This window comes from Ochotona princeps, chromosome 17 (genome assembly GCF_030435755.1).
Source record: "Ochotona princeps isolate mOchPri1 chromosome 17, mOchPri1.hap1, whole genome shotgun sequence".
In the NCBI taxonomy this organism is placed as follows: domain Eukaryota; kingdom Metazoa; phylum Chordata; class Mammalia; order Lagomorpha; family Ochotonidae; genus Ochotona; species Ochotona princeps.
Window position 1 is genome coordinate 18,081,262 of NC_080848.1, and position 66,544 is coordinate 18,147,805.

Genomic DNA, 66,544 nt, shown 5'->3' on the forward strand with positions numbered 1-66,544 from the left:
AAAATCAGATGGAAGATTCCCACCCCCAACACACACACACACACACACACACACACACACACACACACTACACTCACACACTCTGTAACTGCCTTTCAGTGCTAGGCATTACAAACTCCCCAAAAACCAAGGCCACCTCTGCCTGCCTTCCAGAAACACCCAGGCTGGCCGAAATATGGCTACCCTCCATGAGGGCGCTGCTGCTGCCCACCCATCCTGGCCCTTTTCAGCACACCAAGACTTGCCAGACAGAACTCACAGGTGTATAAAAAATATTCTTTATTGTCACGAGTATAAAACGGAGCAGATGAACTGGCCTCTCAGTCCATACACAATGTGGGCCACAGGACTGCCTGGGCTGCCCCTGTCCCTCCCGTGAGGCCCTGCCTGGAGCAGCGCCCCAGGGCCTCGATGGAGAGGACCACCAAGGGCCTCCCCTGGAGAAGGGGGTGGAGGGCAGCCTGGCTGGGGTGCAGGTGGGTGAGTGGGGGTAGGGCACTCTCCTGGGGACACATAAGAGCAGAGGAGAGCATGAGTGGGGGACCCTCCCAATATTCATGGCCCAGAGCCGCCTTCCATGGTCCCCGAGCCCACAGGGCGAGGGTCAGAGGGCCACGCGGGTGCAGCAGTGGCGTAGCAGGCATGGCAGGATGCCGCGGTTCAGCTGGTGGAACTCCACAAGCTGCAGCAGGTCGGTAAAGCGCGTGTGGCCATCATCCATGCTGAAGTACAGGCGACCCTGCTCCTCGCTCTGGAGGTGGGAGGATAGGTTCAGGGAGTGCCCCGTGCTGGTGGGAGACCCTTCCAAGGCTGAGGCCTCTCCTTTTTGTTCAGAATAAAAGGGGATTTGCTCTGGGGGCTCAATGGTCGAGGGAGCGGGCCTTGAGGGAGGCAGGGGAGGACAACAGGTGCAGGGAGACCGAGGACTTCCTTCCTTATGGGGATCTGGGGGGAGGGGGATGCAGGATGAGGCCACTCACCGGCAGGATGAGGTAGTGCTTGACCTTCTGCAGGTGGCACAGGGAGAGAACAAAGCCCTGGGGGTTGCGCTGGCTCTCACGGACCAGGAAGAGACTGCCGGAGAAGATGGCAAGGTGACCCCTTGCAGCAGCCCCAACCCAGGCTCTCCCTCACCTGTGCACCTGTGGCGCCACCCAATCCCAGCCCCATACTCACCCGTCCACCAAGCCCTGCTGCCTGATGAGCTGCTGGCTCTCCTCACGGGAAATGCGGCCATGGAACCAGGACTGGGTGCGGTGGATAGCTGGGAGTAGGCATGGAGGACAATGGGGTCATTGCTCTGGGGAGGGGATCCCCCAATTAGCCCTACCCCCCACCAGAGAGCCCACAGCAGTCTCCAGCCCTGGGGCACTCTGGACCATCACCCACCTGTACTAAGGCTCGTGCCCGAGGATGGGGTGGGCAGGCTTAGCCGGTGGTTGGTCTTCTTCTGTGGAACAGTGCGGACATGGGGGGTCAAGTGTGCAGAGGGTACCACCCCGCACCTCACAGCTTGGGAGGATCCCCTCAGCCCTCCCTTCCTCTTCCCCCTCTCCAAAAACCCACAGAACAGCATGACAGGAGCAGGCCCCTCACCCGCCAGGCCTGCGCCTCCTCCAGGGCCACGCTCAGCGCTTCCCGTGGGTTCTCAATGACCCGTCCAGCATGGCCAGAGAAGTCCATGGCCACCAGGGTGTTATCGGAGACACTCCTCTGGAGACAGCACAGGACAGGAAGGGGAGGAGTCAGAACAATGTCCAGGTATGCCCGCCAACCCACCCCCCTACCCCATGCACACTCACCAATGGTGGGGAACCCAGATAGGATGGGCGCAGATGGCGAGCCTGTGCCTGCTGGTAATTCTTGTACAGCTGCACTCCATACTGGGGGTGGAAGAGAGATAGAGCCTGAGCCCAGGGGTCCTAGGGCGGGGCTACAACCCCTAGCAGGTCAGGATTCCCCAGGGATAGGGCTGTGTTCGGGGCTGTTTGAGGCCACAAGTTAACCCCAGTCTGGCATCAGGGGTTCTCAGACAGCGAGGTTAAGCCGCCCTCCTCATCCTGCAGGCCCAGAACTGCCTCCTGCAGGGGATTCCTTGAGCAGGGAAGGGCAGGATCCCTTCTCCCAAACACACACACCAGACCGGCACAGGAGGCCATACCCTGCTCCCAAGAGCCTCACCTTGAAGAGGCGGAAGGCGGCCAGCCAGCAGGTGCGGCTCTGCTCATCCTCACTGCAGAAGATGCGGAGCCCCTTGTGGCCATTGCGAAGTTTGTTGGGCTGTGGGGAGAGGACACGGCTCCCGCAACTGCCTCTAGGACCAGACACGGGTCCCTGCTTCCCACACAGTGGGGCAGGACCCAAGGAGCCTCAGGCAGCCAGTGAACAGACAGGGGTGGGGGTGGGGTCTTGACAGAGCTTGGGAGCCCCAGGACGGATCCTGGTGCCTGAGCACCTCCTGCTCTCTCAAGGCCATGCCCTTCACCTTGACACAGAATCCGAAGTCTGTAGGCATCCCGTAGAGCTTGCGGCCCTGGGTGACCACGTACACGTTGGACTCATTCACATCGGCCACATATTGCAAGTGCCTGGGATCCTGTCCAGCAATGAAGGCAGGACTTGGTATGGGCCACCCCCATCTCCCTGTCACTGCCCTCTAAGCCCTATTGATGAGATTCCAGGGCCAGAGAGGGGCAGGGAAGTGCCCGAGACCAGACAGCACTTGCCTGGAACTCCGGTCACCTGCCTTTCCAATCCCTGCCTCCTGGGGTGGGGGTTAAGCTGGGGGGCTGGAGGCACGTGAGCAGCTGAAGGCCTGGGGGACCCAGGAGTTCCAAGAAGGATCAGGGCAGCTGTGGACATCACCTTGGAGGTGCCCTTGGTGGAGTAGTAGAGGCCAGACCGGCGCAAAAAGCAGAAGAAGCGTTTCCAAAGCTTGCGGCCTGACCCCCGCAACTGTAGGAAGCCCTGGATCTCCGGGAAGCTGCCAGCATTCAGGAAGTTCTGCAGCCCGGGAAGAGTGGGAGGAATGAGTGAGAGGTCTGACTTTCCAGCCCCAGGTCCCTCCAAGGGTGCACCTTACAAGCATTTCACAGCCACCACCGTCAGATGCCCCAACGTGAGGCAACGGGCAGGGAAACTGACTTGGCCCCAACCACGCAGAGCCGGAGCTGGGCTCTTCACAGCACACAGGGGAGGGGGCGGGGGGCGCAGGCTGAAGGGCAGTGATGGACTGGGCTGCTCTGGGGAGCCAGACCCCCACCTGGATGAGGTCCTCGTGGGAAAGACCTGTGTGAGCATCGAGACAGCTGGAGACCATTTTTTCCGGGAACAGCGAGTGCTGAGGGCAGAAAGGTGTCAGAATCAGGGACAAAGATTGTGGCTGGGGGGACAGGTTGCCCTGGGCCTGCCAGCACACACTCACCGCAGAGCTCTTGAAGAGTTCATACTTGGCAAAGTGCTTCCGGAAGACGAATCGGCTGTCTCCACCCACAGGCCACGAGGCCTGCACCTCCACCACAGACTCGTGGTCCTCCAAACCCCGCTCTGGAATCAAAGAGAGTGGGGCGGTGGGGGTCGTGGAGAATAAATGATCTGGCCTCGCGGAAGTGCCCCATGCCCCGTGCTTTGTAACGGGAGCTACCACTCTCTCACCCCAACTCACCCAGTGCAAGGTGGGGGTGACACTCCACCAGCCCCCAGTTCTCATCGTTCAGCGCGTGCACTCGATGTACCAGCATCTCACACACGTGGCGGGCAGTGGCACCTGCTGCCACTTCCACCGACCGGCACGCCCCATCCTCACTGTACACCTTCACTACCTGTGCCCCAGGAATTGCAGATGACATGAAGGGTGTGGGCAAACGGGGGGTTCCCTTCACCTCACCTGGACCCTCTAAGACCCTTGGCCAAGAGGCACCCCCCTTCCTACTGCACCCCGTTTCCCTGCCTTCCCCTCTGCAGGATGACAGGATGACTCACATGGCAGCGGCCGGCGTCTCGAGGGAGCAGCCCCCTTGCACCACCCGACCCCCCCAGGATGGGGGTCTGCGAGGGGGGACTGCAGAGCTCTGGGAAGGGGTTGGGGATGGAGGGCAGTGAGGTTGCCTGAAGTCCCTCCTCTCGAAGTCTCCTGTGGGAAGGGCAGAGGGGGCAGGGTAGGGCTGTTTCTCTGTGTGTTTCCTGGCATTGGCCTAGCCAGCCCCCAGCCCTATCAAGTCACTTACCTGCTGGGTGGGATGGGCAGCGGCTGGGACCTCTTCACCTCTCCCAGCGGAGGGGCATCAGGCAGTGGGGGAGTTCCAGGAGGGGTGCCTGGCACTGGGCACAGGTCTTCTTCCAGGGAACTACTGAGTTGAGGTGGAGAAAGATCCAATTCCATGACAACTGAGGGAAGAAAGGGGACTGACTGTGGCAGCCCCAGAGCCAGGGTCTTGCCCCCGTGTCTGGGTACCCCTGGCAGTGACACAGCACCACACCATTTGCACTTAAAGCCCTCAGGGAGGGACAGGGTGAACCCCACTATACAAAAGAAGCCACCAAGTCCCTGAGAAGGAAGTATTCTCACACGCCCTCCCTTCCTAACAGGTGCAGGCAGTGGAACCTAGACTCCCAGGCCAGGGCCCAGTCACAACAGGGACAAGCTAAAGAGGGACACCCTCACACACACCCCAAGCCTGGCAGTAGCAAGACTCTACAGCCCCCAGACTGCCTGGAGCTCAGCCCCGTGCCAGGGCCTGCAGGCATGGGGCACTCACTCCTGCAGGCTCTTACCCGGGTTTTTCCAGCCCTCTGTTGCTAGGCCCAGCTGCCAGGGCTGTGGTGGCAATGCCTGCCCAAGTGATGAGTGAGGCACAGGAGGGGTGGGGAGGAGGGGCAGGTGAGGGAGGGCAGGAAGGACAGGCTCAGCAAAGCAGGGGGGCAGCAGCCAGGGCATTCTTATCTCAACAGCCCCCAAACCTCTCCAAGCGCTGCCTTCTCCAGGCCCCTATTCCCACCCAGCTCTTTCCTGGAGTCCCAATGCCACAGCCACCTCCTCTGTGCAGTCTTCCTGGCGTTCCCATATCCAGACTGATGGGCTCCCTCTTGGCACTGTGCTGGAGCCTCCCATGCCCACTACACTATACCTGTCTTATCCCACCCACTGGACTGAGGGCACGAGGCACCTCCAGGCAAGGCTAGCACCCTCAGGTACTGCCTGGAAGGAAGGGTGAGAAAGTAAGGACAGGTGAGAGTGAGCATGCCCACAGAGGCCAGAGGTGCTAGAACCAGACTCCTTAGGCTGATACCTGGGAAACCCTAGAGGGTACAAGGAAGCAGCCTGGTGCACCTGGGGTTGGTTCCCAGCACACACGGATGTGTACACACACACACACACACACACACACACTCACTCTCTCTCTCTCTCTCTCTCTCTCTCTCTCTCTCTCTCTCTCTCGATGTAGCAAGCGCCTGACCCTTCAGGGAGGGCAGAGAGGAATTGGAGGGACAGGTGAGTATGGGCGGGGCAGGATGGCACTACCCAGACCTTTGCATTCAACTTGACTCACCTGCACTTCCTGGCTGGGCAGAAACACAAACAACCCTGACCCTCCGCACCTCCACCCTGCCCAGAAGAGGGCGGGGACAGAATGGAAGAGGAGGAGGATGCTGGCTAGCCGATGGGAGGCGCCTCTGACATCATCCTCTCCTCCCCTACCCTGGCCCACCTCCAGCCCAGGTGGGAGCAGCAGTCTGCCCACCCCATGCCCCAAGCCAGCACTCTGCCCAGGGAAGGAGAGAAGAAATGCAGGGCCAGGATTCTGAGGCTATCAGGAATGAAGCCAACCTCTTGGGGGAGGCCTCAACCAAGCTGGGCTCCCAGGTCCCTGTCCTGGGTCCCATACTGTCCCTAAATGCCCAGCAAGCATATGGCCTGAAGGACTTGTCCCTTTAACACACACTCCCTGGGTGTCCTCGCTGAAGTGGCCGCATAAGAGTGGGAGTGGAAGGGTCAAACACCTGCGAGGGCCGACAGGGTACAGGAGCCAGAATGCCAGAGCCGGTGAGGGAGGGCAGACACCACCCCCCCACACACACACACACACCTGACCCCATCAGATACCAGTGCTCAGCACCAACACACCATGCCGCACTCCCATTTCAGGACTGAGGGGAGGGGGTCCAAAGTCCCTGGAAACAGAGGTTTCCAAAAGTTGGAGACACCCCCCCCCGCCCCCGCTCCCGCCCCCGCGCCATCCATACACACACACCCTCTGCCCAGCACCTGTAGGATCTGCAGCCCGGCTTCCCCAACGGCCTCTCCCGCCCCCGGGAAAGCCAGCACCACCCTCCCGGCCTCCTTGTTTACTTCCTGATCTTGCCCCACCTGGCTGGCCCCAAGGGCAGGGGGCAGGGCCAGGTGTTTAAGGCCGAAAAAAAACAGGGCCACCATCCAGAGCTTCCCATGGCGGGGGGAGGGGCCTGGGCGTAGCGGAAGGTGGAGAAGTGTTGGGGGGAACCTGTACTCCCCAGCAGCCACCATTGCGATGGCCTGTGGCTCGGGGAGTGGGCCTCATCTTTCGGGGAGCTCTTAGGCTGAGGGACCTGGAAAGCAAATGAGGAACCCCCAGGTGACCTACAGTTAAAGGAGGGGCCCTGCCCCTAGAAGCTCCTCCCACTCCCTCGCTCAGCGGGGGAAAAACATCCAATGCGGGAGGGGGGGCAGCGTTCTTTTAAAGTTTAATTTGTGAAGAATGCTGGAGTCCCTCAGGTGGAGTTAATCATTGTTTTGCACTCAGGAGGTCCCTCCCCCGTGGAGCAGGACGTCTGGGGGGCGGGGGGGGATAGAAGCCAAGACGGTGCAAACCAGAGAGGGCGGTCCTGGGGGCCCTCGCACCCAGCCGACAGGTGCAGGCTCGGTCCCCAGTGGACAAGGGAGACCTGCACCCGAGCCTGGTCCTTTTCCCCAGCCTCATCAAGTTGGCAAGACCATAGCCGAGCATAGGCAGTGCTGACCTCCAGCATCCACCCTAGGGGCAGCCCATCCCCACCGGCCCATATTGGGGGCAGGGCGCGGTGTCCCTAGCAGGGACTACAATATGGAGCCAGGGCGGCTGCGAACAGAGTCCATCTACCCACACCGCACGGGCGCGCACCCCCGGCCCCTTGGCAGGGACGTTTGTGTAAATGGGGACGGGGGAAACCCAGGCTGGATCGGGCTGAGCAAGGGAAGCTCCCTGGGGGTCCGGACCCCCTTCTGGCTCTTTCTCTGTGTGGGGGGAGGGGCCAGTTTCAGCGGGAAAGTCGTGCCCTCCGAGGAGAAAATCCCTAGACTTTAACTCCTATCCCCATGAACAGGTTTGTGCGTGTAGGGGGGAAGTGGTGTGCAGAGAGCGAAGGGGAAAAAGACAGCAGGAATCACCGGAGGAGGGAGGGTTGGGAAACCAGAGGAAAAGAGAAAAGTGTGAGGCAGCCGAGAGCAGCACAGCAGGGGACCGAACCTTCCAGAATTACCCCACACTTGCCCAGGCATCCCACTTCAGGTCCTTACCTGGACCCTGATACACCAGACTGACTTTGCGGAGGGAGACACCCACCACTTAACTACTTGCCCCCCACCTACCCCAGCCTCCCTAACCGACCCCCACATCACCAGAGCAGGGAAGGAGGACAATGGGCCAGCTCAGCACAGTCTGGGACCCTGGTGGGGCTGGGCATTAGAAGCAGGTGATCATCTGAGCCCCATCTGGGTCCCCTTACCTGGAGGAGCCCAGCAAGGGTAGCGCGGCGCCGCGTCCAAGGTCCGGCTCTGCCTCGGCACCACCCCCTCCCGTCCCGGCTACCAGGATCCGATTTTAAATCTACACCTGCTTCCCCACGGCTGGTAGGAAGCTGTCCCGACTTTGGCCGCAGAAGTCGGGCGAGAAGGAAGGAGCCCTGTGTGTCCAGATTCCAGGCCCAAGCAAACTAAAATTATCTTAGGCAGGTGGGGGCGGGCCTGGGGAGGTGCCCAGGAATAGGAAGCCAGGAGAAGGGGCGGGGACTCCCGGACTCAACTGCAGCCTGGGATTGTTTTCCTCCTTCCTGGCGCAGCGGCAGGTGCCTGGGGAGGGGCGGGGAAAGCACTAGAACAGAACATCCCGGAGAGCCGAGGTCCTGAGCTGTGACTACCTGGGAGGGACGGAGAAAGGGGCTGGGGGGCTGGCAGATAAGGTGAACCTGCGGCCTACTCTGCCCCAGTGCTGCTGTGTTCATTGGCCAAGCTAGGGGGCTTGTCCCCACCATGGGATCCAGCCCCTGGAGCAAAGGGCACCCTGAGGAGGGAGCCAGCCAGTGGGGTATCCAGCAGCATGCCCTGGCCCTTGACCTCCAACCAGTCTGGCCACCCAGGCTGTGCGCTCCCTTCTGAGCAAAGTCCACGGTCTCGGAGTGGAAGGGGCCAAGAAGGGTGCCACAGTGGGGGCAGCCAGCCATGATCTCTGCCTTAGCTGTGGGCACCAGGAGGGGACTCAGAGAGAGATCAAAGGCAGCGGCCACCTCCCAGCTTGATGAGGGTGACAGTTGAGAAAACAAACAATCCTAAGGGTAATAAGAGGTCTGCCCTGCGGTAGGGGGTGGGGGGCGCACACAGAGGAGTGGCTCCAAGCCTCCACTTTCTCCACAGAGTTTTCCTTGAAAAACCAGTAGGACTGGACCCAGCCAAGAGGTGGACGAGGGGGGGAACCTGCCCCCCCGGGGGGGGACAGAGAAGACCCTTTCCTTGTGTGCTAAACAGCAGATGTCAGCCCCATGCCTGGTGTTGGAGGGCGCAGTGGGGAGCAATAGGAACTCAGCAGGCCAGTCAGAGAGACAAGTTCAAAGAGCCACAACTGGGGGCCAGCAGTGTAATGGTTCAGTGAGTTAAGCCTGCAAGCCAATATTCCCTATGTACAATGAATGGTTCATATCACTGGGGGCTTCACTTCCAATCCAGCTCCCTGCAGATACACCTGGGAAAGCAGCTGCTGATGCCCCCAAATCCCTGGGCCCCAAGAGATCCAGCTGGAGTTGCAGGTTCAAGCCAGACCAGGCCCCAGCCACTGTGGCCATTGGGGCAGTGAAACAATGAATGCAAGGTCCCTCCTCTTTATATGTAAAACTCTGCCTTTCAAATACCTAAATAGATCTTAGAAAGAAATGACAGGTAGCAACTATATGGATTCTCTGGACAGCAAGGATTTCCCCTTGCACAGGGGAAAGTGGGCTGGGATGGGGGAGTAAGGGACACTTTCCACCTGGAGGGAACAGGTGCCCAAGCCCTTGCTGAGCAGGGACACAGCACACAGGGGCAGAAGGCCAGGAGAAGGGAGGAGGCAAAACCAAGCAGGGGAAGCGGGCAGGCGTGGAGGAAGCATCGCCTGTGAGAGATGTGTGGATTTCTTCCCTATGGGAAGCACAGATGCCGGGGGCCCTTGGCCCTGCCCCAGCCATGGAATCAGTCCAGAGCCAAGACCCAGGAATGTGTGGTATTGATGAGCCCTGAGGTGGCTATGAAGCTGGTCGGACTGGAAAGCCAACCAGCCTGTTTGTCCAGATTGGCAGGAGGAGTGGGCCAACACCAAGGCTGGTGGGGTCAGGGTCCTTCTGGACAGAGAAGGAGAGAGCTTGGCAGCACAGCACGCAGGGACCAATGGGAAGCCTTGGAGCCACTGTGGGACTCCATCTGTCATGGCGATGGCTGCGTGTTGGATGTGTTGTTTAACACTCAGGGGAAGGAATACTCTAGAGCATGGCTTTGCCTGTGTAGGGGTGGTATCGGAGCTTTTCAAATAAAAAAGGAATAATGACAAGAAAAAATAAATTGATGGGCCTGGCACGATAGTGTAGCACTTAAAAGTCCTCGCCTTGCATGTGCTGAGATCCCATGTGGGTGCCAGTTCTAATCCCAGTGGTCCCACTTCCCATCCAATAAAATAAAATAAAATAAATAAATAAATAAATATTTTTAAAGAAGTTTGTTTGTTTGTTTGTTTATCTGAAAGGCAGAGCAACAAAGAGAGAGGGAGACAGGTTCAGTCCTCAAATGGTCTCAGATGCCAGGATTGAGTCAGGCCACAGCCAGGAGCCAGGAACTCCACCCTGGTCTTCCTGGGAAGCAGGGGCCCATGTACTTGGGTCATCTTTTGCTGCCTTCTAGGCACATTTACCAGGAAGCTGTATTGGAAGCAGGATTGCTGGGTCTCAATTGGTACTCCAGTATGGGATATCAACATCATAAATTGCTGCCTAACTTTTTTTAAGAGTTGGTTAGAGGCTGGTGCTGTGGTGCCAACATCGTGTAGGAGCACCAGTGTGTTTCCTGGCTTCTCCACTTCCCATCCAGCTCCCTACTAAAGGCCTGGGGAAGCAGCCAAGGATGACACAAATTCTTGGGCTTTCGCACCAGCTTGGAAGACCCAGAAGAAGCTCCTGGCTTCCTGCTTCAGTCTGGCCCAGCTTTGGCTATGTCATCTATTTGTGGAGTGAACCAGCAGATGGAAGATCTCTCCATCTCTTCCTCTCCTTCTGTGTAATTCTTTCAAGTAAAAGTAATTTTTTAAAAAAGATTTATTTATTTTTATTGCAAAGTCAGATATACAGAAAGGAGGAGAGACAGGAAGATCTTCTGTCCATTGATTCACTCCCCAGGCAGCTGCAACAGCCGGAGCTGAGCCAATCAGAAACCAGGAACACAGAGCCTCTTCCAGGTCTCCCACACGGGTACAGGGTCCCAAGGCTTTGGGCTATCCTCGACTGCTTTCCCTGGCCAAAGCAGGAAGCTGGATGGGAAGTGGGGCTGCTGGGATTAGAACCGGTACCCATATGGGATCCCGGTATGTGCAAGGTGAGGACTTTAGCTGCAAGGCTACTGCGTCAGGCCAAAGTAATTTTTTCTTTAAAAGAGCTGTTTACTTAAAAGGCAGAGTGACAAAGAAAGGTGGAATGAGCAAGAGAGAGAAATAGATGAAGAGCTTCCATCCACTGAGTCATTCCTTCCAGATGACCATAGCTGCCAGATCTGGGCAAGGGATATCTGCCTTTCCAATAAAAATAAATAAATCTTTGTTTAAAAAAATTCTAGTTCAGGGCCCGTAGGCGTGGTCTAGCGGCTAAGGTCCTCGCCTTGAACGCCCCGGAATCCCATATGGGCGCCGGTTCTGGTCCCGGCAGCTCCACTTCCCATCCAGCTCCCTGCTTGTGGCCTGGAGGAGCAGTCGAGGACGGCCCAAAGCCTTGGGACCCTGCACCCGCATGGGAGACCTGGAAGAGGTTCCTGGCTCCTGGCTTCGGATTGGCGCAGCACCGGCCATTGCGGCTCACTTGGGGAGTGAATCATTGGACGGAGGATCTTCCTCTCTGTCTCTCCTCCTCTCTGTATATCTGACTTTGTAATAAAATAAATTTTTTATCTTTAAAAAAAATTCTAGTTCATCAAAACTGGAATTTTAAAAAAAATTAAGATTTACTTTTTAAAAAAAAATTTTATTTGAAAGCCAGCGTTACAGAGAAACAGAGAGAGAGAAAGAGAGAGATGGAAGGAAAGACAGAGAATGAAAGAGACATTTTCTATTCACTGGATCAATATGCAAATGGCTGCAACAGTTGGAGCTGGGTCAGTAAGAAGCTTGGAGCCAGACATTTCTTTCATGTGGGAGCAAGGATCCAAAGCCCTGGGCCATACTCTGCTGTCCCTGCCCTACCTCAAGGCTATTATTAGCAGGGAGCTGGATCAGGAATGGAATAATCAGGACTTGACAAACACACAGGTGGAGGACCACCCTGCTCCATCACTGTGCACATCTACCTTATGACCTGGGAAAGTAGTGGAGGATGGCCCACATGCCTGGGCTCCTGCACACATAGGAGAGCCTGAAGCAGCTCCCAGCTGCTGGCTTCAGATTAGCTCAATTTCAGCTGTTGTGGCTATTTGAGGAGTGAACAAATGGATGAAAGATCTCTCTTTTTCTCTCCTTCTATCTCTGTAACTCTACATTTCAAATTATTTTTTTAAGATTTATTTATTTTTAATTACAAAGTCAGATATACAGAGAGGAGGAGAGACAGAGAGGAAGATCCTCCATCCAATGATTCACTCCTCAAGTGACTGCAACAGCTGGTGCTGCGCTGATCCAAACCCAGAAGCCAGGAACCTCCTTCCGGGTCTCCCACACGGGTGCAGGATCCCAAAGCTTTGGGCTGTCCTCGACTGCTTTCCCAGGTCACAAGCAAGGAGCTGGATGGGAGGTAGAGCTGCTGGGATTAAACCGGAGCCCATATAGGATCCTGGCACGTTGAGAACAGTTGAGAACAGCCCAAAGCCTTGGGACCCTGTACCTGAGTGGGAGACCCAGAAAGAAGTTCCTGGCTCCTACATTCGGATTGGCGCAGCACCGGCTGTTGCGGCCACTTAGGGAGTGAATCAACGGACAGAAGATCTTCCTCTCTGTCTCTCCTCCTCTCTGTATATCTGACTGTAATAAAATAAATAAATCTTTAAAAAAAGTTGTTTAAAGAAGGAGACCACAGGAGGAGACAAAGACCCGCCATCCACAGGGTCACTCCCCAGTGGTTATAGCAGTTGGCACTGAGTCTAGCCAAAGCCAGGAGCCAGGAACTCCATTAAAGTCTTCCTTTCAGATGGCGGAAGCCCAAGGACTCGGGCCATTTCCTGGTGCCTTCCTGAGTGCATTAGCAGGGAGCTGGACTGCAAATGAAGCAGCCAGGACTTGCAGCAGCACTTCAGGTGGCAGCTTATCGTGCTGTGCCACAACGCAGGCCTCAGCAATTTCTTCAAAAGTGAAATGCAAACTTGCTGTACAGCCTAGAGGGATCCACGCAGGAGAAAGGAAAATGCACATCCCAGCAAAGATAGCTGCATGACTCTTTACAGCAGTTGATGACTAAGTAAAATGTGGTAAGGCTGGTTCAGGGGTTGTGGCACTGTGGGTTAAGCCACTACTTGAGATATCCACCTTCCATGGCATAGTTCCTGGGATCGAATCCCACCCATGCTTTCAATCCAGATTCCTACTAATGTTCCTGGGAAGTAACAGACAAATGCCCAAGTGCTTGGGTTCCCATCATCTACATGGAGATGCAAGTGGCTCCTGGCTTCCACTTGGCCCAGCCCTGACTATTGCAGACATTTGGAAAGAAGTAAACCAGCAGATTGGAAAATCAGTATCTCTCCTTTTTACATACACCCAACACTCTACCTTTCAAATAAAGAAGTCTTTTTTGTTTGTTTGAAATGTATTTATTTTTTTGAAAATCAGACATACAGAGAGATCCACCATCTACTGGGTTCACTCCCAAGATGGCCGCATCATCTGGAACTAGCCCAGATGAAAACCAGGAGCCAGGGGCTCCCTCTGGGTGTCCACATGGGTGGGAGCCGCCTGGGAACCTAAGCCATCCCCTACTGCTTTCCCAGGCTTTTAGCAGGGAGCTGGATTAGAAGTGGAGGATTTAGCCTAAATCCTCACCTTGCATCTGCCAAGGTCCCATTTGGGCGCCAGTTCACGTCCCAGTTGCTCCACTTCCCATCCAGCTCCCTACTCGTGGCCTGGGAAAGCAGCCGAGGATGGCCCAAAGCTTTGGGACCCTGCACATGTTTGGGAGACCCAGAAGAGGCTCCTGGCTTCAGATTGGCTCAACTTTGGCCATTGCAGCCACTTGGGAAGTAAACCAGCAGACAGAAGATCTATCTTTTTCTACCTCCTTCTTTCTGTATATCTGCCTTTCCAATAATAAAAATAAAATAAACCTAAAAAAAAGGCAAAGGGTAACAGGACACTACAAGTTGGTGACCTGGCAGAATACTACCATGGAATCCAGGAAGCTAGGAAACCGGAAGGACAAGGCAGCCTTCATTTCCACTGTTGCCAAAATGAGAATACTGGCCAGCCCTGGGAATGGTGCAGACTTGGAGAGGTCAGCCCTCACCAGCCTAAGACCCTCCAGGGCAGGGAACAGCCATCCCAAAACTGGAAAGCAGCATCACTGTGTAGCTACAACTGGCAACCATCACAGCACCATCCACCCCATCCCAAGGCAGCTTGACCCACCACTTTCTCTGCACCATCCCCTCCTTTTATTTTTTTTTTTTAAGGGAGATTTACAGAGAGAAGGAGAGAAAGTGAGAAGGCTCTTGCATCTGCTGGTTTAATTCCCAAGTAGTCCCAAAGACCAGAACTGAGCCAATCTGACACCAGGCGCTCCTTCCGGCTCTCCCACATGGGTGCAGGGTCCCAAAGCCTTGGGCCGTCCTCGACTCCTTTCCCAGGCCACAAGCAGGGAGCTGGATGGGAAGTATAGCAGCCGGGACAAGAACTGGAGCCCACCGGGCTATCGTGCCGGGTCCTTCTCTGCCTTCTGTAAGCTGCAAAGCACCTGACAACTTAAGGAAAGCCAGAACCCGCGGCGGATCCCCTGCCCAGCCCTCAGCCCCGGGACGCCGGCTCTCCCGCAGCCGGCTCGGGCCCAGCCCTCCTGGGACCTGCAGGGGGAGCCCGGGCGCCACGCGCGACCCCGCCACGCCCCGTCACGTGCCCGCAGCGCCGCGTCATACCCGGAAGCGGCGGCCGGAGCGGGGCCGGCGGCGATGAGCGGGGAACCGGGGCCGACGTCCGCAGCGCCCCCTCCCGGGGAGGTGGAACCGGGCAGTGGGGTTCGCATCGTGGTGGAGTACTGGTGAGCGGCGCCGGCCTGGAGGATGCCCTGCGCACCCCGGGGCTGCGAAGGTGGGGTCCACGCGAGGTTCCTCCCTCGGAGCCCAGTCCATCCGCGCCGCGTCTCTTGTCTCCTAGTGAGCCGTGCGGCTTCGAGGCGACCTACCTGGAGCTGGCCAATGCCGTGAAGGAGGAGTATCCGGGCATCGAGATCGAGTCGCGCCTTGGGGGGACAGGTGAGGCCCGCGGAAGGGCTGCTGAGTCAGGCCGGGCCCTGAACCCCAGCCCTGCCGCGTCTGGCTGGCTCCTCGTCCGAGGGCCAGAGCACGAGGCCCCTTCCCGGGGGGTCGCAGATAAGGGCTGCTGAGGCAAACCGGTTCGACTTGAAATAGGGCCGGATTGGAGGGGAGGAGAGCCCTCCTTGGAGCGATAAGCATTTCTTTGTGTTGACTAGGATGGGGGAATGGCTTAAGGAGCTACAGGTGAATCTCAGACGGGGCTGATGAGGGTGTGGGTGGGGCATGAAGACGCCTGTGTGAAGCCCCCCACACATACCGCTTCTGCCTCAATGTTTGTTCATTCATTTCATGCCAGGGGCCTTTGAGATCGAAATCAATGGCCAGCTGGTATTCTCCAAGCTAGAGAATGGGGGCTTTCCTTATGAGAAAGACGTGAGTATTTGTAGGATTCTGGTTTGTGTTGGGGGGAGGGATAATGCCCTGGTCACCTTTCCCCACCAAATGTGTCACCTGTTTGCATGTCTGTCTGCTAGCTCATTGAGGCCATCCGAAGAGCCAGTAACGGAGAACCTCTCGAAAAGATCACCAACAGCCGACCACCGTGCGTCATCCTGTGACCCCACACAATTCCGAGCTCCTGCTCCGCTCTGAGGTCGCAGCCAGGGTCTCCTGTTCCGGCCTGCTGGAAGCATCCCCACTCTTTCCCTTCACTTTGCTCCAGATAGCTAAGTGATGCTGACTTCCACTTTGCCCCTTTGGAGACCAGGAGGGAATCAAGGCATCAAACACAAAGGGACGCCCTGCAGGGCCATCTGCACAGCCACCTGATGGCCTCCTCCCAGGCCCAGAGCCCAGCCCCTCCCCAGCCTGGCAGTACCTGTTGGATGCCACAGTAGAGCTAAGTTATTTGCCCTAAGACCCAGGAAACGTCAGCTACTGGCAATAAAGAGGCACTAAAGCCCTGTGCTGGCAAGTGTATTCATGTTCACTCCCGGGAGCCAGCAGGCAGCCAGCCCTGGCACCCCCTGGCGGGTGGGCTTCTCATGGCCAAGACCTTTCTCTCTGCCACCCGTCACCTACACTCCACACCCAGCAGCAGGACGTGATGCCATGCTGGTGGGTGGCCTTAGCAATGAGATTGTTCCAAAAGAATAATCTGGTTATCAAATCAGAAACTTAACTGCCCGATGCCCCGCCCATCCTAAAGCCGGGGGTGGGCAGGATGCCAGCCCCTTGCTCATCGGGCACACCATAAAGGGAGGAGAGTACCAGGAGAGCAGCAGGGTTGGCACCCCACGCCCCCCTCTGCCCCAACGTAGGCTAGTGCCAGCAACTGTTTTCCAAAATATATTTGCAGATTCCTGGGTCCTTATTTCATCTTAAAAAAAAAAAACAAAAAACAAGTAAAAACAAAACAAAAAAACACTTTGTACAAGGGTGGATCTGGACGCTGGGCCACTCCCTCCTTCCTGGAAACGGCGCCACAGCGTGGGATCAGCCTGAACCGGTGGCTGTTGTTCCGGGACACTCCCTCAGGTCTCTTCCCCTCCTGGGCCCAGCTACATTCGGTCCCTCAGTACCAAGCCAATGCCTCGCATGAGGAGGCTGTGGCTATGGCATTTGTCGGAGCCTTGGGTTGGTGGTGCAGGGCTCTGATGTCAGCCAAGGCTAGCCCCTCTCTTCCAGCCTGGCTGGGTCCCTCCCAGCCACCTGGGAACACAGCAGGGAGAGAATGCCGTAGGACAGGTGCATGCCATGGCAGGTGGCCCTGGAGGTGGTCACAGGGTCCTCTCCTTGCCTCCTGGTCATGTGAGCCGGAAATCAGGGCGCTCCCGCTCCCTGAGTGAGGGCACAGCAGGGCTTCAGTGAACTTGACCTCGTGGGTCACACTGGCACGTCCAGGCCCAGGTACTCAGGGTTCTCTGCCGTGGGAGTCCCTTCAAAGGTGCTGGGTGGAGACCCCCGCTCTGCTGAGTCCTGGTCCCAGTAGTAGAGATTGTCAAAGGCTGGGCTGAAGGCAGGAGGAGAGTGGGGCTGAGGGGGAGCCCCTGCCCGGGGGGCCAAGTACTCAGGGTTCTCCACAGCACCCCCGAAGGCAAAAACGTCTTTGATGACCCCATTCTTCCCAGGGGAGAGAGTCTTGGGCCTTTCCAAGGTGGCTCCAGCTGGCCGGGCAGGAGACAGAGGGCCCTCCAGTGGGGAAGGGGGCTGTGGCCGGACCTCAGGCTGGTTCACATATTCTGGAAGGACAGGAGAGAGAGAGTCAGGCTTGTACCTGCCACCACCACAGCAGAGCCCCACCCATGCCTGCCCATCTCACACAAGCCAAGAATCCATACCGGGCTGGGGGCTGCAGGTCAGGGGGGGAACATAACCGTCTGTCTCTGAGGGCAGGGGTCCTGTGGGGTCCTCACTGTACCGCTGCAGAGGGTTGGGGTCATGTGGGGGGAGGCTCTGCAGCCCCTTGGCTGCCGCCATTCCCAAGTCACCATCAAACACGTCGGAGCTAGCCCCTTCCGAGGGGGCCGCTGGGGACCTGGGCGGCTCCTCCTCACTCGGCTCCAGCCCCAGTGTCGGCTCACCACCGCCGCTCTGGGGACAAGACAAAAGGCCGTGATGGAAGTCACGCACAGATCTGGGGTGGTGACCCCATGGGAGGTGACAGGGTCAGGGGACAGGACACAGTGGCAGCAGACAGTTTGGAGTCACAGGGGCCAGAAGGCAGTAGGAACCCCCCCACCAGGATTTCCATGAGACAAGTGGAGTGGAACATCAAAGGAAGATCCCCCTGGGGTTGGGGGAGGGCGCTGACCCTGGTGGATGAGCTGCGATGCCTGCGGTGGGCTGTGTTTGCAGTGCCCGGGGCAGGGTCCGGGCAGAAGAAACCCTGCTGGGGCACCAGGTACTCCTCAGCATCCACCAGATCCCCCATGTCGTCATCCTCCAGCAGTGAGCGGTAGAATGTGCTGTCCAGCGGGCTGGCGGGGCCCAAGTCCTCATTCTGGGGAGGAGGAGGCACAGGGTGGCAAGCTCGCAGAGGGCAAAAGGGCCCCCAGGAGTTCCTTGTTCCCACCCCTGCCCGGTAGGAGTGGTGTGGCAAAATGGGTCAAGAAGACCCAGTACCTGGATGACCACAAAGCGCTGTGGATCCCTGGCCATGCGGGAGAATTCAGACACCAACTCCCGGAATCTGGGCCGACATTCGGAGTCTATCATCCAACCTGGGGCAGAAGCAAGCTCAGCATCCCAGGCCTGGTGCTCCCTCCCCAGTGTGCTGGCTTGCCTCCCTGGGAACCCCCGGCCCGCCTCCCCTCTGGGCCAGACAACCCTCACGGACAGCCCAGGGCCTACAGGGAGTAGCAGCAGTCCCAGGCTCTGTGCCTTGTGCCAGAACCTCTGGGCATGCCTTGTAGCTTCTCCTTTTAGCATGCATGGAGTTCTCCCTCACTAGACTCCCTAGACTTTATAGAAGGGGCTCCTCTATACCAGGCCACTGGGCTCACAAGCATCAGGTTCCTGACCCCCCACTCCCAGCCCACCCAGCTTGGCCACGCACATTTGACCATGATCATGTAGACATCAATGGTGCAGATCGGGGGCTGGGGCAGCCGTTCCCCCTTCTCCAACAGGTCAGGGATCTCCCGGGCTGGAATCCCATCGTAAGGTTTGGCTCCAAAAGTCATCAGCTCCCACACAGTCACCCCTAGGACAGAGACGGGAGACCAATGGACAGCAGCTTTAGTGTCCTTAGCCCTGAGGCACTGCCCAGGAGCCTGGCACTATGGTGGCAGTGGGAATGTGATGTCCAGGGTCAGACCTACCCAGTCCTCCCCTGGTTCCTGGGAGGTAGGCATGGGCAGCCCTTGCCTCTCCCAACACATACCCACACTAAGATGTACCCGTGTCCTCCCCAGCCCCACCCCATTCCACCACACACCGTAGCTCCACACATCACTCTGGTGGGTGAACCGCCGGCGGAGAATGGATTCCAATGCCATCCACTTGATGGGCACCTGGGAGGACAGAGGAGGAGGTTTTCCAACTGGATGTGGCAGAAGATTGACGGTCTCAAAGTTCTCCGGGGGGTGGCAGCTCCCACCCCACCCAGCCTCACTATGCTCCTGCCTCTGACCTTGCCCCCATCCGCATGGTACTCTGTCTCGTCAATATCCAGCAGTCGAGCCAGCCCGAAGTCTGTGATCTTGACGTGGTTGGGGCTCTTGACTAGCACGTTGCGCGCAGCCAGGTCCCTGTGCACCAACCGCACCTCCTCCAAGTAGCTCATCCCCTGGCAGGGGAGGCACGGGTGTGGGCCTTTGCATAGGGCCTCAGCTTACCCCTCTCCCAGGGAACGAGCCCACCCTTGGCCCCGTGAAGACTGGGGTCTCCTCCCCAGGGGCCTGCAGAGCCCAGGCCCCCCAAAAGCACATACCTTGGCAATCTGCACACACCAGTTCAGCAAGTCCTGGGAGCCCAGGCGCCCACGGTGCTCGCGGACATGATCCAGGAGACAGCCATAGGGCATCAGCTGTGTCACCAGCTGTACTGTGGATGTCAGGCAGATGCCCAGGAGGCGTGACACGTACGGGGAACCCACTCCGGCCATCACGTATGCTTCCTAGGGGGCCAGAGGACACTGAGAAAGTGGCAGAGACCACCAGCCCTGGCCCCACTGCCATCCAGGACTGGGGACCCTCAGCCCACCAACCCCAACCCATCACAAAACGGAGCTGTGGCCCACACACTGGAGGGGTTAAGAGTTGAGGTTTGGGGGTGGGATCTGTCTGTCCCCTTTCCCCCAGATATCAGTTTAGAAGGATCAGAGCCTTGGGCTGCAGGGTGGTGGGAGGGAGAGCAGGGGCTTACGTCCAAGATTTCTTTGTTGGCTTTCGGGGAGGTGTTTTCCCTCAACACTTTGATGGCCACAGGAATTTTCACATTCTCCCCATCAGGGATCCAGATGCCCTGAGAGGAAAAATGCAGAGGTGACCCACCCTGCTCCACCGGGGGGCCCTTCCCATTCCCAGAACACCCCTTCCCTGCCCATTGGCCTAGCTCCACAGGCTCTCCTGACCAGTGGCACCTCCCAGCCCAGGTCCCCCCGGGGCCAGCCGTTCACCCCAGCCTCTGACCTTGTACACTGTGCCGAAGGCTCCTGAGCCAAGCACCTTCACCTTACGCAGCTCCGTCTCTTTCAGGATGCGCATCTGGGCCTGGTTGGGCATCGCTCCACTTGGTGTGAGAGGCTCCACCAGCTGTAGGGCGGAAGTACCAGCTCAGTGCTGGGGCTGGGGGACCCAAAGGGGAGTGGCCACAGCCTCAGGCCAGCGGGGAAGCCCTCAGCCAGACTGGCTCACCTCGGTCTCCTGCAGCAGCCTCCGCATTGTGTACTTGCGGATCTTCTGCCGCCGTCGCTTGATGAAGATCCCCAGGACCACCCCCATGAGCACGACCAGCAGAACGCCCACCACAGTGGCGATGATGGATGTCACGGGGCTAAGGGCAGGAGCCAGGGTCAGGAAGCAGGAGGGGGAAGAGAGCCCCCATGGAGGGGTGACAGGACAGTCCCTAGCATTGGCAGCAGGGACCACAACCTCTGACACTCTCTTTCCTATTCTAAAACCTGCCGTGGCTCCCCACTACTCTGCCAGGAAGAACAAACTCCTTGCCAGTCACTCCAAGCCCTTTAAGGATCTCCAAAAATCACCATATATTTGCCCTTGGCCATGGCTCAGGGCTGAAAAGTCACTAGGAGCTTGTTAATATGCACTAGTGTGGAGCTGGGCCCCTCCCGAAGATTCAGCTTGGTGTGTGGGGCGGGGCCCAGGAATGCACACCCAGCCATTCCACTATTACTGTTGGGTCAAACAGACCCAAACAGCTATTCACCCAAGTCATGACCGCCACACCTCCCAGCCTTTGCCACGCCCTTCCTTCTGCCTGGACCACCACTTCTCCATGGGCTCCTCTTTAAGACTCAGTCATCCGGGGTCTGCTGGAGCCGTGGAGCCAACACTCCAGGCATCCTTGTCCTGTCCTGCCCCACCCCTCTCCCCTCCTCAGCACAGGGCCTGGCATGGAACAAGCCTCTGAGAAACACTGCTTGGAATCTGCTTCTCCCCAAAGCTCCCTCACTGCCTAGACAATCAAGTCCAAACCTGTGGCCTGGCGGTCAAGGCTTATGTCCTCCAAATCCAACCCCAATCTGACTCTGACCTCACTCCTTCATCCCTCCCTGTGCACACTCAACAACCCTAAGCTAGGCCCTCTGGACACAGCCTGAATATTCCGGCTGCACCCTCCCCCTAATATGACCTGAATGCAGGTGAGATACCTGCTTCCTCTTTCAAAGCCACCTCCTCCTTGAAGCCTCACACCACCCCCAGCTCAGCATCTCTCCTATTCTGGTGCCAGTGCTGCAGCTGCACCTTCTTGCCCCGCCGTGTCCCTCAGGAGACACACAGCCACTCCCAGGAGCCAGGACCAGGGGTGACCATCTTTCCTGGAGCCTCCCTGCCCCCAGCACCCTGAGCAAGCAGGAGCAGCCCACCCGTGACAGAGGACTGGGGAGGGAGGTATGCCGTGGGAATGACCCCCTCCCTGCAGCAGGGTCCCCAAAGGATGTCCTGGGCATGAAGGGCCAACCTGGCTCTCTGCTCGGCGGGGCAGCCCTTGTCATCCAGGTCCACGCAGCTGTGGAAGAGATAGACCCATCATCAACTCCAGGCAACGCCTTCCAGGCTCCCGTGACCTCACCACACCCACGGGGGTGGGGCCAGGTTATTATACCCATTGACAAAGGCAGAAACTGGGCACAAGGTCGCCACCCCACAAAACGATTCCTTTTCTAGCTGGGAATCTACATCCTTTGCTCCCTGCACTGCCCCATGGGATATGTGGGGGTACCCAGGAGAACACCCAGCGCTGCACCTCCCCAGTGGCTAATCCCCTGTAACTGCCTGCACTTCCAAGCAGGGAGGGTGGGAGGCTGCACAGGCCTGCTCACATGGATAGAGGTCAAGTGCAACAGAAGGTCACACACTCACTACCCCATCAAACATGGACAGGGCTAGGTTACACCTTGATTACAGATGGAGATTTTCTGAAAAGGACACTGTTACAGGCAGATGCCCTAAGATGAGTGAAAGCACAGGGCAGGGCCAGGGGAAGAGAGGGAGGGTGCAGATAAGTACGAAGACACAGATAGGAGAAGCGAGGGCAGGGAGTTCCACAGCCCCATGGGGTGACAGTCACAGCCCCTATAACCAGCTGGGCATTTTATTAAGACTTGGAGGGAAAGAGCTAAATGTAAAGAAATGATAAGGGCCAGCACTATGGTGCAGTGGGTTAAGCCGCTGCCTGGACCTCTAGCATTCCATATGGGTGCAGGTTCAGAAAGTGCCAGCTGCTCCACTTCCGATCCAGCTCCGTGCATGAGAAAGCAACGGAAGATGGCCTGAGTGCTGGGAACCGTTACCCATGTGGGAGACCTGGATGAAGCTCTTGGCTTCAGCCGAGGACAGTGTCAACTGCTGCAGTCAACTGGAGAATAAACCAGCAAATGAAAGGTTCATTCTCTTCTCTGCCTGGCAGATAAATACATATTTTTAAAATTAAAAAAAAAAGGCACACTGCACAATCCTACATGAATAACCTTGTGCAGACATACACACAAAGCCAATCCAATAGTAGACCAAATGAACATGAAACTGCTATGTCTGGATCCTCTCTGACTTACACAAACAGCACTCTCCCAAGAGTCAATTGAGTACACTCACTCATAACCCAGCAAGCGTGAGCAGGAAAGCCTACCTGCCCACACCCAGGGGGCCATGGCAGTACTCCCTGGAGCAGGCGGGACAGCCATGTGAAAGGGTGTGTTTGTAACATTTATAGTGTTGTGTTGCTAAAAAAGTCCACCACAAGTAGGTGTAAAGATAATCAAATAGAAAAATTAAAATAAGGGAGAGGCTGGCATAGTGGCTCATCACGTTAATCTGTGCGTACAACACTGCAATTTCATATCAGAGATGTAGTCCCAGCTGCTCCACTTCTCATCCAGCTAGCTCCCTGCTAAAGCAGTGGCTTGGACCCCCGCCATTCATGTGGGAGACATGGATGAAGCTCTTAGCTCCTAGTTACAGCCCTGGCCAAGTCCTGGTTACTCTGGACATCTGGGATGAACAGTAGATAGAGGTCTCTTTCTCTCTTTTTCCTTTCTCTGTCACTCTGCTGTCAAAATAAATAATTCTTCCTAAAAAATTAGGATAGATTACTGTGTGGAGCCATGGAGAAACATGGCAAGAATATGCTAATTAGGATGGTAACTTGCAAACAATATAAATGGGTCTATTACTTCATATTGTAAAGAAATACATGCTGGGGGCCTTGCACAGTAGCCTAGTGGCTAAATCCTCACCTTGCCCATGCCAGAATCCCATTTGGGCGCTGGTTTGAGTCCTGTCTGTTCTACTTCCCATTCAGCTCTCTGCTTGTGACCCGGGAAAACAGTAGAGGACGGCCCAAAGCCTTGGGACCCTGCACCTGCGTGGGAGACCTGGATTTGAAGCCCCAGGAGCCTGGCTTTGGGGCTCAGCCATTGTGGCCACTTGGGGAACGAACCACAGGATGGAAGATCTTTCTGTCTCTCCCTCTCTCTGTAAATCTGACTTTCCAATAAAAATAAATAAATCTTAAAAAAAAAGAAGAAGAAGAAGAAAAAAGAAATACATGTTAGAATGTGCATGGATGAAAGCTACTGGGGAGGGGAATATTTCAGATTATTAGCAGTGGCCCAGAACTGCTGGCAACATTTGTTGTCCTTCAAGCTTCAGTTGCAAAGTGCTAACATGTTACTTTTGTGATCAGAAAACCAGAAAGAGAAGAGTTTCAAGTAAAAAGTGGAGTCGTGCCCTGCCCCGCATTTGCAGCAAGAGCCCCAGAGAGTTTTCTGACATGTAGACCCTCCCTTTTGAGGAAAAGGTCCCTAGACTCACGCATGGGTGCAGTTGATGGGGCACGGTTGGCATGTGCCCTCCTCATCCGGGAACTTCCAGACGGGCATATAGGAGAGATCGGGCTTCACCCCGCTGGGGCAGCGAGCCACGCAGTAGGGAGCATCCTTGTAGTGGGCACAGGCCACACATTGGTCGGCCCCCTGGGTGGGGAGGAAGAGTTTGTGGTGGGGGGGGACTGGCACTGACTCTCCCGGGGCAGCAACATTGGGTTGTTGGGTTCTGCCTTCACTGGTGCCACTGTTCTCCCTGTTCCCTAGGCACCCCCTCAGCAGCCCTGCTTTGAGCCAGCACAGCTCAGAGAGGTAGACCAGCAAGGGGCACCAGTGGTTATGGTGGAGAGATAGCCTGGGCAGTGCCTGGGCACTCTGCCAAACCTTGTTTCATTTCACTCTGACCACACCCCAGTGAGGTGGTTACTACGATAACATTCACTCCATAAGCGATAAAACCAAGGTTGCCAGCAGGGCCTGGAATCGAATCCAGGTAGGAGATGCTTGAGCTCATGGCTCTGACCACCTGAGCCTGGCCAAGGCCAAGAACACAGGCCAATTCCCAGGGTCTCTGCATCCCAGCTAGCCTCACCTGCCACCCAGTGTGAACTGTGCCCGCTGTGGTCCCTCGCCACCCAGCCGGGCCCCAACGCCCCCTCCCCTCACTTGGAGCACAGCAGAATCTCACCGATTCGAAGCAGGTGACAGAGCCATTCTGGGGCTGACACTCAGAGTGACAGGGCAGACAGTGCCTGTCACTCACATACTCCCTCGGGAGCCTGAGGGAAGGGACAGGTGGTGAGCGGTCTGCAAGGAACCCCTATGCACTCCTCCCACTGCCCCTCCTTGCCCCACGTACCCCTGCAGTACTCGGCATTCCTCCACACACTCCTGGCCTCGAAGGAACTGGCTGCAGGTGACACACTGGGTGGGCCCTGGCCCCCAACAGTGACCATGGGCGCACAATGAGTAGCAGGCCAGGCCTTCACCCGCTGTAGTGAGGAGGAAGGGACCAGAGGGAACTCAGGACAGGCTCCAGGTCCAGATGATACAGGGGAAGGGGCTGTGGACATGGGACTCAGTGCTGGGCAATGCAAGGAGAGGTAGCTGTAGCCTCACAAGAGTCCAGGAATGGGGGAACGGATAAGGCAGCACTCGGACTGTGTAGTAGGACCCTGTCAGAAGCCATGTGGAGAACCCAAGCCAGAGTGCTGTTCCAGGGATAGGGCAGCCCCCAGAAAACTGCTGTCAGGGGGAGGGTAGGGATGGGGTCCCTTGTCAGTGCAGGTGTTACGGGTGGAGTTCATGGTGCTGGGTTCCAACTTACTGCACTCGCTTTCTGGTCGATTGCCACTGTGTAACAGCGCTTGGTGTGGGTTCCGGAAGAGCTGCTCCCAGGGCACCGTGTGCACAAAGCAAAGCCGGGGGTTGCGGTGGATGAGGGCCAGGCCGCTGCCCAGTTCCCGCAACGAGCGCAGCCCCAGCCAGCGGATGCCCAGGCCTTGCAAGGTCAGTGAGTAGGCGCCGCTGCAGGGCAGAGGCAGGCAGGAGGTTGAGTAGCATTCAGGGCCTGGATGTACACCTGCCCAACCCTTCCAGCCCCTCCGATACTCCCATACCCTCACCTTCTCACAGGAACTCCTCCCACCCACCCCCAACTCTGGTCATGTTCCTCTCCTCCAGCACTCACTCATGCAGGACTCGTCCCCGGATGACGCGGAGGTTCTGGAAGACACTGAGATCAGGCAGGCTGTCTGGCCACGCAGCAATGTACAAGTAACCTGCAGGTGAAGGGTGAGGCTGTGTGGGTGAGGGCAAGGCCAGGATGCCCTCTCAGACACACACATACACCCAGTCTCTGCAGAACACAGCACAGACAGCCCACCTGTAATCTCCTCCAGGGTTCCAAACACTCTGAGCTGCTCAAGTGAGAGTGGGGCAGTGCCAGAGGTTGGGTCCCTAGGAAGATAAGGGAAGGAGTCAGTTGGGCCAAGAAGCAGGGTGATCACGATCCCCTACTCTCCCTGCCCTCTACCACCCTCCAAGTAACACCTTCACTTCAGCCCCTCTCAGCCCAGCAAGTCTGGCTGGCCCTGTGCTGAACTTGGCAGCCGAGGCCGGGCCTGGCAACATCCACTCTGATGTAGGGAGAGTTCTTCCTTCCAGGAATGTGCCCAGAAGGGCACCGGCCCCCATGGCCAGAAGCACACGGAAGGCAGAAATGCTTCTAAGAACAAATAGCTGAAATGACCTAACCATCCATCCATAGCCAGGGAAGCCGCTGCAAAACCTGGATTACAAACAGCATCCCACACACACTGTCACCCTTTCCCAAGATGGAGCTGGTCTTGTGTACCCATTGTACAGATGGAAAGCAGGCACAGCAGGATGAAAAGCATAAAACTAAGTAAGTTATTCAGCTTGATGCAAATGCAACCTGACTGGCCTTCCCAAATCAGGGCTCCCAATTCCGTCTCCTGCAGCTTCAAAGATGGAGGTGGCCTGGCTGGGTGGTGGCTGCCCAGCTCACCACCACAAGGACCTGGCAGTGCTCACACACATGCTGTCACCCACACACTCCCACCTCCCCAGTTTCCCCATGAAAACCACCATACGTCTCCCTGCCTGTGTCCGTACGCATGTAAACAGCCCAGATAAACATGTCCCAGTTGCACACAAGCAAAAAGGGGCGTAGAGAGGAAGCAGGTGAGTAAGGAACACGTCCCCAGGTCTTTCACTGAAGTATAATTTGACGACAACGCCACGGACAGAGGCTGGAGTGCAGTGGCTGAGTGTGGGCAAGTGCACTGTCTCCTGCACCCACCAGTCCGCCTCACGGCACATACTGAGCCCTCCCCTCAACCCAGGAATGTCCCTTGTGCACCCTGTCACACCCCCAGCCCCAGGACAACCACTGCTCAGAACTCCCTCACCACCCGGTGGCCTTGTCTGTTCACAATCTCACCCAGGGACCTCAGACAGTATGGGCCTGTGTGACCTGAGACTCCTCCAGCCTGTGTGTGTCAGGTGCTGTTGCCTTTGAGGTGGTGAGAGCATGCTGGCATTAATACATCACCATTCTACCATGAACTCCTTACTCTGTGTATTAGTATCTCTGTTTTCAACAAACAGGACACACGTTTATGTATATGATGTCTATATTTGGGCCCAGCACCATAGCATAGCCAAGTTAAGCCTCCACCTGCAGTGCCAGCATTCCACATAGCTGTCAGTTCTAGTCCCAGCTACTCCATTTTTCATCCAGCTCCCTGCTTGTGGCCTGTGATAGCAGTGGAGAATGTCCTAAGTCCTTGAGCCCCTGTACCCATGTAAAAGACCCCCGAAGAAGCTCCTGGCTCCTGGTTCCTGGCTTTGGATCAGCTCAGTTCTGGCCATTGCGGCCATGTGGGGAGTGAACCAGCAGATGGAAGATCTTGCTGTCTCTCCTCTCTGTATATCTGCCTTTCCAAATAAAATTAAAAAGAGCATCTATCACTGTTTGTTTTGCATTAACCTACTGGTGTGCATTTATTTACAACTTGGGTTATTACCAATTAAGCTGTAAAGAACTCAACGGCGATTTCCCTTTAAACAGATGCTCTCTCACCTCCAGATAAGTCCGTGGTCATAGATGACATGTCATTTGCAAAAATCTTATCCCTGCTCTCTCTCTCTCTCTCTCTCTCTCTCTCTCTCTCTCACACACACACACACACACACACACACACACACACACTCACACGCTCTGGCTCTCTTTGGTTTCCTGCTTGCATCCTTTGTATTTCCAACCAGCATCCCACTATCCCCTCAGACATGCTGCCACATCTGGGTCCTCCACTTGTCCTGACACTACCTCAGGCCATGCTGTCACCCCTTACCCTTCAAAGCTCTCAGGCAAAAAGGCCAGGCTCCCAAAGATCTTCTTGCAGCCGGCAAACTCTTGGATGTTGGAGCTGGTGACTGCCCTCACCTCCCGCAGGTGCTCCATACCCAGACCATAGCACACTGTAGAAGTAGGGGCAGAAAATGAGGCTCGGCCACCTCTCCCTGGTCTGGGCACAAGCCCCCTCCCCACACCAACAGCAGAGACAGGGAAAGCATGTGGGGCTGCTCTGGGAGGGACCCAGGAAGAGCTGGTGGGAGAAAAGGAAGGTCCCAGGAAGGGGGTTGCCCAGAGTAGGGGACCAAAGGGACAGGAACTGTGACTGGCCAAGGTGGGAAGGGGATACCTCGGGCACAGGGCTTGCTGCACTTCTCACACCGCTGGGTTCCATCCTCAGTTGTCACCTCCTGGTTGTTCAGGGGGCAGACCAAGGTGCAGGAGCCCACATCCGTAGACAAGTAGTTATCTGCAGAAATTAGGAACACACATACTGAGCCACAAGCCCTTGCCCAGGTATAAGAGCAACGGCTAGAGTCACCCACAAGGGCCCAGTGCGATAGCTCAGTGGTTAAATCCTTGCCTTCCATCCACCAGGACCCCATTCATGGAGCCAGTTCATGTTCTGGCTGCTCCACTTCCCATCCAGCTCCCTGCTTGTGGCCGGAGAAAGCAATAGAGGATGGTCCAAAGCCTTGGGACCCTGCACTTGCATTGGAGACCTGGAAGAGGTTTCCTGACTTCTGTAAGATAGGCTCAGCTCCAGCCATTGTGGCCATTTTGGGGAGTGAACCAGCAGATGTCTTTCCTTCTCTCTGTACATCTCTTTCCAATAAAAACAAATAATAAAAAAAAAAAGTCCCCTATGGGTCCAGACATGGCCACCCTAGGTCAGATTCCCACTTTATAAAAGCGGAAAGCAAAGCAAAGAGCTACATAAATGACTCAGAGTCACCCGCACTGCTCAGTGGAGGAGCCTGGATGCAAACCTAGGTGGCAGGACCCTCAACTTCGTCTGCTCACCCACCATGAGGTGGCACAGCCAGGACCCAAAGGCCTACTCCTGCTTCCTGCGAGAGGCAAAGGGCCATTCCAGGACCAAACTCTGCCTGCACATGCTCTTCAGTAAGCAGGGAGCCGCCAGATAAAATGCCCTGATTTACCCAAACTGTAGAGTAAAAACTAGCCTTCAGTGCACAATGCCATCACCTGGCAATGTAAAAGCTTGGCAGATGTCGACTCCTCCCAACTTCATCACCATCCCATGAGCTAGGAACTAGTCTTACCCCCGTTTCACAGATGAGAGTGAGCTAGCCAGGTTTAAACCCAGCTAGTGTGGCTCCCCCAGGCCTGGGCTAATTAGCAGCCTCTCCTGCCCACCAGGAGAGGAAAGAGGAAAGGTGGCAGCCAGAGGTCCACAGCCCTACCCCTGCAACCTAACATCCCCCCGGACTCACAGGGACAGGTGGTCACACAGCTGGCACCGAAGGTGTAGCGGCCCTCAGGGTTGGGCATGGACTCAAATGTGTCGGTGTTATAGGTGACCAGGGCCGGGCAGTGCAACTCGCAGATGCCGCTGTGGTTGAAGTGCAGGCAGGCCTGTGGGAGGGCAGCTGGTATCACTGCGGGGGCGGGTTTCCCCTGATTGCAAGGGGCGTCACCAGGCAGGGTACCCATCCCCTTCCTCAATCCCCAGGAGAGGCGGGCCAGAGAGTGAGGCCCAATGGGCCCAGGCATCAAGGTTGTGTACCAGACAGTCGGAGTGTTTGGGGCCTATGCAGCCGGCGGCACACTGCTCGTGACAGCAGTCCGTGGGCAGCTGGCCCTTGCAGCGGGCACAGCCTCCAGCACAAATCGTGCGTGTCACTGTTGGACAGAGGGTAGGGTGAGGATGGGCTCATTCTTGCTGGGAAGTGTCCTCCCCTTCTGAGGATACCCCACGCCTCTTATCCCACCCTCACCCCAGCTCCCCCAAGAACTCACAGCTCTGACAATCTTCAGGACCTTCTCCCCAGCAGCCGGAGGCTTGGCAAGCTGGAGAACAGGGGGCGCCTGCGGAAAGGATCAGAGCATGGCAGCAATGAGACACAGCAAGCAAGAGGAGCAGGAAGGAGCAGACAGCACTAACAGCAGCCACAGAGACCCGGGGGAGGATGCGGGGCATTGTTGGGGGGACAGGGAGGAGGGCAGAGGTGATCAAGGAATGGGGACAGCCAAGGACTGGGCACAGCACATCCCAAAGCAGAGGAAGACAGGACCAAGAACCACAGATGCCTGCAGGGATGGCAGAGGGAGGCGGTGTAGGCTGCGGGGCAGGAAGGGGCGTGGCTTACAGGTCCGAGCCCGGTTGGTATCTATGCGGGTAAGGGCCAGCCGGTTGTTCTTGTGGAAGATGTCCTGCCACAGAATGGTGTCCTGGTAGCAGAGCTGTGGGTTCCGCTGGATCAGGACCCCTCCCTTCAGGATCTCTGTGGGGTGGACATCAATCAGGGAACACACCCTTTCCCGGATGTCCATCACTTTGTCTTCTCCTGGGGCTCCCACTGCCTCTGTAAGGGGTACAGGCCTCTCAAACAGGCCCCAAGATTTTTTTCCAGGAGAGTAGAGAGGTTGTCCTCTAACCCTGCCATCATACACACCCTCCCCTCAACACACACACAGCAAGATATGTGTTCCCACGCCAGAGTTAGATGCCCATGTACACGTGAACTCTTTGCCTGTCCTCTCTAACCTGTGCACATTGCCGGGCTGTGAAGAGACCCTATGGGAATGGGTGCTGTGGGTGAAACTGCTACTTGGGACACCTACAACCCCTATAGAGTGCCTGGGATGTGCTCTGCCTCCACTTCTGACCCAGCTCCCCGTTACTGCTCCTGGCACGCAGCAGATAATGGTCCGGGCACACAGGTTCCTCCCACCCGTGAGAGGTCAGGGTGGAGTTTCTGGCTCCTGTCTTCAGCTTGGCCCAGCTCTGACTGTTTCAGCCCTTTAAGGAATGAATTGAGAGATCTCTCTCTGCTTTCCAAGTAAATAAACAAATTGTTAATGTTGGTGGACTTTTTAAGGAATTTTTGTAAAGGTTTATTTATTTTTAATTGAAAGGCAGATTTACAGAGAGAAGGAGAGACAAATGGCTTCAACAGCCAGAACTGAGCCGATCCAATCCATCCAATCCAAAGCCAGGAACTAGGAGCTTCTCCCAGATCTGCTACATAGGTTCAGGGGCTCAAGGACTTTAACCCTTCTCTTCTGCTTTCCCAGGCCATAAGCAGGGAGCTGGATCAAAAATGGTGCAGCTGAGACTAGAACTGATGCCCCTATGGGATGCTGGATACTGGTGCTGCAGAGGATTAGCCTGTTGAGCCACCATGCCGGTCACAAATAAATATTTTTTTAAAAAGAAATAAGTAATAGAAAGCATAGAGCCCAGTCTCCTCACTACCTGGCTGTGTAACCTTGAACCAGCCTAAAATGAGAATGACACCAATGCTTCCCCTGCAGGATTCTTGGAATGGGGATTGTGCATGCCAAGTGCCCAGGCCCCGGAGCATGCGCCACAGCTCCTTGCATGCCACATACAGCCCCATAGGATGCTGGCTGCACATTTGCACTCTATAGGGCAATCACTCAGCCTGCATTCTAACGCTCAATGTGTACATGCTGGCACAAGCTGCCACTTCCTGGGAGGAAAGGAACTCTCTCTATAACCCCTCCCTCACTTGGCTCTGCCTGCCTCCACCCAGAGAGTAAGAGGGGGAGCCACCTCCAATCCGCACCATGTGGCCAGCTGTGGGGGTGGGGCGGTGGCGGGTCAGCCCTCACAAATCAGTCACCTGTGAGGCTCCGAAGCTGCAGCTCTCGCAGCCCACCCGGGGTGGCCCCTGGGATGGCGGTGGAATTGTCCTGCGGGTCACTATTGTCCAGTACAGCCAGGGCGAAGCTGTCCTCAAAGAGCTGGGTGCCTCGCACGATGCGCAGCCTCTGCAGCGGGACCTGCTGCACCTGATTGTGAGCGATGAGCACGTAACCTTGCACCTCCTGGATGTCCTGGGAGGGGACAGTGCCGGGGAGGGAATGAGGGGCAGGCCTGGGCCCCACCCCCCAAGCAGCCCTGCTCCCTCCTGTGGTACGTGGTCCTCGAGGCGTCTCGTTGGATCCAGAAGAATAACGGGGAGGGGGCACATTGTGACCATCAAGTCCTACCCACTCATCCTATAACACCTATAACATCTGGAAAAGGGGGAAGCCTGGACAAGCTGGCATCTACAATGTGATTAGGTCATGCCCATTTCCACTCTGCTGCTCGCCACCCTGTCCCAGACATTTCTGTTTTTCCAGCAGGTCAGTTGTTCCCACTGTACAGATGGAAAAACAAAGCCAGTGCAGAGGGGCAGGACAGAAAGAACTGCACTTGGAACTCACCTCTCCCACCTTTCCACACTGTAGATGTGGCTGCTGCAGGTGGACATGGGGAGGTGGCCATGCTGGCCGGAGTACAAAATGCAGCAGAAAACACAGATATAGCCCACCCAGTCAGGGCCTGGGCCAGCTACGTGACAGAGTAAAAAACAACTGATTGCGTAATGGAATGGATAGGGGTCAGACATCAGAAAGGACTTCCTGGTAGAGGAAAGACAAGAAAGACCAGGGAAGGGCACCCTCTTCTTCCACCTTCCCACCCTCAAAACAACAAGGGGGCTCAGCCCCACTGGAGGCAGGGCCTGGCAGGGGTGCCCAGTAGTCTCACCTGCAGGAAGGAGAGACTGGCATTGGCAGGCAGGTAGGTGAGTTCCAGGTTCCCCTGCACCACCTGACAGCCCTGGTAGAGGTAGCGAAGCATGTCCAGGTGGGTCTCAGGGCTGGCTGGGAACCGTAGCTTCATGTCGGTGCCGGTGCACACTGGTGGGAGGGAGGGAGCACAGGGGTCAGAGGATACTGCCCCGGGACCTCCTCCAACCTGCCTGTGTCCTCCACACCCACTTCCCGCTGCCGGGCACCCACAGCGCCCACAGCAGAAGGCAGCTCTTGGGTTGGAAACAAGAGGGAAATCTGGGGCTCCCCTTTGGCTGTAACCATCACAGGGACCCATAGGGGCCTAGTGTGCCAGCCCCATGGGGTTTGTCTGCCAAGACAGGGTGTCAGCTGGCAAAGAAAGCCTCCCTTTGTCCCACAAACACCAAGCAGAGCCAAGGGGTAAAAAACCCCCCAAGAGAGGCGATGATGAATCACATAACTTCCGGGTACCCCTTGCTCCTCTCCCATGCAAACAAACCCCAGGCATTCTCCTTATGCTATTTCCACACACCCACATGGCAACCTCCCAGCCAGCTCTATCCACCCTCACAGTGCCACCCAGCAAATGGGACGGGAGGAGCACACGGCGACCAGAGCTCTAGGCACTGGCAGAGGCTTCTAGAGCGCACCCTCATGCAAATAAAAAGGAGCCTCATGCCATCTATGGGCATGGGGACCCCAGCGGCAGATCCCGGGCTGGGGTGAGGCACGCTCTGCAGGTTCCTACAGTTGGCACCCTTGCCCTTGCCACCTCCTCAGGGCAAGGCTCCAGAACCAGCTGGCAGAAATCTATGCCATGAAACTCCTTCCACAGAGGCACGTCACCAACCCCGTAGATCTGCCTGGTGCCAACTAGGAGGCATTGAGATACACTATTGTGCCTGGCTCCCCCCACCCTTGGGCCTCAGTGTGGAAGTTCCTGAAACTAAAAGAGGCCACGGAGCCCAGGGAGCCTCTGGGGGGTAACCCTCCCCTGGTGAGGGGCACTCTGGGAACAGCAGGTCAACCCCCTCCACCGTGCCTGCCAGCAGGGGGGAGACGAAAGTGCCCAGCTGAACTTGTTTTTCTGCCCCAGCGAGAACATGAATCACCTGGTGTATCCTGCCCAGGAGCTTGAGGGGAGTGGGCGGAGGGCACCTCAGTTACCCAGGCTCACAGGTGCCTGAGCGCCTCCCACAGGACAGCACATCCACAGGACAGCACAAGAGGTAGCTTTGGGCATTTGACACTAGGAGCCCTTCTCTCCCAGTTGCAGCTGAAGCTCAAGTCTTAGGGGGTGGGAAGATCCTCCCCAGCCTGCCTCCACAGAGCTAGGGAGAGGTTGGCACGGCAAGCTTGCAGGTTCCCTGGGGAGGAGAGGGGGCTCTCAGGACTGCCCAGGGTGTTCCCAAATAGGAAAGGAAACCCAGAGCACAGGCCACAGAGTTAGAACACAGGGGTCTCTCTGCCTTGGACACCAGGACAGGGGGTACTGCCAGGCTTTCCCCATTCCTTGCCACTGCGCCCCTCCTTTGGCTCAACCCCTCCCCCCAAAGCCTCCCAAGAGAAACAAGAGCTGCGGGTGGGAGGCCAGACCCAAAATAACACCCCTGCTGGGACCTCCCCTGGCTTCAGCAGCTTCAGCTGCTGCATCGGCACAGCTGTGTCCAGGCCCAGACCCCGGCCCTGGCCCAAGCTGGGGACGGCGACTGACAGGCCTGTGACAGAGACCCATCCCTCAGGGCCCTCTATTGTCTTCAAGGGATACCAGCCATGGCAGCCAGGCCACAGGGAAGCCAGCACCATGAGAACAGCCACCACCTTGTCTGGGCTGGGTTTACAGGCTTCCTAACATCTTAGGGGCTGGGGCCATGATCTTGAGCAAAACAGGCTAGCCCCAGACAGAGAGAGAGAGTGTACTGCCCCAAGAGCAGCAAAAGCAGGACCTCAAGTTGCAGCCTCCTGTATTATACACACAGTGACAACACAGTCACTCTCCTGATGCCACCAAGAACCAGCCAGAGGCACTGCAGGGGGCTGAGCGGCAGCCACGCCCCACACACCAGTCTGTTTACCTGACTTGTGGCTGATCTGGGACTAAGACTGAAGTGTTTGCTGACAGGTGGTGAAAATTGGTACCCAGGGCCTGGGAGGCTTGTGGGATACTACCTGCCGCCCTGCCCCCACCAAGCTGTTGAGAAGGCACACTGCAGGCCTCCCCTACACCCACCTCCCTCCCGCCTATCCCTTCTCTAGGTCGCTCTGTGACCCCCACATCCACCCATCCACCCCTTGATGGGGAGAAGGTTCTAATGCCACACTGGCAGCCGGGACACTCGCTCCTCGACAACCGCAACGTTCAGGGCTGACAGTGTGACAGGACCAGTCTGGAGGCAGCATGGGGTCCACAGGACCAAGATTTATGTCTGCCAGAGGAAGAAATGAGGGACAGCCACAAGCTCCAGATGCAAAGGGCCCGGGCAAGGCAGTGGTTCCTGGTCCTCTGCAGGACACAGTGGTTGAGGTTGGACTCTCAAGTGGCTGCTCTCCTCACTTTCAGTCTTCAGCCCCAGCTGCCTCTCTGGCTCCAAGCAGGAAAGCCAGTGCTATCTGTGATTGCCATGCACACTGAGGGAAAGGTTCACCTCCCCCAGGCCCCTGAGGTGCTAGCCCACCAGAGCGATGCCAGGGCTCACTGCACCTGCAGGGTTTAGGCCATCTTGAGACCAGAGCCCTCACTCAGCCATCTCCGTGGGACTTTGAACAAGTCCCTCCACCACCAGGGCAGAGGCTCCATCAGTTGCATCTCTGCACCTGTGACTTCCTTGGCACCCGGGCACTATGTCCCAGCCTAAACTTGGTCCTAATGACTCTTATGGCCTCCAAGCAGGTATATGAGAGTTAAAATCAGGGAATGAATCCAGAGGCAGTCTGTGACCACAGCCAGGCTTTGTAAACATAACTGGGCAACACAAACATCGGCTGTAATAATTTTCCCTCTCCTTCAGCGAACATACGTCCTGTGCCCCAACCTCCATTCTCTTCCCAGGGCTGGGGAAGGAGGGGAAGAAGTGTCACTCCAGAATGGTTTCCCACAGGTGGAGGGGCAGGAGAGATTTCTTTCTAGATCCTTCCATCACCCAAGGCAGAGCAAGCACGTCTGCTCTGGGACCTGCCCCAGCCTCTGCACTCCCAGGTTTCCAACCTGTCCCTTTCACACCCCTCCACCCCACCCTGGCCTTTCGCACCCATGCATTCCCTCCTGCTCTGAGTCCCCTTGTTGTAGGATGTCGTTGTAGGGTACTTGGCAGCAAACCTCATTTCTTGTCTCACACGAAAGAATTTTCATGCAAACTCTAGTTTGCAAAGTATGATTTATTTAGGAAAGAGAGGAAGAGAACTCCTATCTTAGTGACAGGAGAGGGCTCCAAGACAAGAAAAGCCCAAGGAAATGGCCGAGATGGGGTCTTTTATGCTCCATCTCAGGAAGGGGGTTCACATGAATCACCCCAAGGGCAGAAAGAAAAAAAAACTTATTCGAGATGGGCAGTAATTTCTACTGCCTTGCCCTAAAACAAAAGACTGGTGCCTTCCTTCCCCCATCCTGCCCATACAGTGACCAAAGTGGGCCAGTCTCCTTGTTCTTGGATTTAAATGTTGATTCTGTCCCTTTGTTCTCTCCCCAGAAGGAGAAAGTACTTTTGGAAGGATTCAGGATAGGAGAAAGCCCTGTTCTTTTGCATTTTTAAATATTTTACCAGAGGAACACAATTAACATTTTACCAGTTATCTCATCAGAGACCCTAACTGTCCCTCCTACACTCTGACATGAGAGGAAGGCAGGTACCAGCTCATCAAGAAGGGGGAATACTCCACAGCCAAGCAGGGACCTCGGCATCCCCCCAGCTGAGCCCCACTTCCTCCAACCTAGAGCCAACCTCCACCCCAAAACACATCAGCACCTTTAATCCCTCGGGCTGCCACTAAGGCTTGGCTCCATCCATTCCTGGTGACTGGACTCTGATCAACTTTCTTAAGGCCTCTTACTTGAGTCCCCAAACGCCCTGGACATTACTGGAAAGCTAAGGAGCACTGGACACAACTCCTGGGTTCCTCTGAACTCCAGCCGTCCCCTCTGTGTCCCTCCTTCACAGGGTTGCCAGAAATGAAACGCAACCCTCTGTGCATGGGAACCTGCCTACCAGAAGCAAACTGGAACTTTCTGTAAAGTTAAGGTAGCAGAATTTCATCCAATAGGAACACGGGGGACCTTAATTCAGGAGAAAGCACATATTCTATTTGACTTTGGAACACAATATATTTTGTTTTGTTTTGTTTTAACCTTAGATCCTTTCTTTTCTAGTTTTTTTTTTTTCCTCTTGAATAGCTAAAATGAGCACTTTAATAGTAAAAAGAGGGAAGGAGGCTGGGGGTCTGGAATCAGAGAAAAATGAAAACACAAATGAACGCTTCCTGATTCAAAGGATGTTGTTTGCTGCAACTGACAAATCCTGACCTATAAAAAAGATCTCAGCAAAATTCTGGCCTCTGACCTTGCTCCAGTCTCCCCTTCAGTCACTTCCCTGCTCCAGGCACTCAGCCACCCCCCCAGGGGAGGGAGTAGAACCTGGATGCTGGAGGCACCTGTGTGACCATCCCCTGTGCAACACTTTGTGTCTCTCTGTACTCAGCCAGGGAAGGTGAAGCTGTGAGGACACCAGGAAGTCCCATCAAAGAGTCAGCCAGGTCCCCCGGCTCTGCAGTCCCCTTGGCCACTCCCAGAGCCAAGGAGAGGAAGGTAGCAGCTCAGCCTCACAGCCCATAGTCCCACTGGGAATGGGAGGACAGCTTCCAGAGAGACAGGGACCTTCCAGGGCAGCCACAAAGGCCAGCAGGTGTGAAGCCACCTCCCGCTGTTTACAGCAGACCTGGCCCAGCACCTTGAGGGAGTTCCTAGCAAGGGCAGAGTTCAGCCCGCGTCCCCAAGTCATCAGGAAGATCGCTGTTTGGCAACACAAAGCCAGATGCATGAGCACATAGACCCTACAACTCAGGAACACTTGGCACAGCACCCCCCCAAACACAGACAGCACAGGCACCATGGGTGCACCGCCAAATACAGACAGCACAGGCACCATGGGTGCACCGCCACCCACCACTCTCAGGGCTCCCAACCACCCACTGCTCCTAGAGCACCCTCCATCAGAGAGAGTGCCCCCCTGGCTGGCACTGCACCAGTTCCACTCTGAGCCCCACCACCCAGGGATGGCACCTTGCTTCTTTGGAGGCTGGCTTCAGTAGAAACGTGGGACTGCTAGTAAAACTTCTGTTATGGGTTGCTGGGAGGCCAAAGGAGGGGATGTATACACCCCAGACGGTGTGCCCCGCAGAGTGTACCTGGCACCCAGCGCATGCCAGCTTCCGCCCTTACTGCATGTGGCTAAACAGATGGGTCGGACTACACACTCCCCCCATGGCACCCTCCCCTTGCCTGTACACAGCAGGAAGGGAAGAAAAGACAACACAAGCACTCAGCCCTCCCTATATGCCCATCAAGCCACAGAGACCATTGCCCAGGAACCCTCCAAGCCAGGAAACCCACCACCACCCCTCCCCGGCCGGCCTATCTCGCCAAAATTCACAAAGTGCGCAGGCCCTGCAGAAACTGGTTCAAAACAAACCGGGGCCCCTCCCCCTAAGCCAGACCCCAGAGCCTTGCCCCCCGCCCGCGGAGCAGGTTCTTTTGGCCACCTCCCCCTCCCCACCCCCCCCACCTCGCCCGAAGCCGGTACCCAAATACAGGCGGCTGGAGGGGGCGGGGAGGGGGAGGGGCAGGGCAGAAGGGGACACCCCCCCCCCCAAGGAATCCAGTCCAGTCCAGTCCGGAGGCGGAGGCTGCCAACTGGAAAAGCTTTGGGGTGGCGGGAGGGGGCTCGGCGCAGGGAAACGCATACTCGTGCGCGCGCGCGCCGACACCCACCACGCAGGCCACCTCGGAGAAAAGTTTGGGCACAGTCTCAGAGAACTTTTTTGACGAGTTCCTGGAGCCCGCAGGGAGTCGGGCTACCTCGGGCCACTTCGGTGGAGTAGTCCCCCATCCCGCCCCTACCATTTCTCGCCCCCTCCCGGCCCCAGCACCCCGCGCGCCCCGAGAGCCTGAACTCTCCGAAACTTCGGCGGGGAAGGCTCATCGGGGCCCCTTGACCACTCGCCGGTCCGGGGCTTTGGGCCGGGGGATCCAGGTTGAGGTGGGGGGGCCTATCGCTGTCCGAAGTCAGACCCACCTTGAGTCCCCGCGGCTCCGGGGGCCAGGAGGGCAAGGAGGAGCCCCCAGCGATACCAGGCCTCCAGCTCCATAGTGTTCACTGCGGCTCGGGCCCCATGGCTCCGGCTGGACCAGGCTGGAGGGCTGCGGGGCTCGACGAAAGGGGTTGGGGGCGGTCGTGCAGCTCCGGAAAGGTCGCCCCGGGAAGGGGCGCTCCTCGTCGCTCGGTTCCCGAAGGAGGGGAATCTCAGCTCCACAACTTCATTCTCGTACTTCCTCAAGCAGCCCTCCTCCTCCTCCTCCTCCACCTCCTCCTCCGCCTGTGATTGGGAGCAAGCGCGCTCCCGGCTCGCCCCCCCACCCCCGCCGCTGCATTCCAGCAAGTCTGGGAGTGGCAATTCCAGCTTCGCTCTTTCCCTCTCTCTCGATGCAGGCCTGGGTGCGTCTCTGCCAGCGCCTGGGCGCCGGGGTAGCCCGCAGCCAGAGCTCGCGAGGGGCCGCCTCCCGGGGAGAGCGGACCAGTTCTCCCGGCTGCCACGCTCAAGTCTCCCCGAAGTCCAAGGTTTTACCGGAGTAGTTTGTCTCCCGCTCCCTGCTTGTTTGTTGTGGGATCAGAGAGCGGCGTTCCTACCGCCGCCGCACGTACTTGAGTGAAACTCCGTGGTGCGGGAGGGGGGCGTGCTGGGTTCCAGGGGTAGCCTCCAGGACTCTCTGGCTCGGGCTTCTCCAATACAGTAAGGATCCGGACCAGTCTAAAAAGCGCAACCTACAAATTTGGGCGAAGACAGTGAAATCGGAGGCACCCTGTAATCCGTGCCTTCCCAAGCACCCCATCCAACCCAGGTGCCTTCTCGGCTTCTTGCCTTTTACCAGCCTGCTCCATGTTACTTCTCTGTGCCCCCTCCCCCTGGAAGCCCCCAGAGCTCACATTTAAAACTCAGGAGGATGGGAGTGGGCCTGGAAGGAAGACATTTTTAGCGGAAGACAAAACATTGCATTTTATACTAACAAGTTAAGCGTTGTTTATCTGAGACTAAAATTTCTTGGGCATCCTTATTTTTGTTTGCTCCATCTGGCAATTCTGGTAGGAACGTTGGGACCAGAGCACCCCAGGACTGGAGGAGAGTGGGAAGCTGTTGCTGGAGCTAGGGAAAGGAGATCACTGCTTCCTAGCTGCCTGGGGTGGAGGGTAGTGTTCCCCAGATCCAGGTTGAGAGCCGAGGGCTCTAGGGTCCTGAAGACCTGCATTCAGATCTCAGCCCCTTTGCATGTCACCCCTGTGACCCAGGGCAAGCTGAGGCAGCTTCTCCCTGCCTCATTTTGCTCATCTGAAGCCCAGGTGCATGGCACTTAGAACATAACCATTGCTTGATAAACAGTCCCAGATGGAGTTACATTGGAGATAATTTTTTTAGGTTTTATTATTTATTTTTATTGGAAAGACAGATCTACAGAGAGAAGGAGAGACACAGAGAAAGAACTCTAGCTGCTAGGCTACCGCGCTGGACCCACACTGGAGAGACTCTTTAAAAAATATCTTTGGGGCCTGGCTCCTGGCTTCAGATCAACTCAGCTCTGGCCATTGAGGCCACTTGGGGAGGGAACAAGCAGATGGAAGATCTTTCTCTGTGTCTCTCCTTCTCTCTGTAGAGCTGTCTTTCCAATAAAAAAATAAATAACTTTAAAAATGTTTAGATTCATTTATTTTTATTGGAAAGGCAGATATACAGAGAGAAGGAAAGACAGAGAGAAAGATCTTCCATCTATTAGTTCAATTCCCAAATGGCCAGAGTGGCAGAAGCTGAACTGATCTGAAGCCAGGAGCCGGGAATTAGAGCAACCTGGACACAAACTGGCGTCCCTGTGGGATCCGATGTTTGCAAGCAGAGAATTAGCCAGTTGAGCCATCATGCTGGCCCCCTGGAGAAACTCTCTTCTTTAAAAAAAAAAAAAAGGAATATGAACTGATGCGCACGAGGGCTTGGCACTATAGGGTGGCAGGTTAAGCCACACTTGGGACACCTACATCTCATCACAATGCCTGCCTGCAGTCTTGGCTACTCCATTCTTCCAAGTCAAAAGCTTCCCACTGATGTGCCTAGGAAGCAGCTGGTGAGGTTCCTATCAGCCATGTGGGAAACCTGAATGGAGTTCCAGTCTCCTGATTTTAGCCTGGCCCAGCCCTGGCTATTGTAGACATTTGGGGGAGTGAACCAACAGATGAAAAGCCTCTACTCCCATCTCTGTGTTACCCTTAATTTTTCAAGAAAGCAACAGATACAAAGCTAGACACATGCTTTCACATCAGAAACCTGATGCTCACCCTTCCTTAACCCCAGAGTAAGTCCTCCTCCACATCTAACCAGGGGGTTCTGAGGTCAGGATTCATCAAGGGTGAGCTGGGCAATCAACGCAGAAGCTTAGGGCAAGACTTAGAACTAGAATGGGCTAGAAAAGATCTCACACGTGGCATGCAGTGAGGGGTAGGAGAGAGAGGTGTAGTGTTGTGCCTTGGATCTTTGTCACAAATATTAAAGAAACACTACTATGTAACCTTCACAAGTCACGCGTCTGTCCATTTGCTCCCTGAGTTACAGTGAGGCTCCAAAGAGTTAAATAATTTACTTGGGATTCCCATGTGCAATTGGAGAGAGTATCCAGCAAACTCAGACCCTCACCCTTCCTCCAACCTGCAGCCGCTGGCACCCAGTGAGTACACCTCTCAGACCTGCAGCTTCTGTTTGCTTGTGGGAGAGGCCACAGCGACCTGGCTCTGGGCTCTGCCAGATACTTTCTAGGCACACACTGGAGGGTTGCAGCCTTAGGTAGCCCTGCTGGATGTTAGGATCTGGCATAAAGGTGTTTCCCAACACCAGTCCCTGCTCCTCGCTGGTATTAGGAAGGGGCCAGCTGGGACAGCTGCATGGGTGCCACCCCTCAGGGCACCCTCCCCTGTGCCCTGTATCCCCAGGCCACATTCCTCATTGAATCCCCCAGGCTCCAGGTCTGTGGGGTCTATGGTTCCCCACTTTTGGAGAGCTAGAGGTAGCTCCTCCAAGATACCCGGGTGACTCCGCCACCTGTCCCCACTCCGCCTCCAAGATCCTGCCCTCATCCTCCCTTCACTCCCTGTTCCCAGACCCACATCCCAGATCCTGGAAGAAACCCACACTGGCCACCAGGCTGCGTCCCTGTGGGCAGTGGGGTGGGCGGGGCCAGTGGCAAGGGGCGGTGGGGGATGGGGTGGAGCTGGGGTCAGAATCCACACCAGCCGGGGAGGAGGAGGCTCCGCAGACCCAAGCCTCCCAAAGAGAATGGGCCCATTCAGAGTGGAGATGGAAGAGGAAAAAACCTTGTCTGGTGTTTGACAAGAGGGGAGGAAGGGGGCAGGGTGGGTGCTAGTGACTCCGTTCTCTCCTCTGCTGTCCCTCCCAGGGGCCTGGCAGGACAGCCTGGAAGGAGGATGTGTGAGGACAAAGACAGGGAGGGGAGGAGAGAGGGATTGTGAGGCATAGCCAGGGCTGGGAGAGGACAACACAGACAGCCCGGGCCCAGAGGCTGTGCCACCCTGGGTGACCACAGGACAGTGATACCAGCTCCCAGAGCACATGCATGAGACTTGTCCTGCAAGATCTGGGGCACCAGGGACCCTGTGGGCAGTGGAAGTGACCATCAACACAGAAGAGGCAGGATGGGGTCTGGCTTAAGACCTGGCTTAAGAGGCAGGATAGGATCTGGCTTGGGGTCCTAAGTGACCCCTTGGGGTCTGCAGTCAGTGGCCTGTGAAATGCCGGTCAATCATTGACCAGTCACTGAGGTCTGTGTGTGTGCATGTGTGTACATGTGTGTTGTGTGTACACTACATGCAAATGCACATGGGTGTGTGTGTGTGTGTGTGTGTGTGTGTGTGTGTGCGCATGCTCGTTGGCACCAGAGTCTCCTCCCCTCTGCTACATCATCAGGCAGCCTGGGGTCAGAGGATTGAAAACAAACAGAACCAGGGAGGGAATGGCAGAGTCCACAGTCCGAGGTTCAGCCTGCTGACTGGGGCCTGTGGCCCAGGGCCTTGAGGCTGGGGTGTGGGTTGCTGGGGAAGTGTTTCTCGGAATTAGGTACTTGGAAGGAGTCCCTCGGAGAAGGAGCAAGGCCTCCCAGAGGCCAAAGGAGAGTCATCTAGAAGCTTCTGATAACAAAATTGGACCTGCCTGAAGCTGGCTTTTTCATGGGCGGCCGCTCCCCACTCCAGGGCTCAGTGTTAGCTCCGGTTTCAAGGACAGCAAAGGCGGCAGAGCCCAGACTCTCCAGACACCCAGACCAGGTTGTGAGGAGGTTGCCCCCTCCCTCCTCTCTTGCTGACCCCCCTCCCCAGGAATTCATGCCCAAGGTCCTTCTATAAACTGCCTTTATCTCCCTGAGCTGCCCTGTTGAGGCCCAAAGCACTCCCCTGTCTCAGGCCACCTTGGCTTTCTGGTGAGGCTAGCCAGCTCAGGTGCAGCTGCCAAGGCTCTGGGGCACTCTTGCTGCCCCGCCCCCCAAAGCCTGTGCTGCGCTTTCACCAGGCCCTTTGTTTACCTCTGGGTCTGCTCAGATGGTCGCTCTGCTTGTGTTCACTTGGCTGGCTGAGACATGCAGGAGAGAGCTGGACCACTTGCTTCTGAATGAAAGTTGGAGCATGTTCTGGGAGACAGCAGGTGTCTCTGGGTCCCCAACTTCAATTGAGGAATTGCATCACCAGCAAGTGTCTGTGTCCAGTGAAGTTTATTTTTGGTTGGTTGCTTGTTAAAGATTTATTCTTATTGGAAAGGCAGATTTACAGAGAGAAGGAGAGACACAGAGAAAGATCTCCATTTGCTGGTTCGCTCTTCAAATGGCTGCAATGGCTGGAGCTGAACTGACATAAACCAGGACCCAGGAACTTCTTCTGGGTCTCCCACTTGCAAGCAGGACCCAAGGACTTGAGTTATCCTTTGCTGCTTTCCCAGGCCACAAGCAGGGAGCTGAATAGGAAGTGGAGCAACCAGGACATGAACCAGCGCCCATATGGAATGCTGGCACTTGCAGGTAGAGGATTAGCCTGTTGAGCCATAGCATTGATCCCATGTAGCCAGTGAAGTTTCCCAGGAATGGCCCTCTTCCAAATTTGCTCTTTCCAAGGCCCACAGAGATCCCCTTTCCGGCTCACAGTCATGGGGACTTCCTGTTGCACTGGTCCCTGGGGCCCTAAGCTCCACTCCCTACCACCCTCCCAGCTGGAGCTGTTGATTCCTGGGGTTTCAATGAGGACACTCTTGCCTCTGGCTTAAGGAGAAAATATGAAGAAGCTTCCAGAAGCATAGAACTATGGTGATCACAAAGCCCTGATTTGGAGGGACAATTCCAGGTGAGACACTGGCACCCACGGAGTTCACACTGTTGGGTTTTCTCTTTCGTTGCTATTGACATCCCCTCATTCTTGAAGATCTTTGAACTCTGCTTCCAATCCATCCACATGTTTCCTACCTCCGTCATGGGCTGGACCCACCCTTCCAACACCACTTGGTGCCTGCCATCTTCCTTGCCAGCCCGCAGCAACCACAGTTGATGATTTAAAGGTCAGTCAGGTCACGTCACTTGCTCCAGGGTTCAAACACCCCTCCAGAGCTTCCCAGAACCCAGAGGCTCCAGCAGACCCCGGGAGACCTGATGGGATCTGGACTCTGGCTGCTAGGTCTGGCTGCTGCTCCAACCTCCAGCATTCCAACCAGGCAGGCTCCTTTGATTTCCAAAGATGCCAAGCTTAGCCAGCCCAGCCTCAGGGCTTCTGGGCTGACTGCTCCCTGCAGTCTGGGACAGTCTGCCTCCAGGGATTCCCAGGGCTGGTTCCCTCTGGTCCTGCAGGTTTTGAAGAAAAAAAAAAAAAAAAAAAAAGGCCATTCCTGGCCACCAAACCCAAAGTAGATGTTCTCTCCTTCCCTCCCTCCTCATGCCTCTGTTCTCCTTGCGGCCACTGATGTCACTATTCCATTTTCCAATTCTATTTCACTCTACACTCATCACTCCATGAACTTGGTTTTTTTACAGTTTGGGAGGTGGGATGGGGAGGCGGTGGTTTGTAACTGATGAAGTAGGCAGACAGTACAAAATTTAAAAGGTGCCAAGAATTAAAAAGTATCCCTCCATTTCCAGAATTCTGTCCCATGTCTCCCCATGAGAAAGGATTATTTCTCCCTTCTTTTATATCTTCCCAGATAAAGCCTCAAAAATAATAAGCATGATACATTTTCTGATTTTTCTGCATGTAAGATGATGTTTGCTCATATATAAAAATATGTTTCCAAAAAAAAAAGTTAATGGAAAATGGACTTAAAAGATGAGTTAGCATAGGGACACTTAGCCTAGGTGCAAAGATGCCAGACAACACTGACATCTTGTGCCAGACTGGGCAGGTTCAATCATGAATGCCAGTCCCTAACCAGCTTCCTGCTAACGCAGATCCAGGAAGGAAAAGGTACCTCTCTCGCATGCTCTCATCTGTCTTTCTCTTGATTTCTCTTAAATAAATACATTTTTAGGGTTCAGCATGGTGGCCTAATAGCTAAAGTCCTCGCCTTGAATGCGTCAGGATCCCATATGGGCGCTGGTTCTAATCCTGGCAGCCCCACTTCCCATCCAGCTCCCTGCCTGTGGCCTGGGAAAGCAGTGCAAGACGACCCAAAGCCTTGGGACCCTGTACCTGCGTGGGAGACCTGGAAGAGCTCCTGGCTCCTGACTTCAGATTGGTTCAGCTTCAGCCGCTGTAGCTGCTTGGGGAGTGAATCATCAGACGAAAGATTTTCCTCTCTGTCTCTCCTCCTTTCTGTATATCTGACTTTCCAATAAAAATAAATAGATCTTTGAAAAATAAATAAATAAATAAATAAATACATTTAAAAATATTAAATTTTAAAAGGATTTGATGGCTAAGGAACCCTTATCCACACCCCAACTATTGTCCCCATAATATAGATCAGCTTGCTGTGGAGCGCTCTAAACACTGTCTGTCTTTATCCTCCCTGACCAGAGAACCATTTCCGACGCATCTTTTCCACATCCCCCCCAGCCCACTAACACAGAAAGACTGTCCCACAGTAGTGTTTGGTGAGCTACTCTGAAAGAATGAACTGATGACTTTGCAGGCTGTGGCTCACACAAAAGGCCCCAAACAAGTTCACAAGCAGATTAGGCTACAGGGGGACCCAACAGGAAAGTGGGGCTCCAGGGTGAAGAAGGGAGATGCGGAAAGGCCAGGTAACTGCCAGCAGGGGAAATCTGACATCCTGTCAAAAGACAAAAGCCATGAGGTGGGTGTTCAGCGCAGGATTTAATTCACAACTTGGAACACCCACACTGTTCCAGAGCATGATTCAAGCCCCAGCACTCTGTTGCTGGCAGGCAACAGGTGATGGTGCCAGTACTTAAGTCCCTGCTACCAGCATGGGAAAGCCAGACCACATCCTGGGCTCCTGGCCTCAGCCTGGCCCAGCCCCACATGCTGTGGGCAGTCAGAGAGTAAACCAACTGATAGAAGATCTTTTTGCCTGTCTCTGCCTTTCAAGTAAGAATGAAAATATATAAATGAGAAACTTTTTAAAAGATAAAAATTGTAAACTTAGTTATAGACCTAGCTGACCTACAGTCACTGTTGATGAATCAGGCAGCCCTCACTCTAGAAACAGCTTGAGAGCTCCTGGGGACAGAACAGTGTCCAAGGTGGGAGCAAGGAAGCAAAACTCTAGCAAAAAGGATGGTTGGCAAACCTAAGGTCACTTAGGTTACTGGTTAACATCAGGTTATTTTTTTCCAAAAGGTTAATGCAAAGAGAGAATTCCTTACTACCCTGACTGAGGTGTCCTGGAATCTTCTGTGTTGTTTTGATTTGTTGAAAGTTCCAGTTTATAGGGCAGTTAGCATGAGTGACCCCCATTTGGGTTTAGTCTGTTCTGTTAGGACCTCATACAAGAACTGAACCCCAACAATGGCCTCCCATAGTTTTGTGTAATTACCTCGTGTCCCCACAGGACTAGAGAGAAGGGGCCCCCAGGGTTGTTGTCTCCATCAGGTGTGTAGCCATGGGTATCCAAAGACCTGGAGAAAACGTCATTGTGAGAGCAAACTATGAAAATTAATATTTTACTAAATGTGCACAAATCCAGAAACATTTCAACTATTAGCAAATCCACCACATAGTTATTCATAAATTTTACATAATGTAAATTTTAAAAGGTGTTGTCATCTTTTTTTTAAAGATTTATTTTTATTTATTTTTATTACAAAGTCAGATATACAGAGAGGAGCAGAGACAGAGAGGAAGATCTTCTGTCTGATGATTCACTCCCCAAGTGAGATGCAACGACCAGTGCTGTGTCGATCTGAAGCCGGGAACCTGGAACCTCTTCCAGGTCTCCCATACGGGTGCAGGGCCCAAAAGCTTTGGGTCGTCTTGCACTGCTTTCCCAGGCCACAGGCAGGGAGCTGGATGGGAAGTGGAGCTGCCAGGATTAGAACCAGCGCCCATATGGGATCCCGGCGCGTTCAAGGCGAGGATTTTAGCCATTAGGCTACGCCGCTGGGCCCCATCTTTTTTCTAAGATTTATTTTATTTTTATTGCAAAGTCAGATATACAGAGAGGAGGAGAGACAGAGAGGAAGATCTTCCATCTGATAATTTACTCGCTAAATGACTGTATGGGCCGATCAGAAGCCAGGAGCCAGGAACTTCTTCCAGGTCTCCCATGTGGGTACAGGGTCCCAAAGCTTTGGGCTGTCCTCAACTGCTTTCCCACGCCACAAGCAGGGAGCTGGATGGGAAGTGGGGCTGCCGGGATTAGAACCGGCGCCCATATGGGATCCTGGTGCATTCAAGGCGAGGATTTTAGCTGCTAGGCCACAGTGCCAGGCCCCAATTTTATCATTTTTTTTAAATTAAGACAATTTCTTCTCTTTTTTAAGCAACACGTTTCTTTCTTTCTTTTTTTTAAAGGTCCAGTGCAGTAGCCTAGCAGCTAAAGTCCTCACCTTGCACATTCCAGGATCCCATATGGACACCGGTTCTAATCCTGGCAGCTCTGCTTCCCATCCAGTTCACTGCCTGTGACCTGGAAAAACAGTTGAGAACAGCCCAAAGCCTTGGGATCCTGCACCCGCGTGGGAGACCTGGAGGAAACTCCTGGCTCCTGGCTTCAGATTGGCTCCGGCCGTTGGGGAAGATCTTCCTCTCTATATATCTGTCTTTCCAATAATTAATAATAATTAAAATAAAAATGTTTAAAAGATGTATCTATTTCTATTTGAAAAAAAAATTACAGAGAGGAGAGACAGAGAGAGAGATCTTCCATCTACTGGCCATCCAAATAGCCACAAAGTGTGTGCAGGAGCCTAAGGATTTAAGCCATCCTTTGCTGCTTTTTCCAGGCCATAAGCAGGGAGCTGAATGGGAAGTGGAGTAGTGGGATGCTGGTGCTCGCAGGCAGAATACTAAAACACTGAACCACTGCTCCAGCCCCTGTTGCCACATGTTCGTATGTTTGCCATAGCATTTGCAGCATGAGGGCTTTCAAAATCACAATCGTCAAAGTTTTAAGTGTCCTATAGTTACCTCGGAATTCTTTGAAAGGGAGAATCGTGACTTGGTCAGGGTTTCATTCTTTCATCCTAAATGTCCTGGTCTTTGCATGGGATTCCTCCTAAAAAGATACAACCTAGAGGTACAGTTAAGAGTAAAAATACAATTTAAAAAATGTGTTGCTAAACAGTTGATCTATCAGATACAAAGCATTCTTTGCCCTGGATGGCTTCTGGTCGGCTCCTGGAAGGCTTCCCAGGTCGGTATCAGTGGGTGGACGGTGAGGACAACTATTCAAGCAATAGGTAACTGGAAGACATGCAATCCACAGAAAATGCAACGTGGTGGGGTGTCATCGAGTTGTGCCTTACTTCACTTGGTGCTTCGGCTGAGAGCTCAGAAAACACTGAGTGGTTGAGAGAATAGATAGAATTGTTAACTTCTTACTCATTCCACCCCCCAGGAGAAAAAGAGAAAGCTGTCCAGGGGCAACGTGGAGAGAAAAGGCAACCCTGAGCTACAAGGCTTCAATCCTGACCTGAAATTTGGGTAGTTGGGTTCTTGGAGTTCTGAGGGGAGGTGGGGGGTGCATCTTACAACCAGGGTCTTCTTTGGAATATTCTGTCTGCTGTTTTCATTCTGGAACCGCAATGGTGATCTAACAGCCCTGGATATGGCAACTGACAAGTTCTTATGCTGATCTGTGAGAGGTGTGTGTGTGTGCGTGTTTTAACTTAGCACCTACCCTGAACAGGTTTCTACCTAGTGCTGGTGGTAGAGTGGTAAGCAGGAGTAAAAAGGCTGCCTGTGCACCAAGAGAAAACAGACCGTCCAGTGTTGCATCACGCCTAATGTCAGCCATCGCCCTAGGGAGGTGGTGTTTATGCCGATCAGAAGAATAAACAAGAATGAGAGTGAGAGAGAGAGCTGAAGGGCTGCGGAAGCGAGGCCTTCGGGGGTGGGTCTCGGGAGTGAGGGCCAGTGGGGCAGGGCCCGGCCGGGCAGCGCTCGCGGGAGTCTAGATTCTATCTTAAGGATCACTGGAAGCCAGCAGAGGATTTCCAATCAAATTTGAATGTTGACACTGCGGGACGGATGGGAGCAGGCGAAGTAGGGGCAAAGAGACACCTGGGCTGCTTTCAGTGATGGATGAAGTCAACCAGGGTGCTGCCAGAAGAAAGTAACAGAAGGGGCGGGTCCAGCTACAGGTTAAAATCCTGCAGAGCTGGCGACAAGACAACAGCTTCACTTCTCCTGAGAAGCCAGACGCTGGAGGGAAAGCCAAACCAGAGGCCTCTAGCTTTTTCCCGAACCCACCAGGCGTCCATCTGCCCTTAACTCCGTCGCCTCAAAACACGGAAACGACCGCAGGCCAAGGGGCAGGGAGGCGCCCGCAAAACGCCGGGAACTTTGATTCCGAGTGCCTGAACGTCGGCGGACACTAGAGCCAGGAACACAGGGACATCCGGCTACTCCGGAAGTAGAGGTTTCCCACGCTCCTTAAGCTCCTCCCCCGGCGGCGAGCCAGCGGGCTAGCATGGCGGGGCGGGCAGCGGGGTTGCTGCTGCTAGCGGGGGCTGCGGCGCTGGCGAGCGGCTCCCAGGGCGACCGCGAGCCGGTGTACCGCGAGTGCGTGCTCCGATGCGAAGAGCGGAACTGCTCCGGGGGCGCGCTGAGACACTTCCGCCTTCGCCAGCCAATCTACATGAGCCTAGCAGGTAAGCCCCGCCCCGCTTCCAGCCCCGCCCCAACAACGAGCCCCGCCCACTGGCCTTGGGGCCGCCCCCTTTCCCCCAGGTCCTTGCATCCCCCCCAATACTCGGTACAATCTCGGAACCCCGGTTTCCCCGGTTTCCCCACCCGGTCCCTTGTGAATGGAGTCTCAGGATGCTGAGGCCTTTCCCGGAAGCCTTCATTAGCTTTATTAATTTTTCATCAAATGGATCCTTTTAGGTACTTCCTGGGCACAAGGCCTCTGGATCCTAGAGAATCCATTGAACATGGACAGTAAGGGCCCGGGACCCGTCAGCCGGGAGCAGGTGTCAGCTGTCACCATGGCTCCTTGAGGTCGTTTGCCTTCAAGCCTGCGGTGACAGGATACGCAGACCTGTTCAGGTGTCCTGCCCAGAGCCACACAGGCAGTGAGCAGTCAGGTGGGGTTCCTGGTACTTGTTGCTTTGGCCTGCCACCAGCATTCCCTGCGGCGGGAACCAAGAGAGTGAAGGCCCCAGTGGGAGCACATCCAGCAGCTTGCTTTACTCAGAGGAACAGAGTGAGAACAAGTCGTGGCAAATAAACGTGCAGCAGCCATCCAGGGCCTCAGACGTCGTGGGGAGACATTGGCCTTCATTTGCAATGGAGAGGAGTAAGAAGGGCAGCAAGGGCCTGACAAGCAAGAGTAAATCCCGTATTTTGGATTTATTGATTCTTTTGCTGATTTATGGATCCGTCTGTGGGAACCAGGTCTCCTACAGATGCCAAAAGCCCCATTTTGGCTGAAAGGAAAATATTGGACACTTCTCTCCTTGCCTACTGTATGCCCTCAGTCCTAAAAGACATAGAAACAACCCCTTCTGTGTTTCATCCTCTCTTATGAATTCAAGTGGGAAAATGGCATTTTTTTTAACTTTAAAAAAGTTAAGTATTTGTTTTTAGCATTTAGAAGGCAGAGTTAAAGGGAGAGGGAGAAGCAGAGTCTTCCATTTGCTGGTTCACTCCCATAGTGTCTGCAATGGCCAAGGCTGGGCTGGTTCAAAGCCAGAAGTCAGGAGCTTCTTCTGGGTCTTCTACATGGGTGCAGGGGCCCAAGCACTTGTGTCACTGTCTACTGCTTCTGCAGGTATATTAACAGGGAGCTGGGTGGGAAGTGGAACAGCTGGGACTTGAACCAGTGCCCGTGTAGGATGCTGGTGCCACAGGCTGGTCAGAATGCTGCACTACAGCGCTGGCCTGGGAAGTGGCCATTTCACAATGTCTTCTGGTCCCCGCCTCCCTGCAGCCCCTCTCGGTCTGCATTTGAGGTTGGGACACATATGCATGCTGCCTGTGCCTCCCTGTGCTGGGAGCTCCCTGGGCCCTGCTTGTCTGTTTCAGGCTGGACCTGCTGGGACGACTGTAAGTACGAGTGCATGTGGGTCACCGTGGGCCTCTACCTGCAGGAAGGCCACAGAGTACCTCAGTTCCATGGCAAGGTGAGATGGTTGGACAGGGCAGTGGGGCCAGTGGTGTTTTGGTGGCAGAAAGGGACCTCCCTGTTGGACTGCTCTGTCCAAACTCTCCGAGGAGTGCGGTGATGGGGTGTGGGGACTGGGGCAGGTACCTGCTCCTCTCTGAATCTACTCACTGTCATAGAATATGACGGGACCAGTGGATTCTGTTTCCTGATTCAGATGAATGGGGCCTGGGAAGTTGTTGGGGCCTCCTTCAAGAGTGATGCTGGGCCTCTTTGGGTGGTCCAGGTACCCGCCTTTTGCAACTAGGGTGAATTCTCTGACCATCTACAGTATGTTGTGCATGGCCAGGCAGCCAGGAGTACCCCTCAGGGTGCCCATGGGACATGGTTTGCTGCTTCTTTTGGCACCAATATCATCTCATCCTACCCTGGAGTGTTGAGGACGCCCAGGAGTGTTCCTTCCACTTTGTTACTGAGGGAGGTGGAGAGGAGGCCCCAGGCCCTGTCCTGTCTGCAGGGCAGGTAGGTGCCCTTTGACCTTGAGTCATCCCCAGCAACCTGTCTGGCCTTGCAGTGAGTGATACACCTGCTGCCCAGGAATTGGGGCTCTAACCCTCAGCTGGGGACGGGGAGGAGCTCATTGACCTCCAGAGGGGCTGAACCGAGGAGCATAGTACATATATAGCACATACATACATAGCACATCGGGAAGACCTACCTGGGCTGGGCCCAGCGCTGGAGCCTGCACCTCAGGCCCCTCTGTCTGCTTCCTTTCCAGTGGCCCTTCTCCCGGTTCCTGTTCTTCCAAGAGCCTGCCTCTGCTGTGGCTTCCTTCCTCAATGGCCTGGCCAGCCTGGTGATGCTCTGCCGTTACCGCACCTCTGTTCCGGTGTCCTCCCCCATGTACTCCACCTGTGTGGCCTTCGCCTGGGTAGGTGTCCTGGAAGGTGCCTGCTGTGTGCCCTCATCTGGGAGGGTGGAACTGCCAGATGCCCCACAAATAACAAATGGCTTCTCCAGCCCTCCCTCGCCCACCCTTCCACTGGCTGACCCCCACCCAGCACCGCTCGACTTCCCAGGGTTAAAGTTGCAGCCAGAGAGTGGCAAAGGTGCAGCCAGAGAGTGGCCGGGCCGGGAAGACACCAGGAGAGGTGCTGCTGAATTAATCCTGCCTGGCTGGCGGGAGCCTTGGCTCTGGAGAGAGAAAGCAACATTGTTCTTGTCCTGAAAGAAGGAGCCATTATGTAACTCAGGAGGGAAGTATGTACCCACACAAGGCGAACTAGTGGTAGGGAGCATGCTGGGACCCCCCTGGGGGGCATAGACCATTCTCCCTTCCACCCCAGACCTGCAGGGAAGTAACTGTCATGACACTCTGGTGGGAGCAAGGTATATTCCATCTGCGTGCCCAGCAAGGGCTGTGAGCCTCATGGTATGGCTGTGTCCAGGGCCTAGGATTATGTGAGAAGCCCTTGCCACAGTGCAGGTGTGTGGAGCGGCGACCTTGGTGTGGGGCAAGAGTGAGCAACTGCAGCTACATCTGCAGCTCAGAGCCATCCCCAGAGGTGCACCTCACTTTCACCTTCCTGCCTTCGGAGCAGCTGTTTTATCCATACCTGCTGTGTGCCAGGGACTATGCTGGGTGCTGCAGATCAACAAAGATATAAAAACAAACCTGCAGCCTGTGCCGCTAATCACGCAGTCACACAATCAAATGTAGAAGTGCAACTGTCAAAAGAAGGAGCTTCAGGGGTGATGTGGCATGAGGAATGAAACCAGCCTGAGCGTATCAGAGGGCTTCCCTGAGGAAGGCACCTCAGATGGAAAAGTGAACCTGAGCTCAGGAAAGCTGAACAGCCTGGTTCCCAGGGTGGGCTTCTGACCAGTACACAGGATGTGCCCAGGCTGGAGGGGACCTGGAAGAAGGCAGGGAGGCTGTGGAAAGCCCAGCTGGGGAGTGGGAAGGGAGGGCTGGTGGGCAGCACCCGGGGCAGCTGCTGCTTTAGACTGCAACTCTCCCAGTGTCAGGAGGCGCCGAGGGGCTGTGATGTGGCCTGGGGAGCAAAGTGGTTCTGTGAACAGAGGGGCTCACCAGGCAGGACTGCCAGCAGGGAGGAGAATGGCTGCAGGAGCCTAGTGGTTCAGGAGTCAGCGCAGGCCTCCTAGCTAAACGCACAGGTGGCAAGGGTCTCAGGTCCCAGAGACAGGCACGTGGAAGTAACATTGGAACTCTTAACTAATGCTGTTGAACATACTGAACTTCTTACTGTATACCAGGCACCCTCCTAAGCATTGTGTAAATATTAACTTTGTTCATCCCATGCACTTATGGAGCAGATGTCATTATCCCCAGGGTAGAGAGGGCGTAACTAAGGTTGTTGTCCAAGGTCACAGAGTAGCACCTGCACCTGGAGCCCACAATCCTCCCATCCACGGGCTCTGTACAGGGATTTAGATGAGGACTGAGCCATCCAGGCTGAGCCCTGCGCATCTGCCTCTGAGTTGGAGTGTGCATGGAGAGGAGGCCATGTGGGGAACCCATGCAGGCCTGGGGTGGAGAACACAGGGGCCAGACGGAGGAGATAGCAGGGCAGACAGGGGTTTGTGCAGAGGCATCAGCAGGAAATGAGGTAATAGTGTGCTTGGGGGAGCCCAGGACAAGGCTGAACAGACGGAAACTGAAGGAGACTTTTGCACCTGGTAGTCCTGAGGTCTGTGGTCACTGGGCAGTGTAGTGTGCAGAGGGGCTGGGCCAAGTCCAAGGCTGGGCCATGTGTGCAGGAAGGGGTTGTCAGGCCTCTGGCAGTAGTGGTGACCCTACTAAATGCTTCCTTGCTTGTAGCTGCCATGAGACCTGCACTGCAGTGTGCTGGGTTACCTAATTTCCTCACTCAACCTCACACTTCCACCATGAGCTCCGAGCGAGGCTCAGACAGAGGAAGGCCCCTCCAAAGTGAATCCCTAACAGACCAGCAAGGGATGGAGACAGGACTGGCCCCCAGGAACTGGCTCTGGGCCTCGAGCCCTTAGCCAGCTCTGTCCCCTGGTGCACATTTCACAAGCAGATATTAGAGGGAGTTTAGCACTTGTGGACAGGTGTCGAGCCTGTTAGTCTAGGAGGCTGAAGGCAGGCAGAGGCAGGCAAGGGGGCTCATGGGGACCCCTGGGAATGGTGAGGCAGTGAGACCACCTCCCTTAGGTGGGGGAGTCTACCAGGCAAGCCTAGGGAGCAGGAGACTGGGACTTACAGGCGAAGACGGAAGTGGAGGCAGGGGCTGGGACTCAGGCATCCCAGGTGAGGGGTACACCAGCAGTCACGTGTGTAGCTGGGGCAGGCAACCTTGGAAAGGAAGGTCAGCCTGGCCTTGGGTGGCAGGTGCAAAAGGTACAGGGAGGCAGAACAGAGAGGGCTGAGTGCCAGACTAGGGGGCCAGGCGGGGCTGGCACCAACACCCACTGTCACAGGCAGGGATGAGATAGAGCCACCACTTCTGTGTCAGCCTGTTACAGAGAGAGGAATCCAGGATCTGGACCAAGGAGGCAGGAAGGGCCGGGAGTTGGAGGAACTGACACCTGTCCGCCTTCCTGTGGGCTTCTTCCAGGGAGCTGCTTGTCTGGGCACATAGCCTGCACTACTAACCCCCGCCCCTTCCCCTGTCCCTGTGAGAGAGCCTGGCCCAGCCCTGCCCAGACCCAGAACACAGTTCAGGACCATAGGCTTTGCCTCTGCAACATGGCCAGAGACCAGTGGCCAGCAGCCAGCAGTCACGTCAGAACTTGGTTGTGACGTCCGCAACTGGGCCTCGTTCCCAAGGGCTCACCCCTGCAGGTTAATGAGGAACCACAGGGAGTGCCTGGGTGCAGGGCTCTGGGACTCAGGACAGAGCCTCGGAGTCCACATTCCCTTGATGAAGTGGCTTGAGCAGAGGGTCCCAGGTTATACCTGCGGGAGGTCGGGGTCTTGGCTGCAGGGAGGGAGTAGAGGTGGACTGGCTGTGGGGCTGTGGGGATACAGGCTTCTGCTGGGCTCTGGAGAGGGAGGCCCCACCTGCTCTAGCTGAACTCCTGACAGATGAGCATCTCAGGCTTTCTCTCTGGGAAACAAGGGCACCCTGCCCCCCTACACCCTAAGCAGAGCTAATGAAACTTGGGTACCTAGAGACAAGTCTTACCTTCTGTTGAGGCCTGGGCTCAGGCAAGGCCACCGGCCATGGGACTGGGGAGCCCCCTCTGACTTCCTGGAGCTGGGACCCTACTCTGTGTGCCAAAGTTCACAGGTCAAGGGGTCCCCAGTGGAGGAGGGAGAGGAGGTACTGTGGGACAGTTTGTTCAGGGGAAGGATTTTTCTTGCCTACTTCTGTGGAGAAAACTTCAAGCAGAGCTATGGGTGGTTAGATTTTAGGAAGGACTTACTGATGGGCAGACAAGAGCAAGTGGAGTGGGCAATTGCAGGCAGTCAGGGAGCACCTTCTGATGGTGGGAGAAGCCACCTTCTCTCAGGAGTGAGCCAGGTCAAGGTGGCCCTGCCCGAGGCAGGGATGGAGACACTGTGGCCCCTGGCAGGGGTAGGGTGGGGGGCAGCAGGCATCATATTTAACATTCTGCCTCCCCCGTTTCTGAGACACCAGGCTATTTAAAGACCCACTTGTCCCCACTGCCATGGTGTCAATGACAGCCCCGAGCACTGGGGCTTAGCACTGGGGTCGAATTCCTGACAGATCTGGCGCTCTTGGCATCCAACCAGTTTCACGGCTGTGATATTTTTGTCTCAATTTTCCTATTTTCCAGGAGGCTGAAACAGCCTCCCGCTCCTCCCGGCACCCCTCCCTGTCCTCAGCAGTCCCACCCTCTTGGGCACTGTGCCCCTGGCCACCCCCTTCTCTCTGTGTTTACACCAAATCCTTGGTGCCTGCCAGACCAGCCCAGTGCCCCAGCCAGTCACCCTGCTGTAGTCTGGGAGCTGTTCCACACTGGCATCTTGAGGCATTCACATCTGCCCGTCTCCTGTGCCTGGGCTCTTGCTGCAAGAACAGTAGCTCAGGAACCAGACAGGGGCTCTGCCCAGAGCTAAAGCATCCGCATTCTGGAATCCAGAGACTCTGGGTCCTGTGGTTTGACCTTGAACTTTGTGACCCTTGCAGAAAGGAAAGCTCAGGGAGAGGTGAAAGGAAGTTGGGGGTTCAGCTTGCTGGGCACGATGCCAGAGATTGATATATATGGCTACCTGCCATGTACTTGGCAGTGAGAATGGTTGCCCCACACATGGAGCTGCCCCGTCTCTGGGGGTGGGGGGCACCATCCCTGCTCTGCCTTGTTTGTTCAAGGTCACATAGCCAAGGCAGGACTTGAACTCAGGTCTGTCTGGTTGTGGAGACAACGGGCTTTGTGGCCCAGCCTTGTCCCTTGGCCAACAGGGAGGGTGGGACGCAGGCTGGCTCTGTGGTTCCAGCTGGTGGAGAACCATAGGGACTCCATGCTGGTCTGTCCCCATGGTGGGCTGCGATGGCGCCTGGTCACGGCTGTAGTCCCAGGGCCTGTGTTCTACACTGCATCTGTATTACCTGTTAGAGCCTGACCACCACTGCAATTGTTCCCATTTTACAGATGGCTAAACTGAGGCATAGCAAAGCTAAATAACCATGCTTAAGGACCCACAGGAAGTACTGAGCTGGGATGTGAGCCCCAGCAGTCTGACCATAAGGCCTGCCTCCCAAGTCTGAGGCAGGGGTCTGAGGAGGAGCCCCTCATAGAGGGACACAGCCTGAGGGAGCAGGCACATATCAGGGGTGCAGAGTCCAGGCTCCAGGTGGGTCTCTGTCTCATGATGCCACGTCACTGGTTTCCTTGTTGCAACTGCCACTTAGCTCTGTCCTCTTGTCACCTCCTCCTTCCTGCTGTGGGTGACAAGAAGGACTGGCCAGCCGCCCATCCATGCTGCCTTCCTCTCCCCCCTCCCACACAGGCTCCAGGGCCACTCTCCTCCCTGGGGAAGGAGGCTCCTGTGCCATTGTCAGCGCCCCGCCTCAGCCTGGAGCCTGCTCCCGCCCCCTGCCAAGCCCGAGCCTCTCAGACTTTGAGGCAGCTATGTCCAGGGATTCCCCGGTGAAGCCCTCCTTCCAGCCTTCAGATGGTGCCTGTGTGACTGTCCCTGGGGAAGGGGTAGTGGCAGGGAGAAAGGACGGGATAGCTGTCCCCAAAGGAGGAGGGCACCTGACTTCAGATAAGCCCTAAAGGGTCACTGGTGTTGGGTGCTGGCCTGTTCCAGGCAAGCTTGGCTGAGAAGGGCAAGGCCTTAGCTCAGGTCAAGAGGAGCAACCACAGCAGGGCTCGGCCTGGGCCGGACAGGCCCCACCAAGCAGCCTTAAGCCTTCCAGGGCCTGGCAGCATGAAAATGCCCGTTGGGCTTTGTACCCAGGCCCTGCCTGCTGCCACCCCTTGCTTTACTCAATTCCCCAGGCCTGCCCTCTGACCCCCTACTGCAAACCCTGACCCAAGTTGCACCTGGCACTGCCCTCTTCCCTGCCTGGTATTGTCCCTGCCCAGCTGGGTCTAAATGAGCAACAGCTCCTGGCTTTCGTATCCCGCAACAGACCTGCCTACTCTGCATGTCCCTGCCTGTGCCCAGGGACCTCAAGGTCTGGCTCTGCCCAGGTCTCTTGGTCTTCATAAGTTCTGCAGTCTTTCCTCCCATACCACCTTTGTCTCAGTAGTCCCCTCCTCCCTAAAAAAGTGCCAGCACCAACGCCCACAAAGGCCTGGGGCTCGTTGGCAAGGTGTTTTGGCATCCCTCCATGTAGTTCCTTCCTGGGGAGAAGACTGTAGATGCTGCCCTGGACCCTTGCCCACCACAGCCCCCTCCAGGGGCTCGGAGCAGCAGCCACTGGCCTGGCGGGTTGGGCAGGCCCAGCCAGGAGGGAACTGGGATAGATTGACAGACTCCTCCATAGGGCCTTGGCCCAATGGGATCTGCTTGCTTGCTGGGGACACACCCCAAGCTGGCCCAAGCCCCTCAACCGCACCCACTGCCTTCCCACCCACCCCCAGAAGCTGAGGTCACCAGCTCCCCTGGGCTGGGCGGGACTGTCATCACCTGGTGGTTGGGGAAGGAGGTGCGGCCCCTGAGGGCTGTTGTCTTAGCCATTGAGTAACCAGGGAACCTGGATCTGCCAGAACTGGTTCCCAGGCTTGGCCAGAATCTGTGGAGCAGTCTCCCCCACTCCCCTCTTTGCGGGATGAGGCAGTTTGGGGTGGCAGGAAATCGGTGGGGTCAGGGGAGCCATCCTCATCCCCATAGAGACCCCCTTCCCTATCAGGAGGTGATGTGAGCCCCTGGAGGGTTGGAGGGAGGCTGAGGGGGTCTGCCCTATTGCTGGCCAGCCCTCTCACGAACCCCTGCCCCTCAGGTGTCCCTCAATGCTTGGTTCTGGTCCACAGTGTTCCACACCAGGGATACCGACCTTACTGAGGTGAGTCCCTCACCGGCTGCCCCCTCCCAGCTGGGACCTGTCCCCCAGGAGCTCAGGAGCCATGGGCAAAGCAGGCCTGGGCCCTGTGCCTTGTAAGGCAGCATCCAGAACTCCGCCTGGTGAGCCTGCTGAGTTTTCCTTAGGCTGCCCCCCTCCTCCAGCCCAGTCCCACTGGCTCATTAGGGGTGCAACACGAGTCACTAGCTATTCGAGTTCCTGTCCCCCACATGCCACCAAAGCCTGGCTGCCTGGTGTATTTGTAAAAGTCCTGCTACGTGAACACAGGGCCAGTCTGTTCCATTCACCGGCGAAGCTAAAATAGGCAGAAGGGGCAGGAGACATGGTGCCCATTACCCACTGACTGCAGGCCCAGGACTCCCACCCTGCCCACGCTGGGTCCTCTCCGGGCTCTACCCCCCAGGAGGCCTTGTCCATCTGCTGCACTCACACGGACCCCTCCTGGCTCTCCCTCTCCTCAGAAAATGGACTACTTCTGCGCCTCCACTGTCATCCTGCACTCCATCTACCTGTGCTGTGTCAGGTGCGCCCACTCAGGGATGGGAGGGGCTCAGCCGGTCTCCTGCCACCCAAGGGCCTCCCCAACACACACACACACACACACACACACACACACACACACACACACACACACACACACACACACACACACACACACACACACACACACACACACACACACACACACACACACACACACACACACACACACCCCCTGTGAGTTGTCCTGGATGGAGACCCTGGCGGGGGAGGGCCCAAGTCCCTGGTTGCTAACACGGAGCTATAGCACTTGGCCCCAGGCCCCCAGGGTGACAGGAGGCTGCGCAGCTGACCTGTTTGGGTAGCAGAGCAGCTTCTGAGAACACTGCCCCAACCCCACGGCACCATCTGAGTAACCTTGGTGGTGGGCAGGACTGTGGGCTTGCAGCACCCAGCTGTAGCTGCTGCTTTTCGAGTCCTGTTGCTACTGCTGCTGACCGCACACGTCTCCTACCTGAGCCTCATCCACTTTGATTATGGCTACAACCTAGCGGCCAACGTGGCTATTGGTAAGGCAGGACAGAGGTGCTGCCTGGGGTGGGCGCCCTTCCCAGAGATCCCGTGGGGGTGGAGGCAGGGGGAGGAAGGTCCTGAAGTGCCTTGAGTATGACCTGGGGTCATGGAGCATGGGCTGAGGTGGCCCTGGGTGCAGGGAGGGTAATGGGGGGCCCAGAGAGTGAACCTCCTCCTATCCCCCCTCACTCAGGCCTGGTGAACTTGGTGTGGTGGTTGGCCTGGTGCCTGCGGAACCAGCGGCAGCTACCTCATGTGCGCAAGTGTGTGGGGGTGGTCTTGTTGCTCCAGGGGCTGTCCCTGCTGGAGCTGCTCGACTTCCCACCCCTCTTCTGGGTCTTGGATGCCCATGCCATCTGGCACATCAGCACCATACCCGTCCACATCCTCTTTTTCAGGTGAGTGACCAGTGCCCACCTTCATCATGCCATTCCTTCCCCCTCCCTTTGGTGAGGGAGGTGGGGGTAGACTGGGTCTCCCACCTTGGTGGAAGGTCCCATCTGTCTCCAAGGAAGCAGAGAACCTTAGGGAGGTCCCCCTTTGCCCCAACAGCTTTCTGAAAGACGACAGCTTGTACCTGCTGCAGGAATCCGAGGCCAAGTTCAAGCTGGACTGAAGCCGCAGGGAGCCAGTCTACCCTGTGGGTGGCCCTGCACCCTCCCTGCTGACCTCCTCCCCTCAACCCCCAAAATTTTGACCTTTTCCTTTTAGCATCTTGAACTTGGACACGAGGGTGGTGGGCTCAGAATCATGTAGTTGCGCATTCCCTGCAGGCCTCTAGGGTCTGATGCCAGAGATGGTGCTGCCCATTTGGTTCCTGGAGCTGGGCAGCAGAGAGAATGGGACTAAGGGCTTTCCTGACTCCACTGGGAGACAGACCACCAGTGGGTCCTGCCCCCAGACGCCCTCAAGGGCTGGGTCCCAGAACCCTCTACAGACCTGGGAAACCAGTGGCCCCAGCCTTAGAAGGTGCAGTTAGGGTGGGCCCCTTCTATTGCCCAGCTCTTCTCTAGGGCACCACTAGGTGGCACCAGATACTTGCTCTTTGGCTTGGGAACTCAAGTTCCCGAGGGACCTAGGGACCTTGGAGGAACTGAGCTGCGGGAACTAGGATGGGAGTGGGTTTCGTCCTGTGGCCCCAGCCAGAGCCCCAGGAAGCCTCACCATACTCCTCCTCAGGACCTGGGAGAGCCCAGGACGAGAGTCCTGCACTGCCCTTTCTGGTGGGGAGGCCTCCTTAATGCAGAGGAATATGGGCCAGGCCAAGCTCAAGGGGGACTGGGCTGGGGACTGAGGCCTAGATGTGTAGTGTGTGGAGTGTGTGTGTTCAGGGGCAGGTGGGTTAGAAAGATGTGTCTGGAATGTACTACATTGGGGGTGGGGGCAGGGAGTGATGGACCGGGATAGGAGGAATCAAGGACCTATTGCAATCACTAAGCACCAGTTTTGCCTGAGGCCAGCCAGGCAGGCAGAACATCCCAGTGGTGAGGCTAGGGCTGGGGTCCAGGCTGTGTGTGTGTGTGTGTGTGTGTGTACCTTCACCACCCCCTCCCAACTTCACAGGGTGCAGAAAAACTGGGGCACCAGTTTGTCTCATCCCAGTGCCCTGTGCCAGGCCCCACCATACCTTGCTCTCTGGGAAAGGACTAAGGCAGCCTGAGGGAGAAGGGGAGAAAGCCTGTGGCTGGGTGAGCCCAGGACGTCTGTGAGGCAGGCGGGGTACACTGTGTCCTGGCAAAGGTGACCCCTTGGTGGTTGCCAGCGGCAGCTCTGGCACATTCCTGCCCTCCTCCTTGCCCCTCGCAAGAATGGAATGTGGAGCTCCGGAAACTTTCCTGAAGGCCATGTCTGTGCCTAACACAGGGAGATGGGGTTTTGCTCTGTCCCTGCCCCCATGCCCCGTCTCTCCCTGTGGCAATGGGAGGGCCTATGCCAGGACTCCAACTTCAAGGACTCAGGCAACCTTTGCTGGGTTCTTTTGATACTGGACACTATTTTAAGGTAGGAAGGTGGCCAGGGACGTCCTTAATAAACCAGTTCTCCATCTTACCCACTCTGTTCAGCTTATTTGTGTGAGTGCAGTAGGCTGGACGGAGGAGGAGATGGGGGACCCAGAGCTGGCTGGAGGTGGGGTCTCTGTAGGGATGGGAAAGGCAGGGCCGGGGTGGAGCTGGGCAGAGATCAGGTCCAGCTAGGGGGTGCTGGGGAGGGAGCTTGCAGCACTTGGTGTCTGCCCCCTGCCCTGGGCCCGGTGCAAATCCACCTTAGTTTCCTAACCCTCCCCCGACTTGGAGTCCAAGTCAGGCCCTGTTCAGCAGGTGCTGCGGGAACTCCACCTTGACCTTGGCCTGCCTTAGTCTGGAGAGAATGAGTGGCACTGTGTCCTTCACTGAAGCTTCTGCAGGGACAGCAGGGCCTGAGCAGGGCCCTTGTTACTTCCCAGAGGAGTCCCAGACCACACCACACTCTGCAGCAGGCACGTCTATCTTTATTGGTTACACTTCAGCTAACAGCAGGTCTGGATGGATGAAAGCCACGGAGCACACGGGATGTTCATACATCCTCTGCCATCTTCTTCTGGGCCCAGACGAAGAAGACCCCATTGACATCATCGACACCGGTACGGAGGTGGGCAGGCATGGTGTAGGTGCGGAAGTCCCGGACCTCATAGCCACTCTCCTCCAGGGCCTTCTTCACCTCCTTCTCACTCACTGGCACCACCACCAGCCTGGCCTCCCCAGCCAGGTACCACGACTCCTCCAGGGCCCCGATGAGAAGCAGGTGTCCCCCAGGCCTCAGCAGGGTGGTGATATGGCCCAGGGCCCGCTGGAAGCTGGCAAGGTCTGGGCTCACGGCCTCCAAGCAGAAGGCAGAGACCAGAGCGTCAGCAGGCAGGGGCACTGGACTCCCAGCACCCAGAGGCCGGGGCTGGTGCACATCAATGGGCAGAATGCGCTTCACCCTGGCCCGCAGCTGGCGCTCCTTCTCCTGCCAGGACTCTCTGTGAGGGGCATAACATGAGGTGGCTCAGGGAACACCCTTCCCTCTTGGCCCCCCGTTCCCAGTGCCAGCCCAGATCTCCCCTTCAGCCATTTACCCCTTGCCCTCGATGAGGCAGACGTGCTGGCTATACCCACTCCAACTGAAGGCCCCTGGCTCCTCCCGCAGCCACAGCTCCAGCTCCTGGCGGTTCACCTCCAGGAAGTCGGTCATGGTGATGTCTTCAAAGTGGGCACAGGCGCTGAGCAACTGGTAGACGGTGGGGCCTGACCCAATGTCGATGAGGGTGCGCCCAGACACTTCACCTGGGTGGGGCAGAGGGTAGTGTCCAAGTGCCTCACTGGACCCCCAATTCCCAGCTTCTTCCCCTCCTCACTCTGGCCTCTCCAACTCTGTCTCCTTGGCCCCATTTGTCTCTGCTCCTCGCCCCTTGGCTCTCCCGATGACTTCTGACTCCCCGTGCCTCAATTTCCCCACACTTACCTGTGGCGAACGTCTGTGCCAAGCAGCGCAGCTTCCAAGGCCCAACGCCTTCGGGGCTGCTCAGGTCCCCACGGGGTGGCATGTAGTTGTTGCGGAGATAGGCGCGGGGCTCGAAACGCTGGTAGGCCAAGGCGACCGCCACCCGGCCCGGGTCTGAGTCAGGGGCTAGGATCTCAGTGTAGCTGGTGTCTGCCTGGCTCATGCTGTTGCCGTAGCCGTCTCTGTGTGTCCCTCTCGCCCAGTGGCCCCTTTATCTGCGCCAGACCACCCTCCACATCCCTCCACGGCGGGGGTGGCGGCTGAGCCATGAGACGCCCCAGGCCACCTGTGTGTGTTTCCCTACCTCATCCATCTCCTTTAGTGTTCTGCCCACAGACACCGGGTGCGGGGGTGGTGCCACAGGAACATCATCTCCTGCCCACTCTGCCCCAAGGCCTACTCCTCCCTTTGGTCTCACCTGCCCTGATCCAAGTCCTGAACCCATGCCCCCCACCTCCTGAGTACCCGGGCCGCTACCTTCCTCCTGTTTCACTTCTCCAGCTGCCTCCTGCTCCTACCACTGCCTGCCTGGTGCCAGCCTCCCATCCTTCTTTCCAAGGTTCAAGTTAACCCCCTTCCCTGGCCCCACCTTCCAGGCCCTGTCTCCAGGCCCTAGGACCCCCACCAGGCACCTCCAGCTTCATGTCACCCCCAAGCCCATCCTCTATCCTTTCCCCAGGCCTCATCCCTGGCCTCTGGCCTCTGGCCATCTGTGCCTCCTGTCTGACTCCTACTTCTGCAAAGGACAGTCCATTCTGGCCGCTGCAGAGGCCCCTGGGGCAGGCTGGGTTGGCCGCGTGGGATGGCGGCAGCGATAGGGGAGGTAACGAGTCTAATGTACTTAGGGTCGGGCCTGCGGGCTCCCAGCTGCCATGGAGGGAGAGTTCTGAATGTTCCTTCCACTGCCATGGGCAGTGGGGCCCAGGCTGCAGGGCACCAGGCTGTTCCCGGGCCTCCAGGGTGCCCACAGCTTTGGGTCTGGGTCTCGGATACTCTCCTGGCCACACTTCAGTGCCTTCTGCATGCCCTGCATGGAATGACAGCCAGGAGCTCCCTTCCCATTCCCCCAAAATGGGGGAGGGAGCATTTTGCCATCATCCTGAAGTGGGATCCTTTTTAGTCAGTCCTCGCCCTTTTGTCTCTCCCCAGGCCACCAGCCTCAGCTAAGATCGGCCCTGGCCCCCTTGACCTAGGACTCCTCTGTGCACTGCCCGCCCCCCGCTCCATCCTGTGTCCCAACGGAAGTAGCTCCCTATTGGGCAGGTCAGCCAGGGTGGAACATGAGTCACTGTGACAGCTGCAGGGGTAACAGACAGGAACCTGAGCCCCTCCTGCCCCCTTGCCATCCACTCTGGGCACCCAAGGCCAGGGAGGATGGTGCGTCTGACCCCCAGCCAAGGAATAATGCTGTCTGGATTCAGAACCGAGGCAGGTTAGCCTTGGGGTCACTGGCCCCATGAACACCCCGAGGCACAGCCAAGGACAGTGCTGGAGCCAGCCTCCTCCATATTCTCCATGAGACACCATCTAAAGCAGAGCAGGATGCCAGCTGGCCTGCTGGGCACTGCCTAGTGCCAGGGGGCTGGCAGTGGAGTCTGGGTACAGGCAGAGAACTGGACAGACAGCCGCCCTGTTTATAGCCCTGTCCGTGCTCCCCAGGCATGGGTGTACCCACTGGCTCTGCCATATTTAGCTCAGACACAGGACCCGTTCCCAGAAACGGGCACAGGGGCACACAGGCGGGCTGGCCCCCACAACCACAAGGAAAGAGACGAGCCTGGAACATGGTGAGCATTTATTGCTGCGCTAACAGAGGGTGCCGGGGGCTTCTCCCCACCTCCGCCCTCTTTCACATCCCCCTCCGGTCTCCAATGCCTTCCAGCCCATTCCCTTTGCACTTGCAGTCTCCTGGAGCCAACACCTGGCCCAGGCCACTCTTTAGGGCCCTTCTGCCCTCTCCAGCGTCCTCTGTCCCTTCTCTTGGGGCTGACAGGACTCAGCTGTGCTGGCCCCCAGCTTTCTACTTTTAACATCCACCATCTCTGCTCCTATGCCTTTGGGAGCTCGGGGTACCCAGGCACCCTGGCCTCTGGCTCCCTCCTCCCCTAGCTCCCGACTCCGGGCAGACTAAAAAGCATCCTCAGCTGGCAACTCCCCTCCGTGCTCCTAGGCAGGGAGAGCCCAGCCGGAGGAGGGCAGAGCAGAGCCCAAATCCCAGCGCTGCTCAGCCCCTCTGGGCCTCCTGGGACATGGACCGGGACAGTGTGCGACGCAGGGCTCCAGGCTTGCTGACGGGCACCACAGGGGGCAGCTGCTTGGTGATCTCGGCCACCTCCTGGCGCTCTAGGCACTGGCCACCCAAGGCCGCCTCCAGTGCCAGCAGGTCCCGCAGCTGGACAGGAGTGTCTTCACGCTCGTCCTTGGTGGCGCCCACCTTTGTGGGGGTGAAGATGGGCAGTGGCAGCACCCGCTGGTAGGGCAGCTGGTACTCCTGCAGCCCGCGGCCCAGGATGCCCATCCGCATGAGCAGCCACGGGGACCGTTGCACCAGAGCCTGGCACTGCCCCTGCCGGTGGTAGGTCTCATGCCGCTGGGTGTCCTCTTCGTGCAGCGAGCAGCTGGGAAGGAGGGGTGGCTGTGAGCTCACAGGGGCCGCCCTCAGTCCCCAGCTGGCTAGGGGACATCCTGGACAACAGGAGGCCACCATTCCCTTCCCTGCCTCTCCTATGGCTCAAGGAGGAACTTTGGGGTGGGGGCAGAAGTGACACTCCCTCCTCCCCTCAGTTGGCCTGCACTCACCCCTCCTCGGGCCGTGTAGACAGCGTCAGGTCCTTCCACTCTGCCCAGAACGCCTCCCTGCGCTCGCAGTCTTCCTCTGCCACCCGGCAGCTTAGCTCTGA

The 66,544-nt window shown here is 56.3% G+C and overlaps 6 protein-coding genes across 7 annotated transcripts in view; 2 read left to right on the top strand and 4 right to left on the bottom strand.

The window, feature by feature from the left end:
• Window positions 1-262: 262 nt before the first annotated feature.
• Window positions 263-6,591, bottom strand: GRB7 (growth factor receptor bound protein 7). Its single transcript, XM_004591149.2, has 15 exons — window positions 6,266-6,591; window positions 4,227-4,386; window positions 3,982-4,132; window positions 3,665-3,821; window positions 3,425-3,546; window positions 3,263-3,340; window positions 2,866-3,003; window positions 2,486-2,596; window positions 2,182-2,280; window positions 1,803-1,883; window positions 1,597-1,713; window positions 1,390-1,450; window positions 1,177-1,264; window positions 981-1,074; window positions 263-751 (listed from the first exon to the last, which is right to left on the bottom strand). The coding sequence occupies exons 2-15, from the start codon at window positions 4,379-4,381 to the stop codon at window positions 605-607; spliced, it is 1,599 nt and encodes a 532-aa protein (XP_004591206.2). The 5' UTR covers window positions 4,382-4,386; window positions 6,266-6,591; the 3' UTR covers window positions 263-604.
• A 7,950-nt stretch (window positions 6,592-14,541) lies between these two features.
• On the top strand, window positions 14,542-15,879 carry MIEN1 (migration and invasion enhancer 1). The gene is made up of 4 exons (XM_004591148.3): window positions 14,542-14,691; window positions 14,808-14,905; window positions 15,264-15,340; window positions 15,442-15,879. Exons 1-4 carry the CDS (start codon window positions 14,603-14,605, stop codon window positions 15,523-15,525), a joined length of 348 nt encoding a protein of 115 aa, XP_004591205.2. The 5' UTR covers window positions 14,542-14,602; the 3' UTR covers window positions 15,526-15,879.
• A 395-nt stretch (window positions 15,880-16,274) lies between these two features.
• On the bottom strand, window positions 16,275-39,137 carry ERBB2 (erb-b2 receptor tyrosine kinase 2). Its single transcript, XM_004591147.2, has 27 exons — window positions 38,853-39,137; window positions 32,543-32,694; window positions 31,629-31,842; window positions 30,129-30,263; window positions 29,779-29,847; window positions 29,546-29,661; window positions 29,253-29,394; window positions 28,145-28,264; window positions 27,794-27,920; window positions 25,801-25,874; window positions 25,606-25,696; window positions 25,243-25,442; window positions 24,775-24,907; window positions 24,604-24,694; window positions 23,905-24,065; window positions 21,554-21,601; window positions 20,266-20,404; window positions 20,041-20,163; window positions 19,775-19,873; window positions 19,341-19,526; window positions 19,041-19,196; window positions 18,846-18,921; window positions 18,465-18,611; window positions 18,032-18,129; window positions 17,721-17,909; window positions 17,248-17,500; window positions 16,275-17,148 (listed from the first exon to the last, which is right to left on the bottom strand). Exons 1-27 carry the CDS (start codon window positions 38,923-38,925, stop codon window positions 16,793-16,795), a joined length of 3,768 nt encoding a protein of 1,255 aa, XP_004591204.2. The 5' UTR covers window positions 38,926-39,137; the 3' UTR covers window positions 16,275-16,792.
• Window positions 39,138-49,818: 10,681 nt separating this feature from the next.
• On the top strand, window positions 49,819-62,057 carry PGAP3 (post-GPI attachment to proteins phospholipase 3). 2 transcript variants are annotated; one of them, XM_058676176.1, is made up of 9 exons: window positions 50,449-50,566; window positions 51,137-51,252; window positions 51,507-51,604; window positions 52,364-52,516; window positions 58,989-59,051; window positions 59,531-59,592; window positions 59,982-60,118; window positions 60,316-60,520; window positions 60,675-62,057. In XM_058676176.1, exons 2-9 carry the CDS (start codon window positions 51,204-51,206, stop codon window positions 60,736-60,738), a joined length of 831 nt encoding a protein of 276 aa, XP_058532159.1. In that variant the 5' UTR covers window positions 50,449-50,566; window positions 51,137-51,203; the 3' UTR covers window positions 60,739-62,057. The 2 variants fall into 2 exon arrangements, with proteins under 2 accessions (XP_004591202.2, XP_058532159.1); XM_004591145.4 differs by lacking the exons at window positions 50,449-50,566; window positions 51,137-51,252 and adding an exon at window positions 49,819-50,131 and having other exon boundaries at window positions 60,675-62,056.
• A 551-nt stretch (window positions 62,058-62,608) lies between these two features.
• On the bottom strand, window positions 62,609-64,195 carry PNMT (phenylethanolamine N-methyltransferase). The gene is made up of 3 exons (XM_004591237.2): window positions 63,606-64,195; window positions 63,220-63,427; window positions 62,609-63,123 (listed from the first exon to the last, which is right to left on the bottom strand). The coding sequence occupies exons 1-3, from the start codon at window positions 63,805-63,807 to the stop codon at window positions 62,676-62,678; spliced, it is 858 nt and encodes a 285-aa protein (XP_004591294.2). The 5' UTR covers window positions 63,808-64,195; the 3' UTR covers window positions 62,609-62,675.
• A 1,225-nt stretch (window positions 64,196-65,420) lies between these two features.
• The window catches only part of TCAP (titin-cap), a 1,165-nt gene continuing 41 nt past the window's right edge, over window positions 65,421-66,544 (bottom strand). The window contains exons 1-2 of the mRNA XM_004591144.2: window positions 66,444-66,544; window positions 65,421-66,262 (exon numbers count right to left, since the gene is read on the bottom strand). The exon at window positions 66,444-66,544 is cut by the window's right edge and continues 41 nt beyond it. Of these exons, the coding sequence (XP_004591201.1) occupies window positions 65,869-66,262; window positions 66,444-66,544 (495 nt within the window). The 3' untranslated portion in view covers window positions 65,421-65,868. The remainder of the gene's footprint in view (window positions 66,263-66,443) is intronic.

What these genes read in the sequence shown, in the direction of transcription:
- GRB7 (XM_004591149.2), bottom strand. Translation starts at nt 4,381, where the DNA reads ATGGAATTGGATCTTTCTCCACCTCAACTCAGTAGTTCCCTGGAAGAA. An exon ending in GAGACGCCGGCCGCTGCCAT is followed by an intron (nt 3,822 to 3,981) that starts GTGAGTCATCCT and finishes CCTGGGGCACAG; the next exon opens with GTAGTGAAGGTGTACAGTGA. An exon ending in ATCTGGGTTCCCCACCATTG is followed by an intron (nt 1,714 to 1,802) that starts GTGAGTGTGCAT and finishes TGCTGTCTCCAG; the next exon opens with AGGAGTGTCTCCGATAACAC.
- MIEN1 (XM_004591148.3), top strand. Translation starts at nt 14,603, where the DNA reads ATGAGCGGGGAACCGGGGCCGACGTCCGCAGCGCCCCCTCCCGGGGAG. An exon ending in GTCGCGCCTTGGGGGGACAG is followed by an intron (nt 14,906 to 15,263) that starts GTGAGGCCCGCG and finishes ATTTCATGCCAG; the next exon opens with GGGCCTTTGAGATCGAAATC. An exon ending in GCTTTCCTTATGAGAAAGAC is followed by an intron (nt 15,341 to 15,441) that starts GTGAGTATTTGT and finishes TCTGTCTGCTAG; the next exon opens with CTCATTGAGGCCATCCGAAG.
- ERBB2 (XM_004591147.2), bottom strand. Translation starts at nt 38,925, where the DNA reads ATGGAGCTGGAGGCCTGGTATCGCTGGGGGCTCCTCCTTGCCCTCCTG. An exon ending in CCAAACACTCCGACTGTCTG is followed by an intron (nt 29,395 to 29,545) that starts GTACACAACCTT and finishes GCCCTCCCACAG; the next exon opens with GCCTGCCTGCACTTCAACCA. An exon ending in CTGTGTGACCACCTGTCCCT is followed by an intron (nt 28,265 to 29,252) that starts GTGAGTCCGGGG and finishes TAATTTCTGCAG; the next exon opens with ATAACTACTTGTCTACGGAT.
- PGAP3 (XM_004591145.4), top strand. Translation starts at nt 49,951, where the DNA reads ATGGCGGGGCGGGCAGCGGGGTTGCTGCTGCTAGCGGGGGCTGCGGCG. An exon ending in CCTGTGTGGCCTTCGCCTGG is followed by an intron (nt 52,517 to 58,988) that starts GTAGGTGTCCTG and finishes CCTGCCCCTCAG; the next exon opens with GTGTCCCTCAATGCTTGGTT. An exon ending in AGCGGCCAACGTGGCTATTG is followed by an intron (nt 60,119 to 60,315) that starts GTAAGGCAGGAC and finishes CCCCTCACTCAG; the next exon opens with GCCTGGTGAACTTGGTGTGG.
- PNMT (XM_004591237.2), bottom strand. Translation starts at nt 63,807, where the DNA reads ATGAGCCAGGCAGACACCAGCTACACTGAGATCCTAGCCCCTGACTCA. An exon ending in GGCACAGACGTTCGCCACAG is followed by an intron (nt 63,428 to 63,605) that starts GTAAGTGTGGGG and finishes TGCCCCACCCAG; the next exon opens with GTGAAGTGTCTGGGCGCACC. An exon ending in TGCCTCATCGAGGGCAAGGG is followed by an intron (nt 63,124 to 63,219) that starts GTAAATGGCTGA and finishes TGCCCCTCACAG; the next exon opens with AGAGTCCTGGCAGGAGAAGG.